This window comes from Diospyros lotus, chromosome 13 (genome assembly GCF_014633365.1).
Source record: "Diospyros lotus cultivar Yz01 chromosome 13, ASM1463336v1, whole genome shotgun sequence".
Lineage (NCBI taxonomy): Eukaryota > Viridiplantae > Streptophyta > Magnoliopsida > Ericales > Ebenaceae > Diospyros > Diospyros lotus.
In genome coordinates this window covers 5,694,796-5,766,884 of record NC_068350.1, presented here as the reverse complement: position 1 = coordinate 5,766,884, position 72,089 = coordinate 5,694,796, and the positions used below count along the sequence as shown (strand labels likewise).

At 33.8% G+C, this 72,089-nt stretch overlaps 3 protein-coding genes across 3 annotated transcripts; 1 reads left to right on the top strand and 2 right to left on the bottom strand.

The window, feature by feature from the left end:
• Positions 1–42,249: 42,249 nt before the first annotated feature.
• On the bottom strand, positions 42,250–43,695 carry LOC127788790 (uncharacterized). The gene is made up of 2 exons (XM_052317404.1): positions 42,517–43,695; positions 42,250–42,423 (listed from the first exon to the last, which is right to left on the bottom strand). Exons 1-2 carry the CDS (start codon positions 43,693–43,695, stop codon positions 42,250–42,252), a joined length of 1,353 nt encoding a protein of 450 aa, XP_052173364.1.
• A 3,209-nt stretch (positions 43,696–46,904) lies between these two features.
• On the bottom strand, positions 46,905–49,378 carry LOC127788785 (probable pectate lyase 12). The gene is made up of 2 exons (XM_052317396.1): positions 49,128–49,378; positions 46,905–47,190 (listed from the first exon to the last, which is right to left on the bottom strand). Exons 1-2 carry the CDS (start codon positions 49,259–49,261, stop codon positions 46,905–46,907), a joined length of 420 nt encoding a protein of 139 aa, XP_052173356.1. The 5' UTR covers positions 49,262–49,378.
• Positions 49,379–51,153: 1,775 nt separating this feature from the next.
• LOC127789277 (phytosulfokines 2-like) lies at positions 51,154–51,959 on the top strand. Its single transcript, XM_052318145.1, has 3 exons — positions 51,154–51,304; positions 51,479–51,561; positions 51,687–51,959. Exons 1-3 carry the CDS (start codon positions 51,211–51,213, stop codon positions 51,801–51,803), a joined length of 294 nt encoding a protein of 97 aa, XP_052174105.1. The 5' UTR covers positions 51,154–51,210; the 3' UTR covers positions 51,804–51,959.
• Positions 51,960–72,089: the final 20,130 nt, after the last annotated feature.

Here is a 72,089-nt window from a genome sequence, read left to right as displayed (position 1 = left end):
GAATCTTCAAACAGATTGCAATTCCGAGTTCTACATCAAAAGTTATGACCAGAAAAATGAAGCACGCGTAGTGTAGTCAAACCACGACCGAGTCGACTCGAGGGCAAATCCTAATTATATTTTTGGTGTAGTGCATTTCATGTGTGCCTTAATTGTTATAAGAAATTAAATAAAAATAAAATAATATTTTTGGTTAAGATTTTTGCTTGAAAATAAATTATTATATGTGTGATATTTAAGGTATAAAATGTGTCATGAAATGGGCTTGGACCAAGGGTTGTATCCCTAAAGAAAGTGATAGGATGGTCAATTTCATGGGCCTAACACGGATGTCTTTTGAGTGGGCTTGGGCCATTAATATAGGTGGGCCTCTGTATATATATATATGTGTGTGTGTGTGTGTGTGTGGTGTAAGGGGTAAATGTGGAAAAAAGGGAGTGTAGTTGGTGGGTTGGTGGCTGGCGAGAAGGCAAACCATGCCTTCTTGCTCCTTCTCCATTTTTCTCCTCTCTCTTTTCTTGGTGCTCTAAGCAACTCTCCCTTATTCTCTTTTTTTTTTCATCTTCTTTCATTCTTCTCTTCTCTTGGTAGAGAATAAAGCTTCAAGTAGAGGGTCTTCATCATCTTCTTGGTCTCTCCATCCAAAGGCAAGCATTCTTCTTCATTTCTCCTATCTTTTGATGCAAGATTATATCTTTATGTTTAGCCAAGTTCATATGTTCATATCTCCAAATGATGTTTTGAAAACTTGAGTTGATGGTTGTCTCCATCTCTTATTAAATGTGGGTTTCCTCCAAAAAGGTCATTGGATCTTGTTGTTTGGATCTCTATGAGGCTTGTTCTTCCCCATCTTTCATTCATGGAATGGAAACTTGGGGGTTAGGAGATTAGCCATGGTTGGTTTTGGGTGTTTTGTTTTCATTTTGTGCATTTTTGGTTGTGCCGAGTAGACTTGTTGGTAGGGTAAGTCGACTCTGCCGAAGCTGGATTCTTTGGGACTTTTTCCCCTGTTTTTGGCCAAGTCGACTCGTTTAGGAGGTCAAGTCGACTCGGGCCGAGTCGACTCGGTTTTGGGCAAGTCGACTCGGATTTGCCCTCGAGTCGACTCGATAGCGGTTTGACTACACCGTGCGTGCTTCGCTTTTTTGGCTATAACTTTTGATGTAGAACTCAGAATTGTAATCCGTTTGAAGAGTCATAAACTAGACTTCGAGGGATTTAATTTGATATATAATATGATATACTTTGGTTATGGTTTGAGTCAGTTAAGGCTTTCCTAAATCTATATTACCCATAACGATCATGTTTTGGGAAGTTGTTATGTAATGTTTTTGGTTGGCATGTCCACGGAAATCTCTTCTCTTGTGTGATGCATTGCTATCATTATTTTTGCACCTCTTATTATTATTTTGGCACAGCGGCTAAGTTTCGCAAGTGTAAGACGGGATATCCTATTGAGCTCCTGGCACGGGTGAGGTGGCCATAAACTCAACAGGTAATGCTCTTGCCACTATGGTGGTTGACAGATTTCGATATATATGTATGCATTCTAGTCATGTATGCGAAGGCTTAGAGGACCAATGTGGTGCATGTATTCCTATCATTATATAAAAATTACATGAGCATGAATTGGTAGCTTCTTGTGCTATGAGTCACATATGGAAAGAAATGGGTTTTATGCCAACATTTAAATTGTGCAAATATCACTCTATGAGTTGCATGTGTGCCTTGCTGCTAAGTGATAAAATACCAATTGTTCAGGTATTAATAATGTAGAAGGCATGATCTAAAACTTTGTGCTAAATGTCGGGTAAAAGTCTTTCATTGACTATTATCTTATGCATGACTTCAGGGATCCATATATCTGATTCCCTTTGCTATATTTATGCTTGTTGAGGTTTGTGGCTCACTTATTTGCTTGTTGTCATTTCAGGTAAGGGAAAATCTATAGCAAAAGCGGAGTCTAGTGGGGGCTTGAAGTTGATTGTAGACGTGTACAAAGATTTCGCCCGACCTAAAGATTTTGGGATTTGTGTGGAGGTCGGTGTCAAAGGTTATTTATTTTTGTATGTTAATGGCGCCTTTGTTTATTTTGTTTAGTGTATGGCTTTAAAAGCTTTAAGAAATGTTGTAAGAATGACCATCGCTCATATTAGAAATGAGTATGTTTATAATATGAAGTTTTTTTTTTGGATATGTATGTTTCTGTGTTCCAATTTGGAAAGACCTTCTTTCGGATGTCCTATGTAATATCCTAGTATTTTGAAAATAATAGTAATTAATTTTTGTATTTAAAATATTTTTTTTGACATCCATTAGAGATTATAATTGAGAAAACTAATAGGTTTAGAGTTAGTGGGTTAACTTCAAAAATGAAATGTTAAGTAAATGGGCTTAGAGTTAATAGGCTAAGTTAAAAAAAAAAAATGTTAAGTAAATGAGCTTAGAATTAGTGGGCTAAATTGAAAAAGAAAAGGCTAAGTAAATGGACTTATAATTAATGGGCTAAGTTGAGAAATGAAAGGCTAAATAAAATAGTCTATTCAAAATAAGATTTAATTGAAAATAATTAAAGTAAAAAATAATTAAAGATAGTGGGTGAAAAATGGAGAAATGTGAAAATAAAGTAGAGTGTGGACAAATAATTAAAGATAATGTGTGAATTAATGGAGAAATGTGGGAGACAAAATATGGCGTTGACAAATAATCAAAGATAATTGGTGAATTAATGAAGAAATGTGGGAGACAAAATATGGTGTGGATAAATAATCAAAGATAATGGATGAATTAATGGAGAAATGTGGGAGACAAAGTAGAGTGTGGCCAAATAATCAAAGATAATGGGTGAATTAATGGAGAAACATGGAAGATAAAGTAGAGTATGGACAAATAATTAAAAATTATGAGTGAGATTTAGTAAAAAAATAATTAAAAAAAATGATAAAATAATAAAAGATAGTGAATCACTACAATTATACTAAACTTAATTCAACCTCTATAAATAAAGAAAACTTGAAAGGTTGGAGGACTTGAATTAGAAAGAGAAAGGTTGTAAAAAAGAAGAATTTGAGAGTAAGAGAGAGATTTGAGAAAGAGAAAGAAAGAATATAGAGAAAAATACCAAAAATTTCTAAAAAAATCCTATAGGTTGGGTTTAGTAGTTCGTGTGAAAATTTGTAGCAAAATACATTGTGGGATACGCAAATTGAGACTTCATCGCAGTATAGAAGAATACCGAATCATTCCACGGGAAGATAAGTTATCTTCAATTTTTTTTTTTAAAATCCAAAAATATTAGAATGATATTCTAGAATTTTTTATGGTGAATTGGAAAGAGAAATGCATGATTAGTATTTATTATGGATTCACTACAAAAAAACTGGCATTTAGAGGTGATTTTTTTTTTTTGCATTTAGCGGCAGTTTTTAACCGCTGCTAAATCAGCCATCGCGAAGCATTTAGAGGTGGTTTTGACCAATCGTTGGAATAACAGCCGCAAATCATATTTTTTGCGGCGGTTTACAAAATTAGTGATTTAGCGACGGTTTTTAAAATATATAGCGGCGATTTTTCAATCGCTGCAAAAATTAAAAAAAATTAAAATTTTTAATTTTAGCGTGGTTTCTAAAACCGCCGCTAAAATGTTTTAAAAAATAAAAACTTTTAATTTTAGCAGTGGTTTTAGAAACCGCCGCTAAAATTAAAACAAAATTAAAAATTTTATTTTCTCCCACCTACCTGCGCCCAACCGCTTGGACCCGCCTGTGCCCGCCCAACCACGTGGTGAGGCCCTTTCCCCAATTTTGAACCCGCAACCTCCCCTGTGCACGTGCATGCACGTAACCGTCTGATCTGCCAAGCTCCCTTGTTATCATGCATGCGCGTAACCGTCTGATCTGCCAAGCTCACTTGTTATATAACTGCTTATATAAATTATATACCAAAACAACCACTACTTTTCAGAATTATATTTTATATTTTTTAATATTAATTAATTTATTATTTTTTAAAAGAGTAAAGGAATAAATTAAAAATAAATTAATTGAATTAAATTAACTAAATTAATTGATTAAAATAAAAAAAATTATATATTTTTAAAAATTTTGTTAAAATTATTTTTATTTTTATTTTTTTAAATTAAAATTTTAATTAACTAGTGGTGAACCCATGTGATATATGGGAGAGTTGAATTTAAAAATAAAAAAATAAATTTATTATTTTAAATAATTTTAACAAAATTGATAATTATAATTTTTTTAATCTTTAATGATGTTGAAAAAATTTAAGTTTACTTAATTATTCACTATTCAATATGCTAATGGAGAACACTTTTAATTCAATATACTGTCATTCAATGTATTAAAGAATAATTAACATATTAAATAGGTCACTTGATAAAATACTTATAAATTTTTTATTATTATATTATATTTATTTATAAATAAATATTATAAAATCTATAATATTTCCACTTAAAGACGTTCGTTATTTTCTATTTATCATATTATAATTATAAATATAAATTAAAACTCTTAAATATGAGTAAGAATAAATTTTTCAATAATAACAAAATTTTAAAAAAATGAATTTTGATTTCTTCCATAGTCTTAAAAATGTGATACCTTAAATAGTAATTAGCATTGAAAAACCCTAACATTTGATAACCTTAAATAATTTTTTATGAATTTGTTAAGACATCACATTTTCAAGACTATAATATAATTATTAAAGTAATTAATAATTAATTAATCACTACCTTTGATTTAATGCAAATTTTTGAAGGAAAAAATTCACCATTGATTGATGCTTGACAAAATATTTTATTTGACTATCATATTTTAATATTATATAAATATACATAGAATAAAGATATAAAAATAATATTTTAAATAAATGGATAATTTTCTATGACTTAATTAATAGTGTAAGTTGTTTATTATTATTTCTCATAAAACTCATGCAAATTTAATACAAAACAATTAACATTGAAAAACTCGTATATTTAAAATTTATTATTAATTTTACAATAATTGGTACATATTATTTCAAAATAATTGAAAGATTTAAATTATTAATGCAAATTACAAAATGTAAATTATTAATGCAATAAGTATTAAACGCAAATCATTAATGCAAGTTTTGGGGAAAAATTTTATTACTACTTATTATTTCCAAGTAATTGAAAGATTTAAATTATTAATACAAATTAAAAATACAAATTGTTAATGCAATAAGTATTAATTGTAAATCATTAATGCAAGTTTTAGAGAAAAATTTCTTTTTTCAAGACTATCCTACTTTTATATATATAAAGATGCAACTTACAAAATGTAAATTATTAATACAATAAGTACTAAATGCAAATCATTAATGCAAGTTTTGGAGAAAAATTTTATTACTATTTATTATTTCAAAACAATTGAAAATTTTAAATTATTAATGTAAATTACAAAATGTAAATTATTAATGTAATAAGTACTAAATGCAAATCATTAATGCAAGTTTTGGAAGAAAATTTTATTACTACTTATTATTTCAAAGCAATTGAAAATTTTAAATTATTAATGCAAATTACAAAATATAAATTATTAATACAATAAGTATTAATTGCAAATCATTAATGTAAGTTTTGGGGGAAAATTTCTTTTTTCAAGACTATCCTACTTTTATATATATAAATATTTTGTAATTAATTTAAATTAAATTTTAAATTTCTTTTTAAGATTTTATATTTCTTTTTATTAATTTAATTCAATTTAATTTTAATTTTGAATTATTTAATTATTTTTTAATTTAGCCACGATTTCTCAAAAACTGCTGTTAAATTCAATTTTATTTTTTAATTATTTAATTATTTTTAAATTTAGCGACAATTTTTTGATAACCGCCGCAAAATTGAATGTTTTAATGAATTTTGCGACGGTTTTTCAAAATCACCCCAAAATGTTAAAAAAACTACCGCTAAAAATCAATTTTTTTGTAGTGATTTTTGAGGCAACAGATACTTAAAAATCAAAGGAAAAATGAGAAATAAATAGAATATGGATTTTAAAAATTATGAAAAAATTTTAAGGGCTTAGGAATATTGTTTTAGGAATTATTATGAAGAGAAATTGAGAAAATTTTATGAGAAAATATTTATTTCATAATCTTGAAGAAATAATAGGAGGAAATTGGAGAAATTAGAAAAATTAGAGAAAAATTAGAAAAATGATTTTTTTAAGTAATTATGATGCCAGGTTACGTCAAGATTCATAATTGAGTACAATTGGAAGTTTGACGCGAATTTTGAAGCAAAATTACGCTAGGGGCAAAATTATATTTTTACAAGGTAAGTGGTACTATTCAACTAGATTTAGTTTATGAAAATGGCTTGTAAGTGATTTCACCAAAACCTGATTTTATGTAAATATTTTCATCATGTTGTCATGTCTTGATATGAACATATCATATGGATTGCATTTACATGTATTGATGACAAAGTATGCATATGAGCATGATGAGATTCACGGTTATACGTTGCATGGTTTGGAATTAGGTATTGGCGCCGTTGCTTTTGCCAATGGTGCACCCATACACCCTGCTCTGGCAGGGAGACTGTAAAAATGGCGGGTAATCTTAAGGTGCAATCGACCCAAACATGAGAGTTATGATGTTATGTGCATTGCATTCATACATATGCATTATGATGTACTCTTACGTAGATGATTCATTATCTAATGTGGGCCTTGCCCCTGGACCATTCAAACGATCCAGATGAGGTTTGTAGCGAAGACATAGAAGTGGATGAATTGTAAAGACGTAAGGCATTATGAAGTTAATTTCTACATTTAGTTCCTATATAAGGACCTGATCATGTATCAGTTGTGCTATGTTATGCTTTAAGTTATGATATGTTATGTTTTCAAGTTATGATGGAAAAAAAAAAAACTTATGTCATGTTTCATGTTATGTTGAGAACTTATGTATTGATGTTTCTGAACTTATCCCATGATGTAAGAATTGATTTATGATTAATGTTATGATGTTATGTTCGATTCTAGCTTCCGCATTTGATATTTATAATGATTCTCTTTGGAGATAAATAAATGAAAATTTTGAAATGGATAAGAGCAATGATATGATTTAGTCTTAGTTTTAGTAGTATTAAAAAAGAAAAAAATTATCCCAGAATTGTCTTGAGTTTTAACGCGCTCGAAAAATGGGGCGTTACATCCTATACTAGCGAGTATATTCGGAAGCTGGCCCTGATAACAAGCATGCAACAGTGAAATATATATATATAAATGGGTACATGTGTGGTAGCCAAGGCTAAGATCTCTATGAATTAGGAGAGGTTTTGGCCGATTGAGAAGCAACAAGAAATGGAAGGAGATAGAGAGCTTGGCAATGGAGGTGGAGTGGTCGAAGGTAGCCATGGCCGCGACAGCAAGCTCAAGCGAGCAGGGGCGGTCACGAGTGGTGGCGGGCAATAAGCAGCCACGACATTCCAGCAAGGCCGGAGGCGTCCGGCGAGGTGGGGTGTGGCCGACGAGGCTGTGGCGGCCGGCTCCGGCAATCGTGCGGCGGCTAGGCATGGCGCAGGCGCAAGTCGCAGGAAGAAGAAGAATAGGGGAAGAAGAAAGGAAGAAGAAGAAAAAGAAAAAAGGAAAAAGAGAAAAAAAAATTAGGAAAAATGTGAAAAAATGGAGAAAAATTTTGAAAAATGTTAAAATGATTCTAGGAATTATTTTGGGACTAGAGAAGTATTTTGAAGCCAAAAAATTGATCGGGCATGCGTTTTGAGGTTAGACACGCATATCGAGAAAGCCTGAAAGGCTAAGTTAAGGTGAATAAAATTTCTTAGAAAATTTTAGAAATTTAGGAATGTTATTTTCTGAATTGTTATAGTGAAATATTTGAGAAATATTTAATTTGGATTTATTGAAAAAAAAATAGGAAGGAATATAGAGAAAAATAAAGAAAATGCAAGAAATTATGAAAAATTAGGTTTTAATGCTTATTTAAATAAATATGATGATTAGGATGCTTTGAGGGTTAAGTTGAAGTGACTTGTGCGAATTTTTAGATTGACATGCAAATCGAGACAATGCACGTATTTAAAGGCAATACGTGAATATCAAGATAGCCCGATAAGTTTGAGAAAATAAGTGGTTCGACCCAAAAAGCCAATTTTATGTAAATGGTTATATCATGTTGTCATGTCTTGATGTGAATATGTCATATAGATTGCATTTACATGTATTGATGATAAAATATGCATATGTTCACGATGAGATTATTGATCATGTATCACATAAGGGTTTGGGATTATGGATAGGCATCGCTGCTCTACCAAGAGTGCACCCATATACCTCGGCATGGTAAGGAGACTGTAAAAATGGGGAGTAGCAGTTGGGTGCGGTCGACTAAAACTAAGATAAAGAATAAGACATTTTCCATAATTACATCATGCACAAGATATGTTTATTGTTCCCTTACTTAGATGATTCATCATCTAATTGACTTGGGCTCTACCTTTGGAATATTCAAACGTTCCAGATAGAGATTGTAGCATAAACGAGGATGAATGACGCATGAAATGACACTTAGCAAAGTGCATGATGAATTGAATGTATGTTATGTAACTTATATATTTAAGTTCTGCTACTTTTGAATTTTGAACGTTTTGAGAAATGATCATATATAACCTTATTTATGGTTAATGAGAATATAAGAATTGATTAATGTTAAGATGTTAGGTTCGATTCTAACTTCCGTATTTGATGTATATGATAATTCTCTTTTAAGATAGATGTATGAAAATTTTGAGATGGATAACAACAATTATATGATTTAGCTATAGTTTTTAAGAAAAAAAAATTATTCCAAAATTGTTCCAATTTATAACACGCTTGAGAAAGTAGGGTGTTACAGTTTCAATGTTAATTCTTCAAGCAAATAAATATTACTGAATGTACAACTATGAATTAAAACTAGGAAGGCGAAGACTTAATAAGTTGATTGTGCTAATTAATATTTTTTTCCAAACTATTACTCTGCCTACATTTAATTTATTGAATCAAGTAGATTCCAATGCACCAAAAAATGAATTATTTAATAACGATTTATTCAATTTATTTAATTTAGTTAACTTACACAATTTCCTGCCTAAATTGTGCTAATTTATATTTTTTCCCAAGTTATTACTTTACCTAAACTCAATTTATTGAATATAGCACCAAAAAGTGAATTATTCAATTTAGTGAATGCAACAGTTCCAATGTATTAAAAAATAAATTATTCAATTTATTGAATATAACAGATAAATATTTAGGAATCAAAAAATAAAAAATATATCTTAAACATATTAAATTGTGATCAAAAGCTTTTGAAAATTATTCAGCTTGGTAAGTATGGTTAATGATGGTTTCAACGTTAATTTTTCAAGTAGATAAATATTACCAAATGTATATCAATTAAAATTAGGAAGGCGGAGACTTAATAAGTTGATTGTGCTAATTTATTTTTTTCCCAAGCTATTACTCTACCTACATTTAATTTACTAAATACAACAGGTTCCAATGCACCAAAAAATAAATTATTCAATTTATTGAATACAATAGGTTCTAATGTATCAAAAAATGAATTATTCAATTTATTGAATATAGTAGTTCCAATGCATGAAAAAGTAAATTATTTAATTTATTGAAAACACCAGATAAATATTTAGGAATTAAAAAATAAAAAAAATATCGCTTAGACACATTAAACAATGATGAAAAGCTTTTAAAATTTATTCAGTTTGGTAAGTATGGTTAATGATGGTTTCAATGTTAATTCTTCAACCAAATAAATATTATCGAATGTACAACTATCAATTAAAACTAGGAGGACAAAGACTTAATAAGTTGACAACGATGTAAGACATGCATTTATTTGTGAAACTGTGCTTATTTATTTTCTTTTTCCTGAGCTATTACTCTGCCTACACTCAATTTATTGAATGTAGCAAGTTCCATTACACCAAAAAATGAATTATTCAACTTAGTAAATACAACAGTTCCAATACATCAAAAAATAAATTATTCTATTTATTGAATACACCAGGTAAATATTTAGGAATTAAAAAATAAAAAAATATATCTTACACACATTAAATAGTGATGAAAAGTTTTTCACATTTATTCAAGTTGCTAAGTATGGTTAATGATTGTTTCAACGTTAATTCTTCAAGCAGAAAAATATTACCGAATGTACAACTATCAATTAAAACTAGGAAGACGAAGACTTAATAAGTTGAAAACGATATAAGACATGCATTTATTTGTGAAACTGTGCTAATTTATTTTTTTTTCCCGAGCTATTACTCTGTCTACATTCAATTTATTGAATGCAGCAAGTTCCAATGCACCAAAAGATGAATTACTCAATTTAGTGAATACAACAATTCCAATGAATAAAAAAATACATTATTCAATTTATTGGATACACCTGATAAATATTTAGAAATTAAAAAATAAAAAAATATATCTTTGACACATTAAATAGTGATGAAAAGCTTTTAAAATTTATTCAGCTTGGTAAATATGATTAATGATGGTTTCAACCTTAACTATTCAAGCAGATAAATATTACCGATCGTACAACTATCAATTAAAAGTAGAAAGGCAGAGACTTAATAAGTTGATTGTGCAAATTTATTTTTTCCAAGCTATTACTTTGCTTACATTTAATTTATTGAATACAACATGTTCCAATGCGTCAAAAAATAAATTATTCAATTTATTGAATATAGTAGATAAATATTTAGGAATTAAAAAATAAAGAAATATATCTTAGACACATTATAAAGAGTGATGAAAAGTTTTTAAAATTTATTCAGCTTGGTATGTATGGTTAATGATAGTTTCAACAATAATTCTTTAAGCAGATAAATATTACCGAATGTACAACTATCAATTAAAACTAGGAAGACGAAAACTTAATAAGTTGAAAACGATTTAAGACATGCATTTATTTGTGAAACTGTGCTAATTTTTTTTTCCCCCAACCTATTAATCTACCTACATTCAATTTATTGAATACTTCATGTTCCAACGCACCAAAAAATATATTATTCAATTTACTGAATACACCAGATAAATATTCAGGAATTAAAAAATAAAAAAATATATCTTAGACACATTAAACAGTGATGATAAGCTTTTAAAATTTATTCGGTTTGGTAAGTATCATTAATGATGGTTTCAACATTAATTCTTCAAACAGATAAATATTACCGAACATACAACAATCAATTAAAACTAGGAAGACGAAGACTAATAAGTTGACAACGATGTAAGACATGCATTTATTTGTGAAATAATGCTAATTTATTTTTTTTCTCGAGCAATTACTCTGCCGACACTCAATTTATTGAATGCAACAAGTTCTGATGCACCAAAAAAAGAATTATTCAATTTAATGAATACTGCAGTTCCAATGCATCAAAAAATAAATTATTCAATTTATTGAATACACCAGATAAATATTTAAGAATTAAAAAAAAAATCTTAGACACATTAAACAATGATGAAAAGCTTTTGAAATTTATTTAGGTTGCTAAGTATGGTTAATGATGATTTCAACGTTAATCCTTCAAGCAGATAAATTTTACCAAATGTACAACTATCAATTAAAATTAGAAATGTGAAGACATAATAAGTTGACTGTGCTAATTTATTTTTTTCCAAACTATTACTCTGTCTACATTTAATTTATTGAATATAACAGGTTCCAATGCACCAAAAAATGAATTATTTAATAATAATTTATTTAATTTAGTTAACTTACATAATTTCCCTCCAAAATTGTGCTAATTTATTTTTTTCCCCAAATTATTGCTTTGCCTAAATTCAATTTATTGAATACATCACCAAAAAATAAATTATTCAATTTAATGAATACGACAGTTCCAATGTATCAAAAAATAAATTACTTAATTTATTGAATATAATAGATAAATATTTAGGAATTAAAAAATAAAAAATATATCTTAAACACATTAAACAATGAGGAAAAGCTTTTGAAAATTATTCAGCTTGGTAAGTATAGTTAATGATGGTTTTCATGTTAATTCTTCAAACAGATAAATATTACCAAATGTATAGCTACCAATTAAAATTAGGAAGGCAAAGACTTAATAAGTTGACTGTGGTAAATTTTTTTCCCATGCTTTTACTCTGCCTACATTTAATTTATTGAATACAGTAAGTTCCAATGCAACAAAAAATGAATTATTCTATAATGATTATTTAATTTATTGAATACAGCAGGTTCCAATGCACAAAAAGATAAATTATTCAATTTATTGAATATAATAGTTCTAATGCATCAAAAATTATATTATTCAATTTATTGAATAAAGCGAATAAATGTTTAGGAATTAAAAAATAAAAAAATATATCTTCGAAACATTAAATAGTGATGAAAAGATTTTGAAATTTATTCAGCTTGGTAAGTATGGTTAATGATGGTTTCAACGTTAATTCTTCAAGCAAATAAATATTACCGAATGTACAACTATCAATTAAAACTAGGAAAATGAAGACTTAATAAGTTGACAACAATGTAAGACATGCATTTATTTGTGAAACTGTGCTAATTTATTTTTTTTCGGGCTATTACTCTGCCTACACTCAATTTATTGAATGTAGCATGTTCCAATGCACCAAAAAATGAATTATTCAATTTAGTGAATACAACAGTTCCAATGCATAAAAAATAAATTATTCAATTTGTTTAATACACCAGATAAATATTTAAGAATTAAAAAATAAAAAATATATCTTAGACTCATTAAACAGTGATGAAAAGCTTTTGAAATTTATTCAGGTTGCTAAGTATGGTTAATGATAGTTTTAACGTTAATTTTTTAAGCAGATAAATATTACCGAATGTACAACTATCAATTAAACCCTAGGAAGGCGAAGGCTTAATAAGTTGACTGTGCTAATTTTTTTTTTCAAACTATTACTCTGCCTACATTTAATTTATTGAATACAACAGATTCCAATACACCAAAAAATTAATTATTCAATAATGATTTATTCAATTTATTTAATTTAGTTAACTTACAAAATTTTCCTCCAAAATTGTGATAATTTATTTTTTTTTCCCAAGTTATTACTCTGCGTAAATTCAATTTATTGAATACAACACAAAAAAATGAATTATTCAATTTAATGAATACAACAGTTTCAATGCATCAAAAAGTAAATTATTAAATTTATTGAATATAATGGATAAATATTTAGGAATTAAAAAATAAAAAAATATATCTTATACACATCAAACAGTGATGAAAAGCTTTTGAAAATTATTTCGCTTTGGTAAGTATGGTTAATGATGGTTTCAATGTTAATTATTCAAACAGATAAATATTACCAAATGTATAACTAGCAATTAAAATAAGGAAGGCGGAGACTTATTAAGTTGACTGTGCTAATTTTTTTTTCCAAGCTATTACTCTGCCTATATTTAATTTATTGAATATAGAAGGTTCCAATGCACCAAAAAATGAATTATTCTATAATGATTATTTAATTTATTGAATACAGCAGGTTCCAATGTACCAAAAACTGAATTATTCAATTTATTGAATACAGTAGGTAAATATTTAGGAATTAAAAAATAAAAAAATATATTTTAGACACAATAAACAGTGATGAAAATATTTTGAAATTTATTCAGTTTGGTAAGTATGGTTAATGATGGTTTCAACGTTAATTCTTCAAGCAAATAAATATTACCTAATGTACAACTATCAATTAAAACTACGAAGACGAAGACTTAATAAGATGACAATGATGTAAGACATGAATTTATTTGAGAAACTGTGCTAATTTATTGTTTTTTTCCCAAGCTATTACTCTGTCTACATTTAATTTATTGAACGCAGCAGGTTCCAATGCATCAAGAAATGAATTATTCAATTTAGTGAATACAACAGTTCCAATGTATCAAAAATAAATTATTCAATTTATTGAATACACTAAACAAATATTTAGGAGTTAAAAAATAAAAAAAATATCTTAGGCACATTAAATAGTGATGAAAAGTTTTTGAAATTTATCTAGGTTGCTAAGTATGGTTAATGATTGTTTTAACGTTAATTCTTCAAGCAGATAATATTACTGGATGTACAACTATCAATTAAAACTAGGAAGACGGAGATTTAATAAGTTGAAAACGATGTAAGACATGCATTTATTTGTGAAACTATGCTAATTTTTTTTTTCCCAAGCTACTACTCTGTCTACATTCAATTTATTGAATGCAACAGGTTTCAATGCATCAAAAATGAATTATTCAATTTAGTGAACATAACAGTTCCAATGCATCAAAAAATACATTATTCAATTTATTGGATACACCTGATAAATGTTTAGAAATAAAAAAATATATCTTAGACACATTAAACAGTGATGAAAAGCTTTTAAAATTTATTCAGCTTGGTAAGTATGGTTAATGATGGTTTCAACGTTAATTCTTCAAGCAGATAAATATTATCGAATGTACAACTATCAATTAAAACTAGGAAGGAGGAGACTTAATAAGTTAACTGTGCTAATTTTTTTTTTCCAAGCTATTACTTTGCTTACATTTAATTTATTGAATACAACAGATTCCAATGGATCAAAAAATAAATTATTCAATTTATTGAATACAACAGGTTCTAATGCATCAAAAAAATAAATTATTCAATTTATTGAATATAGTAGATAAATATTTAGGAATTAAAAAATAAAAAATATATCTTAGACACATTAAATAATGATGAAAAGGTTTTAAAATTTATTCAGCTTGGTATGTATGGTTAAATGATGGTTTCAACAATAATTCTTTAAGCGGATAAATATTATCGAATGTACAACTATCAATTAAAACTAGGAAGACGAAGACTTAATACGTTGACAACGATGTAAGACATGCATTTATTTGTGAAATTGTGCTAAGTTATTTTTTTTCTCTCGAGCTATTACTCTACCTACATTCAATTTATTGAATACTCCAGGTTCCAATGCACCAAAAAATGAATTATTCAATTTAGTGAATATAACATTTCCAATGCATCAAAAATAAATTATTCAATTTATTTAATACACTAGATAAATATTTAGGAATTAAAAAATAAAAAAAATATATCTTAGACACATTAAACAGTGATGAAAAGCTTTTAAAATTTATTTAGCTTAACAAGTATAGTTAATTATGGTTTTAACGTTAATTCTTCAAGCAGATAAATATTATCGAATGTATAACTATCAATTAAAACTCAGAAGGCGGAGACTTAATATGTTGACTGTGCTAATTCATTTGTTTCCAAGCTATTACTTTGTTTTGATTTAATTTATTGAATGCAACAGGTTCCAATGCATCAAAAAATTAATTTTTTAATTTATTGAATATAGCAATTCCAATGCATCAAAAAATAAATTATTCAATTTATTGATTACAACAGATAAATATTTAGGAATTAAAAAAAATATATATATATATATATCTTAGACGCATTAAACATTGATGAAAAGCTTTTAAAATTTATTCAGTTTGGTAAATATAGTTAATGATGGTTTCAACATTAATTCTTCAAGCAGATAAATATTATTGAATGTACAACTATCAATTAAAACTAGGAAGGCGGAGACTTAATAATTTTACAACGATGTAAGACATTCATTAATTTGTGAAACTGTGCTAATTTTTTTTTCCCTGAGCTATTACTCTGCTTACATTCAATTTATTGAATACAACACTGTTAGAAAGTTGGCATTTTAATTTCAGCATATTGCTTTATTATTTTTTATCAGTTTTTTCTGTTTCTGTTCTCTTCATTTTCTCTTTTGACTTTGTCAAAGTTTAGTTGATATTTTTTCTGAAGTTAGTGGTTGCATATGGCTCAGATAATGGCAACTTTTTCTCATCAGCTTTACCCACTATGTTTAGTGGCAAGTCTTTTGGGAAATTTGTTATTGTATATAAGGACTACTATCAATGAAATAAATGTACGCTGGTATTTTTCAATCACTTTGTGTCCTTGTTTTTTCAATTACTGCTACTCTATTTTTCAACAGTGGTATCAGAGCTATAGTTGATCTTACATGACCAAAACACCAATTTCAACCCAAAATAAAGATGGCATCCAACAGCTTAACTTTAAACCCTCATATCATCCTCACTGGCGAAAACCCTCATATGACCTCTGGGTAATTATGACTGAAGATAAACCAATTGCTCCTCTACTGGAAAATCCCACCATGGCTCAAATCAAACTGAATAGTGAAGAAAAGGCAAGGAAATCCAAGGCCAAATCACTCATTCAGAACTCAGTGGCAGATTGTGTTTTCTATAGGATTATAGTGTGTGATTCTACTAAAGAGTCTTGGGACAGGTTGAAAGAAGAATTCCAAGGTAGTGATAAAACATGCCAGATAAAGGTGTTGAATCTGAAAAAGGAATTTGCGACATTAAATATGCAAGAGGATGAAACAATTAGTAAGTATGTTGATTGAATCTCCTTCATTATTAATAACATCAGATTACTTGGTGAAGAATTTGCAAAAAAAAGGATTGTGGAGAAAGTGCTTGTAACTCTTCTTGAGAGGTTTGAATCAAATATCTCCTCCCTTGAAGAATCCAAGGACTTAAGCAAGATCTCATTAGGTGAACTAATGAGTGCTCTTCAATCACAAGAGCAAAGAAAGACTATTAGGTAGGAAAAATTCATTGAAGGTGCAAAAACAAGTTAGTAAGGGCAAGAAGCAATTCAATTAGAAGAACAAAGGAAAAAATGATGGTGGCAGCAGCAATGAAGGTTCAAAATAGAAAAATTTTCATCCCTGCATACACTGCAAGAAGACTACGCATGTTGAGAAATACTGCTGGTGGAAGCCTAATGCAACTTGTGGGAATTGCAAGCAATTAGGGCATATTACAAAGGTCTGTAAATTCAAAACTAAAGACTCAAAACCTCAACAAACTCATTTAGCAGATGCATCTAATGCATAGGAGAAGCAATTATTCATAGTTTCTTGCTTCTCATCAAATGATTCATCTGATACTTGGCTCATTAACAGTAGGTGCACACATCATTTGTGCAATGACCCTGAGATGTTTAGAAATCTTGATGAGACTTACAAGTCTAGAGTGAAAGTAAGCAATAGAGAATTTCTGGAAGTCAAAGGCAGAGGCCCAATCAATGTTCAAACAAGTTCAGGTATCAAAACTATTCCCGATGTTCTGCCTATACTTGAAATCACTCAGAATCTACTGAGTGTTGGTCAAATGCTTGAGAAAAATTACTCTTTTTCACTTCAAGGATTATAAATATACTCTTGGTCCCTTAGGGTATGGCCACTCAAGAGGGGGTGAATTGAGTGATTAAATTTTTTCTCAATTTTAATAAATATTCTTGATTAATGATTTTATTAAAAAATATATATTTGATAAATATAATAAATTATATTTAAGATTAATAATAAATGTAAGCCACAAGATATAATAAAAATAACTACAATGAGGCACAACACAATTTATAGTGCTTCGGTGTCTTCACACACACCTAGTCCACTCTCCCAAGGTCTAACCACCCTTGGGGTTCCACTAAAATAATTTCACCAAGGTTTTCATACTAACTCATCTTGAAAACTAGATACACACCTAGATTACAACAGGTTCTAAGCAACCACTACACCAAGGTTTTTTTCCTAGCTTACCTTGGAAACTAGATTCACCTAGATTTTAATAGTTCTAGGAAACCTATACAATCTGCAATAGTAATTTAAATGTTGTAAATAATTTTTCCACACTTAGACACAAATAAGCAATTAAGAACAAATTATACAAGGCAATAATATTTAAATAAATAAATAAATTTGTAACCTCAAATGGAGAAGTTCAGTTTTGTCGTAGAAGACTTGAAGAACTTTTTTCCTCTTGCCTTGTGCCTCTTCGGTAGATGTGCAATAATATTTCGAGAGCCTCAGATTGCTTGGATGCTTTGCTTGAGAGCGTTTGAGAGCTTTCGAGTGCTTTGGATATGCAATGGAAATACTTGGATACTGAACAAATGAGTTTGTGGGATATTTATAAGCATTTTAGCCACTAAAGAAAGGGTTAATATGAAGTTTGAAATTCAAAAAATGTTTAGGTTTTCTCAAACAATAAGAAAACATGTCTCATCTTTAATTCAAAATAAATTTACTTTTTGCATGAGCTTTTGAGACATAAATGATTAGAAAACATGTCTCATCAAGATTTGAAAATTCAAATATAAGCTTTTGAGACATAAATGATTAGAACAAGAAAACATGTCTAAAAGCAATCTCCTTTAATTCAAAATAAATTTACTTTTTGTATAATGAGCAAGAGAAAACATGTCTAAAAATAATTCTCCTTTAATTCAAAATTTGAAAATTCAAATATAAACTTTTGAGACATAAATGATTAAAACAAGAAACATGTCTAAAAATAATTCTCCTTTAATTCAAAATTTGAAAATTCAAATATAAACTTTTGAGACATAAATGATTAAAACAAGAAACATGTCTAAAAATAATTCTCTTTTAATTCAAAATAAATTTACCTTTTTGCATGAGTAAGATAAAATATTTATATCATAAATATATTTTGGTTAATCATCAAAACTTAATTAATATGGGCAAGTTGGCTCAACATGTACTATCTTTGATCCTTCTAGAGAACAATTATTTTGTGTGAAGATGAAGAACGGAAGTTTTGTTGTTGGTTGGGAAATGGTTTCTGAACACGCCTACTCCAGCACCACTCAGGTGGTTTCAAATCTTTGGCACAAAAGATTTGGGCACTTTAATCAAAAGAGTCTCTCAGATATGAAACATAAGGAAATGGTTGCAAACATGCCTGCAATCGTTGGTGAAATTCAAATGTGTGAAACTTGCCAACTTGGCAAGCAGTCAAGTCTACCATTTCCTAAAGGACAAGCGTGGGGAACCAGTCAAAAGCTTCAGCTCATCCATACTGATGTGTGTGGTCCTACGAAAATAGCCTCATTTTGTGGTAACAAATACTTTATTCTTTTCATTGATGACTATACTAGGATGTGTTGGGTTTATTTTATTAAACTCAAAAGTGAAGTATTTACTGTTTTTCAAAGATTTAAGGCTCTAGTAGAAAATCAAAGTAGTTTGCTGATTAAATGCCTAAGATCTGACAATGATACTGAGTATACTTCGAATAAGTTCGTTGAGTATTGTAATAGTACATGCATAGTTCATCAGTTTACCACACTATACACACCACAACAAAATGGTGTGTGAGAGAGGAAGAACAAAACAATAATGGAGATGGCTAGATGTCTCTTACTTGAGAAGAAGATACCAAATTGTTGCGGAAAAACAATTACCAAAACAGAGGGTTAGTACAGATTATAAGCAAAACCAAAGAAATATCGAAACAACCAAGAACACAAAAGAGTAAAAAATAGAACTCCCTGTAAAAAAAGGCTTTTCAAGGCTCAGATCTGAATCTGTCCAGTTTGTACCACCCAAGTAACTCCAAGGAATAGGGACACCAAGCCTCACGGAAGCACACAAAAGCCAAGCCACGAAAACCCCCAAATCAAACCCCGAACCCTTTCGGGCAGAACGCAAAATCTCTTACCCAAATCGCACAGGTTACGCCCATAGCAAGATCCACCAAGGAGTAAAAGCAATCACTAAGATATGAGACAAAGAGCAGTGACCGAAGAAACCTTACCTCCAAAGGAGACCATCGGGATGGATTAATAGAGGACACCCACAGATCATCCATGCAATCTACAAGGAAAGACATGGATATCAGCAAGGAAAGAAGGATTAGACCGAGAAAGAAAGGGGAACACATCGGATCGGGCATACAAGGAAGCTATCGGGTGAGCAAAGAGAAAGAGAAACTGTAATACCCCGAGAGCCCAGAGAGATTAGTATATATCGAGGACAGTGTAAGAAAGGAAACAACACCAGCTGAATACCTTTTGGGCTGAATGTTGGCAAAGAACTCCCAAGTTAAGTGTGCTTAACCTGGGGTAATCCAGGGATGGGTGATCCCCCTGGGAAGTTCGCGTAGGCCCATCAGGATAAGTTATTTCGATCCTTCCTATCGCTCGAATGGGATGTTACAGGTGGTATCAAAGCCGACCAGGGCCCTGTGTTAGGACTGTGTACTAGCTAAAGGCTGGGGGTACTAGACTGGGGACCGTGTACTAGCCCAAGGCTGGGGGTATTGGACCAGGGACACTGGACAGGGGAGAGCTGGGACCAGTTGTAAGGTCGCATGACGAGGACGTCATGTGCTTAAGGGGGGAGAATGTAATACCCTGAGAGCCCATAGAGATTAGTATATATCGAGGATAGTGTAAGAAAGGAAACAATACCAGCTGGATACCTTTTGGGCTGAATGTTGGCCAAGAACTCCCAAGTTAAGCATGCTTGACTTGGGGTAATCCAGGGATGGGTGACCCCCCTGAGAAGTTCGTGTAGGCCGATCAGGATAAGTTGTTCCGGTCCTTCCTATCGCTCGAACGGCATGTTACAGAAACTGTCGTCAATAAGGGCAACCAGAAAGGTAAGCGCCTTTTTATATGACAAAGCTAGGGTAAGGCAGGGGAGTTAAATGGGCTTGGGCTCGGGGTTCCTTAAGCCTTGAGCAAATGGGCTCGGCCCATTTCTCCTCCAAAGGCTTAATAAAGAGCTTATGGCCCGACTTCTTTAATGGGCTGCCAATGGGTGGTACTTTTTGGACTATACTTCAATCCCGGGACGAAGCCTATGAAGATAAATTTGAATCTTTGTCATAGCCTTGGGCCTCATTGGGAAACAAAAAACAACAAATCTCCACCTGATTCCCAATGAGGCCAGCACACACAAAAAAAAAAAAAAAAAAAAGACAACAAGCACATGCAACAGAATGCATAAGCAATTATCAAGTAACCTTACCAATGCTGAGAAGATCAAGGCAGCTTCTAAATTTAGCCACATGCAAAATTTGTGTCCCCATATCAGCAGGATTATATTTAGAAAGCACTTTTTCTAGTCTAATAATGTTTTAAGACACAATATCACAAATTAAATGCAATCTCACATCTATATGTTTAGTGCGTTCGTGAAAAATAGTATTTTTACACAAGTGAATTGCAGATTGACTATCAGAGAAAACAATCACATTTTCATTAAGAAGACACAGTTCATTTAGCAATCCCTTAAACCACAGGGCTTCCTTAATAGCCTCTGTAGCAGCAATGTATTTAGACTTGGTGGTAGAGAGGGCAACAATGTGTTGAAGCTGAGACTTCCAACTAATGCAAGATTCACACAAAGTAAATACATAGGATGATGTGGACTTCCTATTATCTCTATTACTAGCATAGTCTGAATCAGTAAATCCTTTTAATCTCACACTATTGGACTTATGCTTATATATTAATCTTACATTGTAGGTGCCCTCAAATACTTCAATAACCATTTCACTGGTTCCCAATTATAGGGACCTGGGTTTGTCATAAATCTACTAAGAGTACTAATAGCATAAGTTAGGTTTGGCCTAGTACACACCATAAGATACATGACCGAACCTATTGCATTTGAGTAAGTTATTCTATTCATATATTCCTTTTCTTCCTCATTAGCGGGAGATTTATCTTTAGATAATATGAAATGGTTTCCTAAAGGTAATGATATTGATTTACTATCATGCATGCCAAATCGTTTTAGGATTTTTAACACATATGTTGTTTGATGCAAAAATAACATAGAATTTGATATATCTCTTACAATTTCCATACCTAGGATCCTCTTTGCCATACCTAGATCTTTCATGTCAAATTCTCTACTTAAAGCAGATTTTATGCTATTGATCTTTTTAACATCAAGGCCAATGAGAAGCATATAATCAACATAAAGTAAAAGAAACACACATTCATTTTTATTTTTATGCTGAAAATACAAGCAATGATCAAATTCACTTATTTTAAAATCAATTGATTTAACAAATGAGTCAAAACGTTTATATGATTGTCTTAGGGACTGTTTTAAACCATATAAGGATTTTTTTAAGAAACACACAAAATCTGATTTTCTTTTATCTTCAAAACCTTTGGGTTGATACATAAAGATTTTTTCTTCTAAATCACCATGCAAGAAAGAAGTTTTTACATCTAGTTGTTCAAGTTCTCAGTCAAAATATGCAACTAATGCAAGCATGACACGAATGGTGGGGTACTTAACAACTGGTGAAAAAATCTCATTATTTTCTATCCCTTCCTTTTGTGTGAATCCCTTGACTACTAACCTAGCCTTAAACCTTATTGGTTCACTATCAGTTGTACCCTTTTTAACCTTATAAATCCACTTGCAACCCATAATGGACTTATCCTTAGGTCTAGGGACTAATTCCCAAGTTTGGTTCTTGTTGAGGGAACTCATCTCCTATTTCATTGCTTCTAACCATTCTTTTGAATATTTGCTTCTTATGACTTCCTCATATGTGCTAGGCTTGTTTTCAGCTAGCTCTTGATAGCTAGCATAGGCTAATTTGAAATCTAATGCTAACCTTTGAGGTAACCTATGAGACCTTCTTTCCCTATCCCTGACTAGTTGATAATCAGAAACTGATGGCTGGTCATTAGGATATTCTTCTATTGTTTCTCTTTCCTCATCTATTTCAAGCTAATTTTAAGTCTCCACCTCACTAGAGGTTAGGGGAGTGTTCTCCACCTCATCTGAGTTTATAGGAGCTTGGGTACTTGAGTTTTTCAACTCTTCTTGAGGACTCTTGTCCTCACTAACTTTGTCACCACTAGGCTTTATACAAGGCATTTTAAATTCATTAAATGTGACATCTTTACTAACAATAATCCTTATTCCTTTTTGGTTTCTATCCCACAGTCTATACCCTTTTACTCCCTCAGGATAGCCTAAGAAAACATATTTCCTAGCTCTATGCTCTAATTTTCCCTCACTTTGATGAGTAAAGGCAACACAACCAAAAGTTCTAAGAATTGAATAATTGGCACATTTTCCATGCCATTTTTCATAAGAAGTATCACCATTTAAAGCACCTAAAGGAGTTAGATTAATTAGGTAACATACAGTCATAACAACTTCTCCACATAATGACTTAGGTATATTTGAACTAATCATCATACACCTAACCTTGTCTAAAAGAGTCATATTCATCCTCTCAGCTACTCCATTCTGTTGAGGAGTGTAGGGAACTGTTTTATGCCTAGTAACTCCATATTCCTTGCACAAATTGTCAAAATCAAAATTACAAAATTCTAAACCATTGTTAGTCCTAAGGTATTTTATCTTCTTGTTCGTTTGATTCACTATTTGAGTTTTCCAGTTTTTAAAACTTTTAAAAGTTTCAGACTTATCTTTTAAGAGAATAACCCAAACTCTCCTAGAGTAATCATCAATTATAGACAGAAAATATCTATTACCACCTGATGTGGGATTTGATGCTGACCCCCAAAGATCTGAATGAATGTATTCTAAGGCTCTATGGACATTAGAGGAGAAAGACAACCTATGGTGTTTTTCAAGGACACAATGATCACAGAAAGGGATATCAGACACAAAGTCTTTACCAAATTGATTAGTGATTAATTTTATAAAAATTTTGTTATAATTATACCCTTCTTTTGATCTTAAAAATAGTTTAAATTAGATATTAATATATATTTTATGGTTATATGCAAGTTTAAATTGAAAAATGAATGAAATGAAATTTTAAAGTAAAATTTAATAATAATAATAATAATATATAAAATTATATATAATACATATACATCATTATATGCATGCATGTAATATATATATATATATATAATATAATATAATATATATATATATGTGCCATGTGTAATACATATATATAATATATAATTTATTAATAACATTAAAGTATTATTATTTTTTTTTTAGGCATGAAGAAATCAAGCCCATGAAGACTTAAAGTCCATGAAGAATTCAAGTCCATGAAGAATTAAGACCCAATTTGAGTAACCCATGGAAGATATTATTTGGAGAAGGCCCAAGGATTATTTTTAATCCTAATAAAGATTAAAAATCAATTTATAGAAATCTATTTTTATGTTTTATGTGAGAGCTTTATTAGGTGTGTGTTTTTAGCTAAAATCCATTTAACTATTAGGTGGATATTATAGCTAAAATCCATTTAACTTTATGAGTGCTTTATTAGGTATGTATTTTAGCTAAAATCCATTTAATATTAGGTGTGTATTATAACTAAAATCCATTTAACTTTAAGTGTGTGAGTGCCCATTAGATATAATTATGTCTAGTTGAATAATTGAAATTGTGTGGTTTGTATTGCATCTTGTGGCCTATAAATAGATCACTTGATTGCATTTGTAAGTGTGATTATTATTCTTGAATAAAAGTTTAGTTGTTTCCTTATAATTCTCTCTTTGAGAATTGTTCTTGTTCTTTCTCATTTTCTTTAGTACTTTCTCTTATAATCTTACTTTTTTTCTTTCTTCTTTTAAATTCTTATGTCATTCATTATTACTTAATTATTCACCGCCTAAATGGACGGTTAGTTTATGCCTTTAAATTTCTGCAATTTTAATTCTTGTTATTTAATTATTCACCGCCTAAATGGCCGGTTAGTTTATGCCTTTAAATTTCTTGTCATTTAAATTCTGTTATTTAAATTACGTCATTTAAATTTCTGTCAATGAACTTTCAAATAAAAATAAGTAGTTAAATCTAATCTTGGGTTAAGGCAAGGACAGTGTCCAACGCCAATGATTCCCAAAGAAAGCTGCGCTTTAAATAAGTAACATTAATTTAAATTTCAGTATGAGTGTATCTTAATTATTAAAAAATCACTAAGTTTGGATTGGAGCGTAAGCCTAACTTAGAGCTTTCATGCCATGTATGAGAGTTACTAGAACTGGAAACGCTATCATACCTAAACCCAGATGATTAATTTAGTTGTTTTGTGTATTAATTGCAATTGGATTTATGGTGGTTGCTTAAATTAGAATCTCGCATATCATGTATGGGGATTGCTTAACCTAGAACTATCATCATCTCTAATTGCATTTAATAACAAACTCTCATATCTGAAATTAAATTAATATTGCTAATTTTTTATGTTAAAATTTGGGAATCAACGGGTTGGTACTGAAATTGTCTTAACTCAAGCACTATCCAAATTCATATTTTTACGTTTAATGTTTATTTCAATTTCTGCCTTACTTTATTTTCTAGTATCTGTTGTCTAAAAAAAACTCATAAAAAAACCTTGTTGCCAATTTGTCCAAATGCGTGTGCGTGTGTGTGACATTCTTTTTCTTTTGCCATAAATAAATCTCTCAGTGGACGACCTGGATTCATCCAGAAAATATAAATTTAAATTTGGACTACAACTGCACTCGTACACTGGCGAGTATAAACCTCTCACTAAAATAAAAAAAATATAAAAGTTTTATTATGATTTGTTCTTATTATGTTTTAATTGCAGGGTGAGAGTGCAGTCACAAATGCACTCTTATCACTTAGCAACTTAAGCCCTTTGACACTCACATGTGCTAACCTATTGTTCCACTTGATAGTGGCATCAGGATTGATTGATGCAATATGGGATCCTAGATTATTAATTACCTCAACATTTAATACATAAATCTCATTTCTTCTTACCCCCTTACAAACTACCATTGATCCTTTAAACATTTTTAACACTTTATTTTCAATTTTTCCAGTAAGACCACTTTTTTCTAGCTCTCCCACTAAAATTAAATTCCTAGCAATTTCGGGTATATACTTAACATCTTTTAATTTTAAGATATAACTAGTGTCTAACTTAATAGAGATGTCTCCTACCCCAACGATCTTATATGCTAGGTTGCTACACACTATGGCATGCCCACCTTCAGATTCATGCAGATTTTCAAACTAATATTTTTGTGATGTAACATGAAATGATGCACCTGAATCTAAGATCCATTCATGTATGTTTAACCTAGATGCAACATTTATTTCAGTGAAGTCAGAATCTAAGAGCATGTATACTTCACTAGGATCATATGAGGTTACTACATTAGCCTCTTCTTGATCCCTACTCTTATCTTTATTTTTATTTTTCTCTACATAGCAATCTTTAATAAAGTGCCCAGTTTTACCACACCCATAGCACTTCTTACCATTCCCTCGGTTTTTGGATTTGGATTTACTTCTACCTTTTTTCTTACCACCTCTCTCTTGATTCTTAGATTGAGACCTACCTTTCATCATATGGACCTCGTCATGTCTTTTCTCATGTTTTAGTTCCATTTCTTTACTTCTTAAGAAATCTATGACAATTTCTAGTGTTAGGGTATCCCTACCATACTTAATGGCATTTTTAATCTCTAATAATTAATTTTTTTGTATTTAAAATATTTTTGGCATACATTAGAGATTATAGTTGAGAAAACTAATGGATTTAGAGTTAGTGGGCTAAGTTGAAAAATGAAAGTCTAAGTAAATGAGCTTAGAGTTAGTGGGCTAGGTTGAAAAAAAAAGAAAAGAAAGGTTAAGTAAATAGACTTAGAATTAGTAGACTAAAAAAGTGGGCTTAAAATTAATTAACTGAATAAAAGAATAATCTATTCAAAAGAAGATTTAGTGGAAAATAATTAAAGTAACAAAATAATTAAAGATAGTAGATGATATAATTGAGAAATGTGGGAGACAAATTAAAATAGGGTGTGGACAAATAATTAAAGATTGTGGGTAAGATTTAGTGAAAAATAATTAAGAAATGTGACAAAATAATTAAAAATAATGGGTGAAATAATTGAGAAATGTGGGAGACAAAGTAGGGTGTGGATAAATAATCAAAGATAATGGGTGAAATAATTGAGAAAAATGGGAGATAAAGTAGAGTGTGGACAAATAATTAAATATTATGGGAGAGATTTAGTGAAAAATAATTAAAGATAAGAGGTGAAATAATTGAAAAATGTGGGAGACAAAGTAGGGTGTGGACAAATAATAAAAAATAATAGGTAAAATAATGGAGAAATATGGGAGACAAAGTAAGATGTGGACAAATAATTAAAGATTATGGGAGAGATTTAGTGAAAAATAATTAAGAAATGTGATAAAATAATTAAAAATAGTGGATTACTACAATTATGCTAAACTTAATTCAACCTTCTATAAATAGAGGAAACTCGAAAAGTTTGAGGACTTAAAATAGAGAGAGAAAGGTTGTAAGAAAAAAGATTTGAGAGTGAGAGAAAGATTTGAAAAAAAGAAAGAAACAAAATAGGAAAAACAAAATATAGAGAAAAATATCAAAAATTCCTAGAAAAATTCTATAGGCTGGGTTTAATTGTTCATGTAAAAATTTGTGGCAGAATGCGTCATTGGATATGCAAACCAAGACTTCGTCGCAGTATAGAAGAATATCAAATCACTCCGTAGGAAGGTGAGTTATCTTCAAATTTTTTTTCAAAAATTCCAGAAATATGATAATAATATTTTAGATTTGTTGATGATGAAATTAGAATAGAAATGTATAATTGGTATTTATTATAGATTTTTGAGGTAACAGATACTTGAAAATCAAAGAGAAAATGAGAAATAAATAGAACATGGATTCTGAAAATTATGAGAACATTTCTGGGGCTTAGGAATATTGTTTTAGGAATTATTGTGAATAGAAATTGAGAAAATTCTATGAGGAAATATTTATTTCATAATCTTGAGGAAATAATAAGAGAAAATGGGAGAAATTAGAAAAATTAAAGAAAATTAGAAATCTAATTTTTTTAAGTAATTATGATGCTCAGGGTATGTCAAGGTTCATAATTGAGTACGATTGGAAGTCCGACGTGAATTTGAGGCAAAATTATGCTAAAAGCAAAATTATCTTTTTGCAAGGTAAGTGGTACTTCCCAACTAGATTTAGTTTTATGAAAATGCTTGATTTGTAAGTGGTTCGACCCAAAATCCGATTTTATGTAAATGATTTTATCATATCATCATGCCTTGATGTGAGTATGTCATGTAGATTGCATTTACATGTACTGATAATGAAATATGCATATGAGCATGATGAGATTCACGATCATACGTTGCATGGATTTGAGATTAGGTACTAGCGCCAGCTTTGCCAAGGGTGCACCCATACACCTCGGTCTGGCAAGGAGACTGTAAAAATAGTAGGTAATCTTAAGATGCGGTCAACCCAAATAGAAAGTTACGATGTTATGTGCATTGCATACATACATGAGCATTAAATATTTTGTTCCTTTACTTAGATGATTCATCATCTAACTTCGGCTTTGCCCCTGGAATATTCAAACGTTCCAGATAGAGATTGTAGTAGAAACAAGGATGAATGAGGCGTGAAATAACACTTAACAAAATGCATGATGAGTTGTATGATGAGTTGAATGTATGTTATGCAGCCCATGTATTTAAGTTCTACTACTTTGAATTCTGAATTTTTTGAGAAATGATGATGTATAACCTTAATTATGGTTAATGAGGATGTAATAATTGATTTATGATTAATGTTAAAATGTTAGGTTCAATTTTATCTTCCACATTTGATGTTTATGATAATTCTCTTTCGAGATAGATGTATGAAAATTTTGGGATGGATATGAGAAATGATATGGTTTAGCAATAGTTGTTAAGAAAAAATTTATTATCCCATAATTGTCCTAAGTAGTAGCGCGTCCGAAAAATGGGGCATTACATTAATAGTGTCGCTTTAGTGTTGTACAACAAATATGTAAGTTCGGAAAACACTATTTTTTATTCTTACCATGCACTTTTGTTGTTTTTGCCAATATATAATCTATGCAATGTGTCATTTATCATGTTGTGTAAGGGACGCGAATGCATGCAATAATCAAGAAAAACTTGATGCGTTACTTTGCGGATAAAATTGAAGAGCACAAATTGTACATAATGAAAAATTTCGTAGTTGATCATAATACTATGATGATCAAGACTACCACACATAAGTACGTGTTGAGTTTCATGAGGACCACTCAAATGCTTGAGGTTGAAGATCAATCATTTTTTATTGAGATATATAGGTTAAGCCTTTCATCAAACTTCTGTCCAATCCACAGTCTAAGGAAAATTAAATATTTAGTGTGTTTCTGTCTCTTTTTTTAGTTAATCTTTTTCTACCTCTTTTTTCATTCAATTCATTACTGCATTGTTCTGCCTCTTTTCTTAGTTAATTTTAATTAATTTTTTTAGTTAATTTTTTAAAAACTATTCTTCATTGTTTGCTTGCATCTCTTTTTTCTAAGATGCACTATTCCACAATTCTAATACATTTTCATTTTTCATTTTGTCCATGTTTATCTTAGAGTTAAAGAAGTGATCGGCGAAGTCGTCGAGAAGAACAAAGCTAGAACTCAATCATCTTTTTGGATCCACTACAAAAAAATAAATATTGTTCTCAAAGATTTGGAGTATGATCTTTTAATTTTTTTTTTTTATCTTTTTTTGTTGCAAAATGTATCTTTATATAACTTGTGTTGGGTATTTTATTTATATTATGTTTTGTTGGATATGTAGTCATTTTTTTTTATTTCTGTTTTGAAGAAAAAATCTAGTAAAATTTACAAATTCGACTACAAATGTTATATACAAAGAAGTCTTCCAAAATTTACTTTAATTACAATGAAATAAAATTGTTATTTTTTTACTAATTCGTGTAATATATTAAATTTGTTGTAATGTGCATTCCATATTTTAAACTATTATTTTATACATATGTTTTTATTAGATATTGTATCCGGTCGAGAACTAGTTATATATATTAACATAATAGTAAAAATATGAAAATCACCCTCAACTTGTAATGTTTTTATTATGTGTGGAGTATGAACTCTTAGATAGGTTGCACTTTTTCTTTATTGAATTCTTAAGTTAGTCTCTATTAATGTCTTTTACTTTGGGATTATCGTTTTTGTGTAATTTCTTATTATTTGTGTTTTTAATTTTGATAGATGAGATAAATTATAGATGGAGATTTTGCCTCATTGCGCAGGATAAAGAATCAAATCCACGATCTACTAGTATAAATTCTATCTTATCATGATCTAATCATTTAAAATATGACTTGAAATTGTATCAATATCTCTTACCTACTTCAAAGATGAGATTAAAGCCTTATATGAAAATCATAATTTGTCACTCCCTGTGACATTATAATTATGATGTGACCCTCCCTCTAGTTTGCATTGTACATCTTAAATTTTAAATTTTAAAATATCACACGATCAATATATTTTATGACAATTGAAATAATCGATAAGATTACAGAAGCCAATCATTCACGTAGATCGATGCATAAAAAATAATTAAAATTAAAGAATATGAAAAATGATCAATTTGACAAATAATTTTTACAAATTTTATAATAAATTTAAATAAAATTATCTTAAATTAAAAAAAGTATTTTTCAAACGTATTTATAAGTGCAATATTTTCTTAAAAATAAATCATTACAATAATCGATCAGAGTAAATAATTAATATTATAAAATTAAGTTGTATAACATATGAATACGGTACTCTAAAAATAATAATAATAATAATATGTTGACTGAAGTTTTGGAAATGGCATTTGACCCTTAGCTCTGGGAATGCCAAAGCAGTGGTTACGGAAAGATACAAGCCTAGTAAACAAATGAACTTGAATCCAACGAGAGAGAGAGAAATAGCATAATATTTTTGGGCATCCATATCTTGTATTATATTTATAAAAAGATTTTGTATAATATATATAATATAATTGACCTGTAAGTATAAAATATCATACTTTTTTATATTAATTCTACAAAATACAAATACTCATAAATTACATAAAAACAAACGACAGCTTTCACATATAGGCATCTGTAAACCACAATAAATAATTAATGACGACTCGTTTCCTTAAATTATGAGGTATCTTGTAGTTGTCTTGTCTTGTCTTTGCATATATATAATGTGCTGGATGCTGGTTGTTGCTGACTTGCTGGGGGAGGGGGTGGTTATTTGGTGGGTGGCTCTCTCTTCCTTGCAAGCTTTGCACCAAACTGAACAACCCCACGAAAACATATGGGTTGGCAAGTTTATATTTAATGGTGTGTAACATTATACTTTGAGAATTCTAAATTGTCACTTTCTAATTGAGTATATACATATATATATATAATTGGTGAAAAAAAAATTCCGAATATCTTAATTACCCTGATGTCATTGCGAATTAGCCAATGGACAAAAGACACGTGTTCGTCAAGGGACAATTGAGAATTATCACTTGATTTAAGTTGGGAAGGGCATGTGTCTGGGTCATTCTAGAAAATACTCGGAAGCCCAAATCCAAATCCAAAGAGTGTATCCTAGTATTTTCGACTTTCGTGGTTCTCCCGAAACCTCTAAAGGTGATTGTTATCTCGAGATTCTCGAAAATGATGGGCACATTCGTTCCTCTCAAGATCGTGGTTTCTAAATTGAGTGAATCATTATCCCAAAATGCTCAAAGGATAACTTCACCCGTACTCGTGGAAATAAGCTCAACAACAAATCTCTCTACAATATCGAAGAGATTTCCTCTAATGGAAAAAGGGAAAACTCCTATCTCCATGGGGTCACCTCCGCTCCTCATAAATATAGGTGAATCCACATAGGTAAGGGGATCATTTTTCTTCTGTTTCTACTAAATACTCTAATTTTCATAACCCTATGAACTGAGTTAAACATCGGAGTGATCACGAAAGAATGAGTCTCCAATTTTATTTGTAAGTACTTGGTCCTTGATAGAAGAGGGTGATCAATTGTGCATCATCAATAATATATGAAGCAATGATCTATGCTCCTATATCACAGGTATACATATTTGTCAATTATAGCTCATATATCACAGGTATACATATTTGTCAATTATATACATAACATATTGCAAGAGTGAGAGTTGAATTCAGAGATTTAATATTTGCGACGGAGAAAGACAGAAGTGGAGTTGTTTGAAATATACAAGGAGAAGAAGACCAATTCACATTTGGTGCCTTGCAATGAATACAGCCAAGCGAATTTTGTTGCATTTTAGTTGAATTTTCGCCTTCATTTAAGTATTAAAACATGGCCACCCGCTTCAGAGTCCAGGTCAAAATCTCCTCTTAAATTAAGCATATAACAGTTAACTACTCCCTTGACATCCTTCCTGCTCCTCAACATATTATATTCTTCTTTGATCATCGTCGGTTTGAATCGTCATTATTTCCCAATATCAGTGTTGGCATTAATGGGTTTTAAATACATGAATTAAAAAAAAAAAATTCAAATTAGACCCAACTATTTATACTAGGTGTGGGTGAACTGACACGTTCTTCAAGAGGTGTATGGTAGGAGATGTGAATCTTTGTGAGAAAGTGCGATCTAAATCACTAGGTTGTGTCTAAATCTAAAAAAATACGATCTAAAAATCTAAATTAATTTAGATCAAACAATGACATCTCATGATTGAACATTTAAAAACTATAAATAGGACTCTCTAAATTTTATTTTTTCTATATATAGAATCAGTTCAAGTTAATTGATTTTATTTATTTTTTCTCTAATATATTTTTTTACTGCAATAATTCTCCATTACTTTTAAATGCGCGAGATTCTAACACCTTCTCTCCTGCTAGGAAGAGTACGTTTAAATTTAGTTTCGCCCGATAAAATTAATATTGTGTTGTATTAATTTTTTAAAGGAGTATTATATCTTAGGAATTAGATGTCCATCGAACATGTTAGCATCATTACAGGGGCGAAATTTGTCTTTTTAGGAGATTTTATTGACCAATAGAGATGATATCATGGATGAAATCAAAATTTCTTTTAATTAATTAAAAGAGAAAGACTTACGTGAGACTTTATATGTTTTGCTGACATTGACTTATTTTGTATGCATATATACAAACTAGTGGCAGACCACCTTTATTGAATGAATTTTTTAAAAGTGGTCTCCAACTTTTTCTTGCCGTGTCAAGGTTAAACCATTAAGTTATAATTTAGGAAACTGCTACTTTGCCTCAATAACGTTAATTGAAGATATTAAATAATAAAAATATCCTCACTTAATTTATAGATTTATCATACTTGCCATAGCCACCTTCAGCATGTTCCATCTCGCCTTATTGCCATCTCATTTCGCCTCGTTGATTGTCGATGCATTCTTTCATCATTCCGCTGCAGCATTTCGCGCAACCCTTACTGTAATACCTCACACGATCGTCGTTGCATCATGTTGTCACCTCGCTGCAGCCCCTCACACCGACCGTCGTTGCACCATCTCATCACCTCGTCATTATCGCTTTCGATTGGGCTTCATCCCGGATGAAAGATGAGCTTCCCTTGTTCATGACGCCAATAAAGCCCGATCAGGCTTCATTCATGTTTGAAACTGATGAGACTTCTCCCATCCACGACGGCTTGATGATCGGACTTTAGCATCGATGAAATCTAATTCAATCATCAGGTCCGTCATTCGATCCGTACAAATATCACGATCCTATAATTTACTAACTTAGTATTGAAGTATCTTTTTCAAGTCAAACAGTAAAGTTTCTTTTTGGGAGTAGTAATGGCATTAATTGAAATTTGTAAACTTAAATCCCGAAAGATGAGACCATATACTTTACGGTTATTTTCAATTCACTAATTGAGACGTGTAATTTTTTTTATTTAAATTTCAATTCTATAACCGTGGCTTGGATGCCTAACTGTCTAATTGATAAAATTAAAAAGTTCATCTTTAGCCGGAGAGCCGCCACGCGTCACTAGAAATTAGCCGTTAATCTCGGCCGGAATTAAAAAGTTCATCTCTGCGGCGATCCCCCGTCCCAAGACTGTCCCAGTATATTTGCCGGAACTCTCTTCTATATCCAGCCAGCCACGCTTTTAACTCTTTATAATAAGTTTCCACAATTGCATTTCGGCTAATTTCGACTGGTACGGACCGAAATGTCCTAAAAACTAGTCGTTGTGGAATAAAAACACGGTGATTCGGGGTTTGATAAAAGATCGAGACCTTCCAACTGTTCTGGTCGGAACGGAACGGTACGGTATTGACGAGTGGGACGGAGAGGGAAAAGAGCGTGTGTGTAAAAGTTGAGGACAAAATAGTCAATGCACGAGATTTGTTAACAACAGGGAAGTCTTTGTAATTTCAAGAAGCAAAGGCGTCTCACGTGTAATTTCACCTAATTCAGGGGGGAATAAGTGTAATGATCCAAGAACGTATGTCTGAGCTCAATAATTTAGGGGCAAAAGTTCTATACGGAAACAGTAGCTGATATCAGCATTCTTTGGTTTGGGGCCCTGCCTGCGTTCATACATGAGAGGTAGGTCGAATCCAAGAAGCTCTCAAGAAGCCTCCCCATTCTCACAGCGATGATCCGTCCACTAATTGCTATAAATATTGCAGCCGATCGAGAGACCTCCCACACCACAATGTATTTTTTATATAAAAATAATAATAATAAATTGTAGCGTGATCTCTATTTTTATGTCCTCTTACAGTTTTTAAAAAAAGTACTATAATACTTTAAACTTTCAAAATGTTTTGTTAAATATTTGTATTTTAAGAAAATAAAATTATTAAGTATCTCAATGAACAATAATTAGAAAAAATGATGAAAATAAAATGCACGTACAAGGGTTTTAAGTTTTTTTTTATTATTTTTCTCTATAAATTGTCTAGCCAACTATTCTTGCTCGTCATTCCCTCCATTGTCCTTGCCATCATTCTCACATTCGTCAAGCTTGTCGTCGTTCTTGTACTAGAATATTGGAATTTGTCAGTCTGTCATCGAACTAGTTTTGCTAGTCATTGAGCCCGTCATTGTTTGGTTATCGTCATTGTTTCAAACAACCATTCGTTGTTGCAATGAATCAATCATCATTGCTCTGATCAATTCTATAAATCTACTATTGCTCCAATCAATTAAGCTCACTGTTGCTCTGATCAATTAATTATATATATATATACACCTATATATATAAATCCACTACAATAATGGCCATACTTCACACTCCTACTAGTACATGTTCTCACTTGCTTTGTTAAGGTATTTAATAGTTTTATTTTTTTGAAATACTTGTGTCTAATAGGACTTTTAAAAATTTAAGATATCATGATACTCTTTTTATTTAAGTACGGAGGTGTATATATGTATTCGCCCTTTTATGCTTGTTAATCAGCCATGTTAGGACTAATTAACAACTATCCGATCAATATGTTCATAATGAAGGGCAACTCGGTTTCTTAACCCCATCTATTGTTGAGTTTGTAAACTTAATTTTTTTGATAAATCCAGTTTTATTATTTCGGGTATATCTGTTTAAAAGCCCGGTTAGCTAGATCTGTAATATTTCTGGCTTTCCTTTCCTAGAAAGAGTAAAAGTCGATTTAGATTTAATTATATAACTTGTTTTTCTTCAGAACTTCCAACTTTGAATTGAATCAGCACACAGAGGCCAAGCTTGCTAGACCTCTTTACATATATATATATATATATATATAGAACCTAAGACTTCCCAGAAAACTTCAAACAAGTTACACACAGGTGACAGTCCATAGATTAATACGTACATACATATATATACATATATATATGCATGATTGTATCTATAACTCTGCCATGCATGCAAAGTCCATTTACGAGCTCGGAAATTAATTAATCTGCAATACTACTATGGTAGTACGTAGCTAGCCGATCAACTGTGGCCGCTGGAAATTGGTGCCGGTTGATGTTGGCGATCCCAATCGGGCAACGGAATGGCATGGTGACCGTTGTCGTCCCTATCAGGCTGCCCACCGGCGGCTGTGTTGCCGGGCGCCGCCACCCCCGAGTTGGGTTTGAGATCATCAACCAACGGAGGCATCTTCCCACTGCAAACCAAGTCTGTTGTCACAAGCAGTAGCAGCCAAGACAAGATCAGGAAATTAATCTTCCTGATCATTACACAGCTTCTCTACTTTAAGCAGTATTACTTATTTATGTATATGGAAGAGAAATAATTTTGAGTTCGATCGATGCTTTTAAAGGAAGCCCGTGCCGAGTGCTTGCATTTATGTTAGTGTTTGGCTGGTGGGAAAGATGATGGAAAACGGGAAAATCTCTGATTGTGGACCAAATAGAGTCGATGGGATCATAAATTGAGTAAGTGGCTAATGAAGTTACAAGTTAGTGCTTTCATATACAGTACTGCTCTTGTCTCTGTATCGATCATAGATATAATCAGTCAAGAAAGTTCTATTCATGTTGAGCGAATGATGTTAGCGATAGAATTATGGGACGAAATAGAATTGAGGTGAGTAGTTGCTACGTACTGTAGTTAAAAGGGAAGTTTATAGGATAGTTCTAGAATTTTCCTTCGAATAGGGAAGTTTATTAGATAGTTCTAGAACTTTCCTTCGAATATGTCTTAGAATGTTAGAAAGTTAGCTGTTTACATTGTGAAACGTGAGTGTAAACAACTGATGAAGAAAGTTAAATTAAGTTGGTTTTGGATATGTGGAACAAAAAAATCGAAATTTGTACGAAAAGTAATTAAGAAAAAAAATTATAATAATGTATTCTACCACAAATTAAATTTTGTGACTAATTAATGTGGTTATAATTAAACTTATGTTCCGAACTGTTGAAGTGCCACTAGGCCCAATAAAAATGCCACTTGGATTTACCATCAATCAACCTCTTGAAAGTTACTCTGTACGTGGCTGTTTATATATAATGGCGTGAAACTAATCCGATTGTCTATAATAGTTCTAAATATCCAAATAACGTTATTTTATTGGGATACACACCATCAAACCAATAATCACGCACATCGATCATTTATATATAATATCAACCCTTATTCTATAGCATTATATATTCCTTTATATACTTTAATGGAGAATGACACCCGCCTAACTCTAAGTTAATCTCCTGCAAATTCACTATTTAGGTTGCATTTGTTAAAATAAGTAAAATAAAATTATATTAAGAAATATTAAAATATCTTTTGAAATAAGATATAGAATAATCAAGATAAGATTGAGAAGTTTTTTAAAATTTTTAATAAATTATTTGTTAACTATTTTAAAATAGATTCAAGGACACATAAATCATTTTTTCTTATTTGTAAAGATCAAGATAAATTTATATAGAGAGAGAAAAAATAAATTTACCTGAAAAAATTCAAATAAAAAATCACATGACTTCTTTTATAAGGTTCACTAGATAAATTTAACAAATGTAATATAAAGTACTTTTGTCTATAATATTTTTTAAATCTCACTTTTTTTGATTCATATCTTAGTTAACAAACATTACCTTAGTGATCAATTTCTTAATATTTATTAAGGGCATATGCGTTCTCAAAATTTATATTTTATAATAAATTAATTTTTTATTTTAATTTATCTTTATAATAATTTTAAAGATAAATTATTAAAATTATTAGTAACTATTACTACAATCTAACAGGGAAAGAACCTATTATTAAATTCTTTTTTTTTTTCAGAATTGTTAAATTTTCTTCCAAATTATTATTTTTTTAAATTTCTCATAAAATTCTTACAAAAATGAAAGAAATTCTTCTTTTCACCTACAAAAACTTTATTACAAATTTTATATATATGTCCACATACAAATTAGTTTTATTTTTATTTTTTATTTTATGTATTTAAAACGTTGTAATTTGTGTATGGAGTTCAACGAAATTTTTGAAAAGAAACTAAATTATAACCAGATAAAGAAATTTAATAATTATTATAAGATAAATTAAAATATAAAAACTATTTTATTATAAAATATAAATAATTAATTAAGAAACCAACCGTCTTATTTATCTTATTGATCATCCACGTTTGGACTAAATATGTTCTTCGGATCAACATGTTCATAATGGATGGCACGTTTGAATTCTATTCCCTTACACTTGGGTGTGTTTGATCCTAATTATTTTTCAAGAAAACTTTGTCATCTTTGTATGTTTAATTGCTTAATATTTTTTATAAAAAAATTTCATGATACAATATATTAAAGTATGTTTTGACCAATTTCTATAAAAAAATTACAATTAGATAGAAGTGGGAATTGTTTTTTACAAAATTAAAAAATATTTTTTTCTATCTTTTTCCAATCAAATATACCTTAATTTTTATTAGTTGTTGTCATGTCCTTTAATATAAGTTTTCCTTATGGTTTATTATTAATGTCAAAGTATTGTGACAAAATTTGCATATGGGAAATTCTATTGGGAACCCGCCAAATTACTCAATATAACCCGTTGGACTGAATTTTTATTTTTACTCTTTGCAACCACGAGAATTACTATTTACAACCCATAAATTCTCAAATATACCCTAACACAGCCACACCAGCCACACAATTTCTCAAACAAACCCTAGCAATCTTCGGCCGCGAGGAAGAAGAAATCGGACTGATAAATCAGGTACGCCTTCTGTTCAATGTTTAATTTCTTCAATAATCGCACATGGCGGCATCACCATCGACCGCGATGGCAGCCACCATGGCCGCCATCATCACCACGAACCTCCGCACCGCGAGGTGCGGGGGTTTTAGAAACCCCCTTCCTGGCGGCGACGATGGCAGCCGCCATGGCCGCCATCGTCAGTCGCGGACCTCCGCACCGTGAGGTGCGGGGGTTTCAGAACCCCCCTCCCCCACCGGCGACGATGGCAGCCGCCATGGCCGCCTTCATCAGCCGCGATGGTGGCACCATCGCGGCTGATGAAGGCGGCCATGGCGGCTGCCATCGTCGCCGCTAAGGTGGGGGATGAGGGTTCTGAAACCCCCGCACCGCGAGGTGCGGGGGTCTCTGAGACCTCCGCACCTCGCGGTGCGGAGGCATCTCAATCCCCCGCACCTCGCGGTGCGGGGGTCCGAACCCATTCCGGTTCTCGAACCCGCAATTCCGGGTTGGAGAAACCGGAACCAAATTTATTAATAAATGTATAATTATATATTTATTTTTTTAGTTTTGTGCCATTTGAATTTTTTTTAAAATATGATTGATTTCATATTAATCTCACATGTTATTTTTTATATTAATTATAATTTTACAGTTCACCTTTCTAATAAATCTAATTATTATTAATTTTATTATAAACAATTTTATTTGTCATAATGCATTTAGACATTTCATATAACATTCTTATATGAATTAAATTAATTTTGTAGTAGATTACTATTATTTTAAAAATGACTAATATGGTACATTCATTTATAGGTATGGCACGTACTCGAGGAGGAGGAGTAGAGGGAGCTCGTCAGCGTCCGACAGCTTCCACAAGGAGGAGGAGGAGGGTAGAGGGCCATGATGGTCATTCTGTGGCTGATACATCTATTTCAGAGGCGCACATTTCTGAGCAGCCAGGTACTTTGGACTCATCACCTCCTAGTCCTCCAGAGCAGCCATCTACTAGTGCTCCGGAGCAGCCATCTACTAGTGCTCCGGACGATACTACCGAACTATTTTTGGGAGGCCCTGAAGATCCATCCATTTTAAAGAGTTTTAAAAATCATGTTGCTGTTAGCATATGGGCTGGAGAGGTAAGTGATTATAAAAATAATTTTACATTTAAAATAATTATTATAATGTTAGTAATTATTTTATTATTTTTATGTAATAGGAAAGAGGTGTATTAAAGTGTAATAGCCATGGACAAAGAATTCCTGATTGGCCATTGGCAAATCAGCAACGTATTTATGATATTGTTGTAAGATCTCAGTTGGCACCTTTGATAGAATCCACGTATCGATTTGTGAATCCTACAGTTGTGTCAGCCTTTTCAGAGAGATGGCAACCTGAGACTAACACATTTCATCTACCATTTGGTGAGATGACACTTACGTTAGATGACGTTGCCACTATTCTGAAGATACCAGTTGCTGGCAGCCCTGTATCAGTCCCTCATTTGACAGGTAATGAAGCTCAGAATTTACTTTGTCGTTTACTTGGGGTCTCAGTAGTAGAAGCAGCAGGCCAAATAGCTGAGACTCGGGGACCGTATGTGAAATTAGATTGGCTGAGAAGAACATTTATGAACGTACCAAATTCAGCTCCAGATGAAGAGATGTACAATGCTAGTAGGGCATATTTGTTATTTTTATTAGGTTGTACATTATTTGTGGATAAGAGTGGTAGCATGATTTCGATTTCCTATCTTGCATTGTTGGAAGACCTGAGTATATCTGGTACGTATGCATGGGGGGGTGCTTGTTTGGCATATTTATATAGGCAGCTAGGTATCGCGAGTAGAAGAGATGTCAAGGGAATCTGTGGATATTTAACATTACTTGAGGTAATAATTTAAATTTTATTATTTTGTGCATATTTTTACTATGTCTTTCCATATATCTTAACAATTATTTACATTAAATGTATACAGGCTTGGATATACGAACATTTTCCATTGACTAGAAGTAAACATAATTTATCATATACTGACGAGCTGCCTAGGGCTCATCGCTGGCTTCCTGTTCGTGAGTACGATTCTTTGCAATCTTTGCGAGAGCGACTTGATGACTTAATTGAAGATCAGGTATTCTGTTCACACATTATATTTTGCAACTTAATATTGCTCATCATTGAAATTCTAAAACATGTGCAGGTCATATGGACACCATATAGGAGGCATCGTGCACAACACCCATTCCATGAGATTGCGTTCTTCTCCGGATGTCTTAAGTGTGGAGGCGTGATTGAGCCATATCATCCGGAGAGGGTTCTGCGACAATTTGGGCATAGGCAGAATATACCTCCACCTCCATTATCTCCTATTGAAGCCAAGCGGGGTAGAGCTACGACAACATATAAGGTAATTTATGATTTTATCAATGATAGTTGGTCTTGCTGGGATTTTCACTTATTGCCAGCACACCGTCGGGGTGGACTTGCCCTAGTGCCATGGGAGTGCAGTGAAGACTACTTGGCATGGTATCATCGCATTACACATCGAGTCATACAAAATCCTACAAATAGATCCAGGTTTGACAGAGGTGATCATGATAGAGTGACTCTTGCTGATGTGGTAAGATTAATTTTGTAATTGTAATTTTTTTAAATATATTATGTTTAGTTTTTTATATTTAAAATAATTGTCTTGTAGCGCATCATGGCATCACTATCTCCTCTTAGGCAAGTCATATCAGGTGGATCCACTCAAGATGTAGATGCGTGGAGACGGGCATGTCTTCAGGTATATGATATTTTGACTATTCGTACTGGGTCTTCTTCTACTGGGTCTCATGCATATACAGTATTTCGCGAAGCACCTTCTAGTATGGTACGAACACCGACGGTGGTTACATCACCTCCGGCAGTAAATATAAATCCACCACCTACGAGTTCAGATCCACATCATCCAGCCCCAAGCCCCCCTCAAGAGACAAGAAAAAGGACTGATAGAGATTAATTTTTTTTTGTAATATGAGACTATTTGTATTTGCTATAGTGAGTAGAGTCTTATCTATTTGACTACTTATGATGAGGTTCGGATATGTCGCTAAGATATAAATGGTGCCAACCCTTTTCTGTTTGGATTTAATTTTCTTAGTTTATTTAAAAATTATTTCTATAACTCGAAAAGTAATTTTATTGTTACTAACAAAACTTATTTTAAATACTTATATGTGATATAAGTGATCTATAAAATAAGATATTATAAACTTATTTACATCAGACTCCTTTATATCATAAACTTTAATTATGGGTCAATTAAATCAAATATATCTTTGTGAAATAGGTTTGTGAATAGGAAATATATAAAACAAGATATTAGTGCAATATAATTCACAAAATAAAATGCGAAAATATATATAAAGTATAGAAAGGCTCAGATATGAATAACAAATCACCACTTAAGTAACTCCAAAAATAAGACCACTAAGCCCAACGAAACCCAGCCCTGAATCGCCCAACTGTCCTCCTCTCTCGGCCGAAATGATGGCTATCATACGTAATGGGCTAGGCTTCTCCATCTCTTGAGCAAATGGACTTATGCCCATTTCTCCTCTAAAGAGATAGTAAATAGGCTTATGGACTTCAAATTGGGCTGCCAATAAGTGGTGATATGAGTTAATGTTTCAATCACGGGCTGAAGCCTATGAAAATTAAACTTGCCCGAAAAATCATCATCGCCTTAAGCCGTATTTGGAAACACAATCTAAGAGTAAGAATCATGTGTCAGATAAGTCAAAAACTTCCTGTGTTGCCACATCTTGACCTACTAGAGATAAAAATGCTTGAATTCTGGATATGTATGGCGTTTCCCAATCACGTGCATTATCACATCGAAATCTGTACCAATTCAGTGCGACGGGAGGAATTGGTGACCTTGGCTTAAGGAATACCTGATAAATGACATATGCAACAAAAATTATTATTAAAACAAACGTATGAAATCCACAATATAAATAAATAAATACCAAAATAAGTAAGAATACCTGCACAAAATGACAATCATTCACAAATCCTATAGTAATCATCCTGTGTTGTACTGCTGGAGGAGGGATCGATCTAAGTGGAAGATATGTAAGACACTGGATCCGTGACAAATGCACCAATACGACATTGTATTTTGAAGCAACTAAATGGCCCATGTCAGGTAAAGTCATCCAATGCTCGCACGGTGCAATGTTATCAAAGCAATATAATATATGTAGTAACTCATCCACACGCATTTCTGATCCATATATTTGCGTATACATCGCACGAAAAGATTGCAACTCTCCTATCAGACTAAAACGAATATCTCTCCAATTGTGCTCACTCATACCAAGTAACCCTGCTATCGCGCGAAATCCACAATGTCCATCTGATTCTACATTAACAATATTATGCAAGAACGGTTGTATTTGTGGTGGGAAACAATCATCATACCCCTTGAGTCGGTTGGTGTTTCTCTTGGATATCCATGTTGCTAGGGATCTACTGTCTTGACTAGATTGAACTATTTTAAATAAGGACGGATCACGTTTGGTGGATGTATCAATCTGAATTTTCTTCTTCGATGTTGGCCTACCCTTCGTCCTAACTTTCATGGTTGGTGGTTGTAGTGAAGTTGTATCTGGATTAACTATTTCTCTCAACTTTTGCTTTAATACTTGTTTCCCTGGCTCCGGTTCTGAATAAAACATTTTATATATACTCTCTATTTCTAGCTCAATCGTTACCTGCGATGACACACCATCATAAGCTGACTGCACTAACTGCAACCTTGTCCAATGAGGATGCACAGTTGACAAAGGAATTGGCCGTCCTTGTACCATGAACTCTGCAATTTCATGTGCACAAGGTAAACCATATGTGCTTCTAATCACACATCCACATGAAACTTTGTCTATCCCAATTTTATAAGCAAGTTGCGACTGCATTAGTACCATATTCAATGCACTTCTCGATATAACACCTCGCAATTCTCTAAAAATTGCTGGCTTGAAGTTATGTTGCACCAACATTAAACTTTTTTCAAACGACCCCTTAATCTCTACATGTTGTAACTCAATAAGACTGTTGATAATTGTCCATGATGACTCTAAGTCACCTTGAGAAGATCCAAGATGTCTCTTCAACTTTGCATGTGCACTCTCAGCCCTGTTCGTAGTAACGTTGCCAAAATGCATTATTCTATTTGTCCATGCTGCAACAAATTTTTCTTTATAATCATTCAACCATGTATTTCTCAGATAATTAAGTGCGCCCTCATATGCATAGTACTCAAGTGTTAACTCATACAGACGACGTTCATATTCATCCTCAGTCGACGCAAAAACAACCAGGTTCCAACTTAACATAAATTTCTCCCATGTCTCCTTTCTATCAAATAATTTCTTACATTTGGCGAGCACATTTTTTGATATATGCCACCTACACAACAAGGTGCTCGTGGTTGGAAACACTTTTTGTATTGCATTCATTAATCCCAATTCTCTATCAGTTACAATTACTCCTGGACATGTATTGTGAGTTATTAGACTCTTTAATTTCTCCATTGCCCATGTGTAATTATCCTCATATTCATGATCCATAAATGCGAAAGCAATAGAAAAAGTTAGCTCAGTTGACGTCACACCAACGATCTCTAGCAGTGGATACTTATATCTATTAGTTTTGTATGTACAGTCCATTATTAACACATGGGGAAATGTTTTAAATAACTCTATAGCCATCGGATGAGCCCAAAATAAGTCTGTGATACAATCTGATAATGTATCACTTCTATGCCACTCCACATAATTACAATCTTTCAATTTTTTCATCAACTGTTGTATTTGTGATCGACCACCTTTATCCATGACTCTATATCTTTGCCGTGCATTATATATAGTTTTGATGGTACTCACATTTTTTTTATCTTCTGCCTTTAACGTCATTAAAATATTTCTTGGCTTCACAAGATTGTTAGACATTGTTATCATAATTTGTTTCTCTTTCTCTGTAAGTCGGCCAGCATATGAATGACTCTCAAGTTGAGCTGCTGGTAAATGATTGTGCAATCCACATACAACTTTCAATATCCAGTATTCATTTGACAATTTAACACCAAGTAACTCAAATGGACAACCACACTTTTTAGAACCTGTCATCCTACGATTTGTTTCTCCTATTGTCTCATCTCCTTTTTTTGATGATTTATACTTTCCACTCCGTTCACAAGCAAGACGAACTCTAGGTTTTCTTCCTATACCACCAGATTCAGAACCCTTTATAACAATAACCATTCTATTTTCTTTTCCAACTGTCTTAACCCATTCGATCAGTGTTTCCCTATTACTGAAAATCTGATTCGTAACAAAAGTTTGACTAGCATCAAACGATACGCCATTCTCATTCTCAAAATTCTCTAAATTTTGATGATCAAATCCCTATTATCAAAACAAAAATAGGATACATAAATTAAAAATGGGTTGTGCTTTAACCAAAATATGAATAAAAATATATGAATTAAAAATAACAAAATGGATAATGAAATCGGTTTCGGGCCATTCGAAAAAAAACAAAGATCACCCTCGGGTTCGGGAACCCTCGGGTTACCGACTCGTTACAGTCGGGAATCCAAGCGTTCCCCGACTCGCATCTGTCGGGGAACGCTTAGGTTCCCGATTGTAACGAGTCGGGAACCCAAGCGTTCCCCGACAGCTGCGAGTCGGGGAACCCGAGGTTTCTCGACTGTAACGAGTCGGGAACCCTCGGGTTCCCCGACTCGCAGCTGTCGGGGAACATTCTGGTTCCCTACTCTCTCGAGTCGGGGAACCCAAGGGTTCCCGACGGCTAAGAGTCGGGGAAGCCGAGCTTCCCCGACTGTAACTCTTCGGGGAACCCGAGCTTTCCCGACGTATTCCAGTCGGGCATACCCAACTTCCCTGACTGGTCGGGGAAGCTATGTATGCTCGACTGGAATGCGTCGGGGAAGCTCGGGTTCCCCGAAAAGTTACAGTCAGGGAACCTGGGTATCCCCGACTGTAATGTGTCGGAAGCTTAGCCGCCATTCATGTAGTAATTCTCAGCATCAGTTAGCCATTCATGTAGTGATTCTCAGCATCATGCATCAATCTAAAATACATTACCAGAATATTGACGTGCTGCTGGTGTGATTCATTGTAGACGTGCTGCTGGTGTGATTCATTGTAGTCCACCTGCTCATTATGCACGATCTGGTGCTCATCATCTTCTCCATAAAACTCTTTCCATCTCATCAATTTTTGGATATAATCATCCATAGAGAAAAGTTAAAATTAACAGAAACAAGAAGAAGGTAATCGCTATAAGTGATTAGAATCAGAAACCTTCGCAAATGTTTAGTGAAAGTGATCGGTGATGGGGCTGCGAAACTTAAAATCAGAAACGTTCGTAAAAATTTAATGAAAGTGATGAGAGATTGGGTTGCGAAGAGTTAAGAAAGTAGTTGAAAAAAAGTAGTTAGGTAAGGGTAATAAAGGCTTTTTAATGAAGGGTAGTTGAGGAATTAAAACAACGGGTTATATTGAGTAATTTCGCGGGTTGCCAATAGAATTTCTCTTTGCATATTTCTTTGGGTGGCAGACAGTTCACCCTCCCAGCGGATGAGTCTTAAATGACACACAATAATAATATAAAATATTTTTATCAAGATATAATAATAAATTTATTTGATTAGAAACGACATTGTCAAACTGATCGACTCTACAAGAAAAAAAAAATAGTTCGAGGACACTGAAAAATTTTTATGCAAACACTTAGATATTTAAATTAGACATTAAAAATGTTGAAGGTCCGAGAGCAATATTCATTCTAGTATCAAAGATGTATATTTTCTAAAATAAGGACCTATTTATTTGTAATAGTGCAAGAGTAATTCTAAGTCTATCTTCGTACTTTAATTTATAGATAATGTTTATTTATTATAGATAATGTTTATCTTATTAGATAATATTTCTTAATTAATATATAAATTGAAGAAAGTTAGATATGAAAAATATTTTGAACAAAAGTATTTTCTACTATATTTATTAAATTTATCTGAAAAAAAGTGATGTTGTAACATCTCATCCTTCCAAAAGGCGTCACTATGTTGGGGCCTATCATATAAATACATATTCTCTTTTCTTTATACATTTCTTAAACCTCAAAAATCATATTTCAAAGAGAAAGCCCCAGTATATCAATATAAATGTGAAAGCAATAATCGAAACTTGATATGATACATTCACTTTATAACATAAGAATTTATATCATTAGATCATATCTTTAAAAGTTTTAATACATAAATACATAAAGACTCGTTTTTCGAGATAATATCTAAACACCTTATATGCAATCAAATGATATCTCAAATACATAGTTATTTTCCAACTCATTTAAAACATATTTGGATGACGGCGCAGCGGAGGGTGCGAGGGCGGAGGTTCACGGCGTCGTGGTCGGAGGAGTCGGAGACGACGTAGTAGCGGCCGCCCTTGCCTCCCAGGGCGTACTGGCCGAAGCCGATGCCGCAGTCGGCCAGGCGCTGCCGGTTCAGCTGCCAGCTGGTGTCGCACCGCCAGCAGTCGTCGATGGGGTTCCCCGTCGGGCAGAGGGTTGACTGGTTGGCATCAGTGTACGATAGCATTTGTCTTCTTGACAGCGACACGTTCACTCGTCTGCATAACTACGTATGTATTTATTATTGCGTTTGTAAATGTCATATTCATTACTAACATTTGTTTGTTTCTAACACTTCTCACGGATATGCCCTGAATTCTGGTGGGTACATTGTGTGTTACACTCTAAGAATTAGAGTTCTATTTGCAAGTCACTGGTTTTCTAAAAGTAAAAGATATTATTTGTAACCTTCGCTATAAGTCGAGGAGTCAGATTCTGTGTCAATTTAAGGGAGTTGCGAGTTTGATTCTTATTCTATACAAAAATCAAAGACTTAACCTATAATTTATCTCTCCTGACATAATTAAGAACGTGAGCACCGAAAATTATGTAAAATGATCATTCCAAGGTATTATTTGTAGTTATAATTTTATCTAATATATAACCAAACGGAATATATAATAAATGTCTAAATTTCATGTAAATATATAGCATTTCTCTATCTAAAGTTATGAGTCTTAAGAAGACTTTTAATTTTATTCATGTAAAAATTGTGTCTGTACGTAATACAGATGGATTTTGATAAAATTTTTATTTTGGGTATTTGGGGGAAATCCTTATCCTATTTTGTTAAAGAGTTTTTAATATGAAGAAAATATAATTAACTATATGAAAAGTTTTATTAAAAATTAAAAATTATTAATTTTTGTTACTCAATAAGAATTATAAAAATATAGTATGGTTTTAGTAATATTAACTTGCATTGGCCATTGGGTGGGGTGGGTTAGTCAATTGTGTAAATGAAAAGGGAGGAAGAAAAGAAAAAGGAGAAAAGCAGAAAAGACATGCCATTGGATGCTCAACTCGAGACCTTCAATTAAAGTGCATTGGCCAATGCCAATGGCCGTCACCGAAGAATTTATTATTTATTATTTATAAAATAAAACAAAATCAAAACATCCCGATGGGATCAAAATGCAGATGCCCCCTTGTTTATTTTTTCACCAAACAAAACAACAGCAGCAGATTTTCAAACTCTACAAAATCTGAACATTAATGGGCGTTTAGTATGAGAGAAATTTTTAAATTTCTAGGATTTATGATTTTTAGGAATGTTCTTAAAAATCTTTTATTTCCAAGATTTATGTAATTCTATATTTGGATAGATTTAAACATTCTCTGAAATGTTGAGTATTCTTTTATGAGAATTTTATATTCCTATGTTTGGTTTAAATATAACATTTTTAGGAATTCATATTCTTTTTTCAAAATTACCCTTATTTAATTTTTTATTTAAAAATGATAAATTTCTTCTACTATATAAAATATTAGAACCCACAATATCTTTAGAAAATAAAAAAAATGTTATTTTTTTACACATTATGTATATATATGTGTATGTATATATATACATAATAATATATATGTTTGTATGAATATTTACTTTAATATATATAATATTTTATAATAAATAATATAAATATATTATAATATATTTTTATATTTAATATATAATATATAAATATATTATATATATAATATATAAATATATTATATATATAATATATATAATATGTTTGTATGGGGTTATAAAAGGGTAAGTGGTGTTTTAGTTTTTTTATTTGTTAAAAATATTCCCAAGTCCATGGAAAACTTGGATTCTCAACCCCCTTTTAAAAATTTTTTTGTGGGAAAATTGTTTAAGAATCATTTTCAACAATTCTATTTTTTCAGGATTCTTTTTATAAAAAAGTTATACTAAACATGAGAATATAGATTTCCAACCTAATATTCCCAAAAATGTTAAAATTTCTCCTGTATCAAACGCACCCTTAGGAATCCGAAACAAAAACGACTAACCGCATTCCGAAATCAACCATAAAGAAAGCAAGAAAGAAACCCACATTCTGAAAGAAAGCAAAAAACAGATCTAGAAGAAGAAGAAGAGAGCCAGGTGTTGGGCTTTTTCTGTGCTTTTTCTGTGTTTCTGGCACACCTGTGGACATCTTGGACGACGGCTTCAGGGTGGGGATGCTGGCCAGGGAGAGTGAGGTTGAGCATTGCCATGGAAGGGGGAGAGGAAGAGATGACAAGGAAGATGAAGAAAATGCAGCTCCTTTGCTGCTGCATTGTGGGAGAGAAAGAGAGAGAGAGAGCTTGTTTTTTCGTATGATAATGTACTTGGTGGTGCAGAATGAGGATGACTAATTGAGAATGTGAAAATAAGTTGCAGTAGGACTAGTAGGAGTAGTAGGAGTAGTAAGTAAGTAACTAAGTAAGTGGAGAGGACGGAGGAATGAGAACTGTTTCTCACTCAGTCCCTCGCCAAAGTCCAACTAACTAAACAAGAGTCTGTTTAGCGTCGTTTCTGCCATAATATACAATCATAGTTCCATGATCCTGGCCTCATTTCACTCTCCCCTTGAGGTAAAAGTGAAAACGACAAGAGAAAAGTAAACTCAAAGTAGGGGCTCATACTGTTTTTGCCCCCTTTTTCCATCAAATGTTTTCTCACTTTCTATATATATACTGCTTCCACATTATTATTAATTAAGATAAAATTTTATTATTCTCAAAATATAAATCAATTAGTCAGATAAATAATATATCAATGTTAATTTAATGGGTTATGAGTTCGATCCTCACCATGTATAAAGACCAAAGACCTAATCTGTAATTTATTTTCTCTTATATAATTAATAACACGAGCACCATGAGTCGCATAAGCACCGTCATCTCACAGAGAATTTTGTCTTTGATTATTTTATATTATTTACTTTATTACCCCAATTTATATTTGTAAATTGGCTTAAATCCACCGCTGATTACTGACCTTAAGCTATTGGTTCTAGTAGAATTTACTGTACTTTTTTTTAAGGCCCTTTTTAATATCTTAATACCTTAAACTTAACAAAGCAGACTATTTTATGACACGAACCACGATCCTTCAGAATTGCATGCTCCAAGACCAGCGACCAGGCTAGCCTACTGAAAATGGGGAGCCGTTACCTTTGTTTAATATTTAGATAAAATATTATTATAAGGTTGTAACTATAATATATTACTAATAATTTTTTATTTTTAAGTTAATATATACAAAGAAAACAACATAAAACTTCTAGGTTTAATACGAATCCTTGAAAAATATTATTGTTATTTCACAACCGATCACTTTATTGATTTAAGAATGTTCTTTAGCAGTCTTTACAGGTATAAGTCAACGATAAAGTATGTGAAATTTTACAGAGAATATTAAGGATTAAATCTTAATGGTGGCATTTGCCTCATGTAGGTATGTGAATTGAATGTCTTGATTTGTGTGTGTATAAATTATGATCGTATCTGAATTTATTCGACAAGTGAATCAAGAAAAAGGCCACCCATTCTCAAGATTAGTTGGACGAAGCTCGGAACTTGAATTATAAAAAAGTATGTATATTCTTTAGCATATAATAGATAAGACAGGAGTTTTCACAAACATGGAAATGCAAGTAAAAATCAAAATGTTAGCTGACATACAAAACACTTTGCTTTCTCATAAGGACGAATAATTACATGAACAAAAATACAGTTATCTTGATTGACATATCAAATACTATTAAATTGAAGTATAACATTATCTGAATACTAACTTTTTTATATACAAATTTAGCAAAGGTATATAGTGTTAAAATAAAGCATTACATTACGGAGAACATAGACTTCGGATAAACAAAAATAATTGAGCACATGTTTGAAGTGGGACTCACCAATGGCTCTTTCCCTAACTTTACATTATTTAAAGCTATATTAATGGCTACAAATGGGGACCAGACTCACCAGTGTAGTGAAGAGTTTGTCATTGGTATCCGTAAATTGATTGCAGCGCCCATCAAGGTATGCAAAATCCACTGCCCATCCAACGTGGGATTGTGGAGAAAATCCAAAATCCAAAATCCAACAGTTGGTACGTAGGACCCACCCGGAGTGTTCTGAAGCTTTGACGACTCTTATTTATAGAATCAGGCCCCTAAGCCTCCTAGCTTCCTGAGATCTTCCATCCACAATCTCTCTCTCTCTCTCTCTCTCTCTCTCAGGCCATGAAGCAAATATCTCATCAAGCGATTCTTACTGTTTTACTCCTCTTTTCCCTCCACTCAGTAGCATCTGCTCGCCTCTTGCCACCCCATCAAGGTATGCCAAATTCCTTCCTTTCTACTTCTCCGTCTATTAATTAGTACAATAAGGTCGTATTTGTATATAATTTTCTTTATTCTTATTACCGAGGCTTGTCCTCCTCCTTCTGAGTGTTCATTGTGAAGATCTTAACTGAGATGATGAGAGTAAGCTCTCATATGCTATTTTCAGTGGGGAAGCAGGTGAAGATTAATGGGATTGGGATCACTCATGCAGATTCATCCATCAATACACAAGAAGATGACTCGTTTACTGTAAGAGAATCCTCCACCTTTAAATATTTTCCTCTTTAATTAATTAATTACTTATCCTCAATAAGTAATTAATTAAAGGGCTCTGGTGGTTTCTCTTTCATTTTGGGTAATTGATCTTGAAACAGCAAATGGGACGGGAGGAATGCAATGAAAAAGATGAAGATTGCATGAGGAGAATGGTTGCAGAGGCTCACTTGGATTACGTATACACCCAACCAGGGCCAGATTACGGTCAGCCCTAAGATTTTAGGGATTTTAAGTAAATTTTTTTATGATGGCTTTCATGATTGTATTTAAAAATAAAATTAATATAAATAAAAAATTATTATTATATAAAATTCATAATATATTTTTTTGTGATGTTCCGATGGTATTTTGTAATTATAAATTATGGGATTATGCTCTCACACGTGCGTGTGTGTGTCTATATATATATATATATATCTATATATTGTTGTTTTGGTTCCCTGAGCAGAGAGTGAGAGGGGCGGCGGAGGCCCCCCCCCCCCCCTGTAAGATAGTCAAACCTTGGGAATTGTATTTTGAGCAATGTTTTAAAAATTGGATCGAAGAGTGAATCAACCTATTAATTGAATTATGGATTAGTTAGTCCGACCGATTAGATTGAAATGGTTCGACTGGATGATGTCATATACATATTTTATAATTAAATAATATATATATTAAATATATATTTGAAATATTAATATTTTATATATTATTATGAGAAATACTATTATTAACTAATATTTTATATATAATTGTTATATATGTTATTAAAAAATTAATTAAGAATTAAAAATTTAAAAATAAGTGTGAGGGTGAAAAAAATCAGGGTCAACCCGATTCCCAATTCACTGGTCCGATCGGATTTTGACTGGGTTAAAGGAGATTTGACTTTTTATGTTAAATCGGACCGAATAGATCACCGATTCTCGATTAAACTGGTCCAACTGGCCGGTCCGATCCTGTTTTTAAAATAATGATTTTGAGAGCAAACTTGACTTTGGTGACTCCTTCCTTTGGAAAATGGAAAATTCTGGAGGGCCAGAAAGGCAATTCCGAGTGCAAAGTTGACTTTGGTGACTCCTTCCTTCGTGATCTTTTCGAACGAACATACTTCTGTGGTGTGTCTGTGTACGATGTAGACCCTCAACGGCCATTGAAAACAAAATTTATGAAATCAAAATTAAAAATTGTATTGTATTATGAAATCAAAATTTATGTTTCATTGAGCCCCTCTTCTTCTGCTTGTCTCGCTGTCCCAACTTAAAAAACGAAATAAAAGATACATTTTCTTCGGATTTTAGTACTCCTTGACTCTGCAACTTGATTTAGTAATCTTCATTACTATCATTGCAATTTAATCCTAATTTTTACAATTATCAAATCTTGGCGTCATACAAACAAATCAGTTAGTTATTGACACAAAAAAAATAAAATAAAATAAAAACAACATGGAATGGAAGAGGATTCCAATTTGATTTGATACCCAATGGTTCAACAAATCAGTTAGATTAGAAGTGAGCCCAAATTAACCATGACTCTCCGGGCACAGTATAGATGGGCCTTTACGGATTGGGTTACAGGTAAGGATAAATTAACTAATTTGGCCCCGTCTAAAGTCTCCCCCTCTCCCTCCAAAATCTGCAGAAAGCAACATATCTCCCACAATCTTCTGGAGTGCTTGTCTTGTGTAATATGTTTGTTTTTGTTGCTAAGTGGACTCAGAATTGTGAATGCAACATATTAGAATGATTATATTTTTAAAATTATTCTCTCTTTTGTTAGCAAATGAATTTTTTTCTTTTCATAACAATTTGAATACAAATGTGATTTAAATCGGTAGTTCTGAAATTGGCCAAGTGACTTTCCTGCCGAATTTGACATTGGTCCAATTTGGTGAATTTTTATTATTTTTCTAAGTTCTAATGAGTGTATATTTATTATTATTACTGATCACTAATCCTCTCCCAATGTCAAAAATTGATATGTGTTTTAATTTGCACTTAAATGGGACGCATCAAGTGACTTTCCTGCCGAGCTCACTAATTTGATGTGTATTAATCTAACAATATATAAACGAATGTCTTAAACCCACAGGACCGGGTTCAGATGGGATATAGTGGTTGCCAGAATCTACAGATCTGCCATAACAGAATTAATAATTAATTAGCATCAGTGGAGTGGACCAATTATAATCCAATTGACACAGTATTTCCCGGGCAATTTGGGGCCACAGGAAGCCTTTTTATTATCATTATTGTTGTTGTTGTTGGTTTTCTCTCTTTTATAATTGTAGTTGTCAAAGTGGGAAAAGGGCGAAGTAGGTAGCGGATGACCTTTCTGACATTGGCAAGGCTTAACCAGCACACAGATTCAGTAAGCAAGCAATCACTGTTCAAAAGACCTTCTCCTTCTTCTTCTTCTTCTTCTTCTTCTTGTATTTGACAAGGTTAGAACTTAGAACCAGCCAAATAGAGAAGCAGAAAGACAAACTAAAAAGAGAAACAAGCTACTCCCAGCCCACCTGCCATTTTGCTCCATGGAATATTGATTATCTTTAATTTAAACTTTTGTGTTAGAAATTTGATTTCTACACTAAATGGGCTATCATTACTTGTCTTAAATGAGATAATTTGTAATTGTCTGCATGATAAATTAAGGTAGGAGATATTACGAAAATTTATATATTGTCTTTTATTAAAAATTGAGATGAAATTAACTCATATTATAAAATGAGATATTTCTCGAAATTGGGTTCACCCCAGGCCTTCCCCTAAAAAATTAAATTCTTTTGATAACACAAGTAGTTGCCTCAAACTAATTGGATTACATCATAGAGAAGGATAAAGATGTCATAAATAAATTTCGAATTGAAGCCCACTTTATGACCCGATAACTCACCATAAAGATTGATTAGTGTAGCCTCGTGGGTGATATATATATATATATATATACATACTCCCACCATGAAAGAGCTAGCCAAAAGGTGGGATGTGAAAGCACAGTGGGCTGAAGGGTTGGTGCGGTTCTAGACAATAATTAGTTTAGTGACATTTTAAAAAATAATAAAAATTATTGAAAATTTATTTTTTTAACTTTTTGAGATATAAAATCATTAATTAAATTTTTATATTCTAGTTTAAAAATTAAAATCTTTTTTAATGGATAACATAGCATAATTACTTAATTTTTCTTGTGATATAATTAAATATAAATAAGATTTTATTAATTTTAATTTTAAATTTTTTTTCTACTGAAGTTATAGTAACACTAAATAATATTATATAAGCTATTCATGGATTTAGAAAAGAATTTTACTTTTTTTTATAAAATTTAGTATCGCAAGTGGTGTTTTAATTTATTTATTTGTTTATATTTATTTAGTAAATTTTTAAAATATAATTTATAATATATCTTTTAAATATAAATTTTATTTAAATTTTAAATGAGTAAATAAGACTTATTTTAATAAATATTCAAATAAATTTATCTCTATAACTCAAAACATAAATTTCTTATAACAATTTTAATTTTAAATCAGTAAATAAGATCCATTTGTTAACCTGTTACCATCGTGATTTGTGTGCATTAGAATGATTACAGAATTAATATGGACTACAGGCATTTCTTCCGTACTTATATTTGTATTTTTATAATATTTAAATATATTTAGTCTTTTATTTTCATCTAGAAACAAATATTCATTGGGCCATACTCATTCAACTTTGAATGAAAAACATATTTTTCTAGAAAAAAAATTATCTCAAGTTTTCAACTAAAATTCGAGGCTATTAAGGATAATATTGTTGTCTAATAGTGATTTTTAATTTAGTTAAGTTACATCCTAGCTACCACCAACACAACAAGAATGAGTCAGTGTGGGCCTAATGAGAATTAGATAATTAGTTTTAGATTAGGTTAGTTGCATGGGTGTACCATGAGGCTAATGCACTCACATTATAATAAATAATAAATATGTATGAAGTAAGAGTTTTGCTACTTTGTCTGGAAGCCTTAAAAAAGACAAAAATATCTATCACCCAAATACAAATTTATCTCCTTATTTGCGGCAACATCCATTCTCCTTTATTCCCTTCCCATGGCAGCCACCTCCAAACAAGTTCCAACTCCTGTAGTCGCCTCACCTCACTCTGATCGTCGCTGCACGGATGGGGATGATGCAGAGATAGTCAGTGCGAGGCAAGGTGAGGAGGCGCAAGAAATGCAGTGAGACAATGACAAGCATTAGAGTTTGCTGGAGGTCGTGGCCATGGAAATGGGAAAGAGGAGGTTTCGGTAGAGAATGGGGTAAATTTGCATCTAAGTGAGAGGTATTTTTATTTTTTTAGCCCCTCTCGTTAAGTCATTCTGTGAGACTCTTGGACAAAATAACAATATACATGAAATAATATGTGTGTTATGTCTAGACTAAGTGTCTTGTACTACTGGTACTTGAATATATTCATATTTGCGTCAATTGAACAAATTTTAATTATATACTTACCCCAAATATATTGTGTTGGTCAATTAATGTCAAAATGGATAAAAAATGTGATCCCAACTCTGTGACAGAGCAAAGCCAACGCCACGAATTTGGGGGTTTTAGGTGAAAAAAATTATCGAGATTTTCTCAAAAGCATTAATTTTTTTATAAAAAATAAATAATATACCTTTTTACACAAATATTTTCTTTATTTCTCAAATTAATTTTCACAATCAAAGCATAAGCATACATTAATATACTAGAATCAGTAAATCAAATAATCAAAATGAAAGACAACAAATCACAAGTTCACAACAAATCAAAACAAAAAAAACACCCACACAAGAACATCTAAAAAGCCTCAAAAACAACAAACCAAGAAGTTAAAGTTGAAGAAGAAACTTGTTGAAGCAGCAACAACACTAGCGACAAATGTGACCTTTAAAGCAGTGGCGCCGCTATCTGATGCCTCAGTCGAGACCTGGGAATGCGTCTACGATTGCGGGCTCACTAACAGGAGAGGCTACTTCACTACTAGGGGCAAGGAGAGCTAGTCCATCAGTCACAATATAATAACACATATCACAGATGCTGAAGTGAAGCCTTAAGGCTGAAGCAAGCACTAAGTGTGCTATATGCAGCGATTGTTGAAGCACGTGTATGAGAAAGAGAGAGGGGAGAGAAAAATTAGGAAGTGAAAGTAGGTTTTATGAGATTATGAGAATTGGGATTTGGGAACCGCGATAAAAAAATAAAAAATGGAGAAGGGAAGATATAAGAGTTTATTATATTTTGTATTTAATTTTTTTAATAAAATATTTATTATAAAAATATATATATTATAAATTTTTTAAATTAAGACCTTCTAATCTTGGGAATCTTATGCCCAGCATGTATGATTTTGGCACCGGCACTGGAGCAGAGGTATCTGCCAGAAAATGCCATACATTTACTCCAAAACCGTCCCTTAGCAAGAGCCATTTGGTTTTGTACTTTCCTCTGTTTCGCTTTTGAATCTTTTAACATATTACCGAATTTTGTAAAACCCATCTTGTGAATGTATAGTATATATATAGAATTTATGTTGCACATAAATGAAAATGAGAAACGTTTTTAATAAGAAGCGAAAACGTGGAAATGAATATTTTTTTAAAAAATAAACATAAATAAAGTTTGAAATAAGAATATAAAACGTTTTGAAAACGAGGAAACGATTCCTTTAAAATGTTTCTGCACCACATAATATAGAACAACTTAAATTGTACGATCATAGAACTTGCGGAATACTTCAGACAAGTTACATAGAAGACAGAGTCCAAAGCTACAGCTATAAACCTTTTGCCATGCAAGCCGGCCCATTTGCAATTAAGAGAAGTTAATTTCTATTCATACTGACCTCTATACACTTGAATAGTGACCGTGAATTCCTATTGTTAACTTGGCCCATTATCTTTGGCCGTCAGAGGTTGGTCAGGGCTGGTTTTGATCATCCCATGACTGCCGCGGAATGGTGTGGTGGTTGTAGGTGTCAGGCTGCTCCGTTGCGGCTGCGCCGCTGGCCGCCTCCTCCCCCTTTTCCATGCTTTCTTGAGCCGCCCCCATTTTGGGTTTGTTTTGATGAACTACCAGCATCTTCCTACTGCTAGCCCAGTCTGCTGTCACAAGTAGTAGCATCAATGAGAAGATGATCAGAACATTAATCTTCATGGCCATAATTTGACAGCTTCTCTAAGCAATTCAACATTTATATATTGGTGTTTGGCTGATGGGAAAGAGGATGGAAAGCAGGTAGGAAAGGTAGAAAAATCCGAGCAGATTTTTCCAGGAAAGTCGGTGGGATCGTAACTAAGCTAGTGCTCCATATTTTTGCGCATCTTCGCAGATATTTTCCCATCCAGAGAGTTCTATTCCCAAGTGAGGAAGTGCCACATTAACCACGACAAGAATGCCACTTGGATACACCACAAGATTCTTGAAAGCAAAAAGTTCCCCCTCTATGCCGTTGTTTATAGATGTGATGAGTTACATTTGTGATGTTGAGCCAGATTTTTACTTATATAAATGTTAAATTTGTCTCTTTTAACAGTTTTAGAGGAGAGATGGGAGTGGAGATGTTTGTAGGCTGTGGCTGGTGAAGGATCTTTTCGTGGTTGGTACTTGTCAATTGAGCAACCCGAGAAGTTTTGTCGGATATTTCATTTGAGTTTCGTATCTAACCAAATCAAGTGATTTGGCTTAAAGCCTGATCAAACATCTACCGAAACACGTAGAGTAGATTAGGATATTAATTATTGAGCGGTTCATATAAAAGGATAAAAAAGACGATTTTATCCCGCTCGCTTTATAAATTTGTAAAGCGGGCAACGATTGTCAACGAGAGCGAGACAAGATGGCCATGAAAGAGAGGCGACGACAACATGACATGGCGACGAGGTGAGGCGGCAGCCATGGCAAGGGAGACACACCAACGGGGCGGGGGGGGGGGGGAAGGGGAGGGAGAAAATAGGGCATGGGGTAAAATCAATTTTTTGCCCTTTTTTGATAAACTAGTCGGTAAGTCTATCAAACTTTCTACCATTTTTCTTAATTATTAAAAAGTGCCTGATTTGATTGAAGGGTCTCTCTATGTGGTTGCAAATCCAAGAATGTTTTCTAAACTTGCAAGTGCTCCCCTAATCATGACAACTGCATTACCCGTCTTAATTGTATTTTTTATATAAAAATAATAATAATAAATTGTAGCGTGATCTCTATTTTTTATTTCCTCTTACAGTTTATTAAAAAAGTACTATAATACTTTAAACTTTCAAAATGTTTTGTTAAATATTTGTATTTTAAGAAAATAAAATTATTAAGTATCTCAATAAACAATAATTAGGAAAATGGTGAAAAGAAAATGCATGTGTGAGGGTTTTAAGTTTTTTTTTTTTTTTTTTTCTATTATTTTTCTCTACAAATTGTCTAGCCAGCCATATCTGCTCATCGTTCCCTCCGTTGTCCTCATCATCATTCTCACATTCATCGAGCTTGTCATCGTTCCTATATCAGAACATTAGAATTTGTCGAGTCTGTCGTCGAACTGCTCGAGCTAGTCATTAAGCCCGTCGTTGTTTGGTTATCGTCATTGTTTCAGACAATCATTCGTTGTTGTAATGAATCAATTATCAGTATATATAGGCAAATATATAGATTCATCGTTGCTCTTATCAATCCTATAAATCTACTATTGCTTCAATCGATTAAGCTCACTTTTGTTTTGATCAATTAATTATATATATATATATAAATTCACTACAATAATAGCCATGCTTTGTGCTTGCACTAGTGCATATTCTCACTTGCTTTGTGAAGGTATTTAATGGTTCTATTTTTTTGAAATATTTGTGTTTAATAGAATATTTTAAAAGTTTAAGATATCACGATACTCTTTTTAGTAAAGTACATAGGTGTATTTATGTATTCGCCTTTTATGCTTGTTAATCAGCCATCTAAGGACTAATTAACAACTATGGGATCAAGATGTTCATAATGAAGGGCAACTCGGTTTCTTAACCCCATCTATTATTGAGTTTGTAACATAATTTTTTTGATAAATCCAGTTTTATTATTTCGGGTATATCAGTTTAAAAGCCCGGTTAGCTAGATCTGTAATATTTCTGGCTTTCCTTTCCTAGAAAGAGTAAAGTTCGATTTAGATTTAATTATATAACTTGTTTTTCTTCAGAACTTCCAACTGTGAATTGAATCAGCACACAGAGGCCAAGCTTGCTAGACGTCTTTACATATATATATATATAGAACCTAAGACTTCCCAAAAAACTTCAAACAAGTTACACACAGGTGACAGTCCATAGATTAATACGTACATACATATATATAAATATATATATGCATGATTGTATCTATAACTCTGCCATGCATGCAAAGTCCATTTACGAGCTCGGAAATTAATTAATCTGCAATACTACTATGGTAGTACGTAGCTAGCCGATCAACTGTGGCCGCTGGAAATTGGTGCCGGTTGATGTTGGCGATCCCAATCGGGCAACGGAATGGCATGGTGGCCGTTGTCGTCCCTATCAGGCTGCCCACCGGCGGCTGTGTTGCCGGGCGCCGCCACCCCCGAGTTGGGTTTGAGATCATCAACCACCGGAGGCATCTTCCCACTGCAAACCAAGTCTGTTGTCACAAGCAGTAGCAGCCAAGACAAGATCAGGAAATTAATCTTTCTGCTCATTACACAGCTTCTCTACTTTAAGCAGTATTACTTATTTATGTATATGGAAGAGAAATAATTTTGAGTTCGATCGATGCTTTTAAAGGAAGACCGTGCCGAGTGCTTGCATTTATATATGTTAGTGTTTGGCTGGTGGGAAAGATGATGGAAAACGGGAAAATCTCTGATTGTGGACCAAATAGAGTCGATGGGATCATAAATTGAGTGAGTGGCTAATGAAGTTACAAGTTAGTGCTTTCATATACAGTACTACTCTTGTCTCTGTATCATAGATATAATCAATCAAGAAAGTTCTATTCATGGTGAACGAAGGATGATAGCGATAGAATTATAATCATGTTAGATGTACATTATTTTTGTATATTTTAAACTATACAAAAGGGTATTATAACTAAAATATCTCTCATTTTCATATATCTCACGCGTCTCTGTACGTTTCATAAGAAATATTTTTGTCATCGGTACACCTTTGTGTAGTTTAAGGTGTAAACAAATGTATATCAATAACATTATTCATAGAATTATGGAACGAAATAGAATTGAAGTGAGTACTTGTTATGTAATGTAGTTAAAAGAGAAGTTTATAGGATAGTTCTAGAATTTTCCTTCCAATAGGGAAGTTTATTAGATAGTTCTAGAACTTTCCTTCGAATATGTCTTAGAATGTTAGAAAGTTAGCTGTTTACATTGTGAAACGTGAGTGTAAACAGCTGAGGAAGAAAGTTAAATTAAGTTGATTTTGGATATGTGGAACAAAAAAATCGAAATTTGTGCGAAATGTAATTAAGAAAAAATTTTATAATAACGTATTCTACCACAAATTAAATTTTGTGACTAATTAATGTGGTTATAATTAAACTTATGTTCTGAACTGGTGAAGTGCCGCATGCACTAGGCCCAATAAAAATGCCACTTGGTTTTACCATCAATCAACCTCTTGAAAGTTACTCTCTGTGGCTGTTTATATATAATGGTGTGAAACTAATCCAATTGTCTATAATAGTTCTAAATATCCAAATAACGTTATTTTATTGGAACACACACCATCAAATCTTATTTTGCACGAAAATAAAAATAAAAAATATTTTTGATATAAAATAAAAATATAAAAATAAAAATTCTTATAAAAAAATAAATATAAATAGAATTCAAAACAAGAATAGAAAATATTTCAAAAACATTTCAAAAAGAAGAAAATCCGTTTCCGTCTAATATAAATCAAATCAATAATCACGCACATTGATCATTTATATATAATACCAACTCTTATTCTATAGCATTATATATTCCTTTATACCCTTTAATGGAGAATGACTCTTGCCTAACAGTTAATCTCCCGCAAATTCACTATTTAAGTTACATTTATTGAAATGAATTATATTAAAATAAAATTGAAATATTTTTTAAATCAAGATATGAAATAGTGAAGATAAAATTAAAAAGTATTTCAAGATTTTTATTAAATTATTTGTTAATTTTTTTAAAATGGATTAGAGAACACATGAATCATTTTTTTTTTATCTGTAGAGATTAAGATAAATTAATCTATACGGAGAAAAGATAAATTTATTTAAAAAAATTCAAATAAGAAGTCATGTGACTTTTTTTATAAGGGTCGTTAGATAAATTTAACAAATATAATAATATAAAACACTTTTATCTATAATATTTTTTATATCTCACTTTTTTTTTTGTCTACATCTTGGTTAACAAATACTACCTTAGTGATCAATTTTTTAATATTTATTAAGGGCAAATAATCAGCTCTCAAATTTTATATTTTATAATAAATTAATTTTTTATTTTAATTTATCTTTATAATAATTTTAAAAAACAGTGATTGTTAGTAACTATTACAACAATCTAACAGTGGAAGAACCTATTATTAAATTCTTTTTTTTTTGTCAAAATTGCTAAATTTTCTTCCAAATTATTATTTTTTTAAATTTCTCATAAAATTCTTACAAAAATGAAAGAAATTCTTCTTTTCACCTACAAAAACTTTATTACAAATTTTATATATATGTGCACATACAAATTAGTTTTATTTTTATTTTTTATTTTATGTATTTAAAACGTTGTAATTTGTGTGTGGAGTTCAACGAATTTTTTGAAAAGAAACTAAATTATAACCAGATAAAGAAATTTAATAATTATTATAAGATAAATTAAAATATAAAAACTATTTTATTATAAAATATAAATAATTAATTAAGAAACCAACCGTCTTATTTATCTTATTGATCATCCACGTTTGGACTAAATATGTTCTTCGGATCAACATGTTCATAATGGATGGCACGTTTGAATTCCATTCCCTTACACTTGGATGTGTTTGATCCAAATTATTTTTCAAGAAAAAAATATCATGCTTGCATGTTTGATTGCTTAATATTTTTTATAAAAACATTTCATGATACAATACATTAAAACATATTTTGACCAATTTCTATAGAAAATTACAACTAGGGAGAAGTGAGAATTGTTTTTCATGAAATTAAAAATTATTTTTCTTTTCTATCTTTTTCCAATCAAATAAACCCTAATTTTTATTAGTTGTTGTCATGTCCTTTAATATAAGTTTCCTTAAGGTTTATTATTAATGTCAAAGTATTGTGACAAAATTTACATATTTCTTTGTGTGGCAGACCGGCAGTTCACCCTCCTAGCGGATGAGTCTTAAATGACACACAATAACAATATAAAATATCGAATGAGTCTTAAATGACACACAATAACAATATAAAATATTTTTATCAAGATATAAAAATAAATTTATTTGATTAAAAATGTCATTGTTAAGTCAATTGACTCTACAAGAAAAAAAAAAAAAGTCAGAGGACACAAGAAAGTTCTCATGAAAACACTCTGATATTTAAGTCAGACACTGAAAATGTTGAAGACCTAAAACCAATATTCATACTAGTATATATCAGAGACGTATATTTTCTAAAATAAGGACATATTTATTTGTAATAATGCAAGAGTAATCCTAAGTTTATCAATATTAGAATTTTTATAGATAATGTTCATCTCTTACACATGATGTTTATCTTTGTAGGTAGTATTTGTTAACCATGATATAGACCAAAATAAAGTGAGATATGAAAAATATCTTAGACAAAAGTATTTTTCATCGTGTTTATTAAATTTATCTAGAAAGAAGTCATGCGACTTTTTATCTTGAACTTTTCAAATAAATTTATCCCTTCCCTCCATTCGAATAAATTATCTTGGATCTTACGGATAAGTTATTTTGATGCAAGCTTATCTTACTCATTTTAACTGATATGCCCAACAAATATTGGTAAGTAAATGTGGATTAAATGCTAGAGGAAAAGGAAAAATTAAAAGAAAAATTTTGAGAAGCAAGTGAAGGCGAGACCCACCTGATTTTGGTGGTGAAAACTGAGTGAGTCTCGGTTCCTTTGAACCGAGTGAGTCCAACTCGGTTCTTAGCCCTGTACTATCTCAAAATCTCGAGCAGAATATGCCCAAAATATGCTATCCGATAAGCTCTAGATGGTTGCCACGTGTCCCCGGCCGGGAAGCCCGGGATGATTGCCACGTGTCAGTCACTTTCTCTTTTATAAATAAGAGGCTTTCCTCTTCATTAGAAAGGAAGGATTCATTTTTGAAGGGACAATGAGTCTATTTTGCTCTCAAGCATTTTAAGGGCAGTCGGTTTTTTGGAGGCACTCGGTTCTCGGGGCATTCGATTCTTAAGGCCAATCAGTTATTGCTACAATGTCAGTTTTTGCTACAGTGTCGGTTCTCAATGTAATACCCCATGTTTGTATGAGCTTGCCATGTAATTTTGATAAGTTTAGAATACCGAAAAATTGGTTTGATATCAGTTATAAGTACTGAATCAACTACAGTGAGTGTCTCGAAGTGAAATTATCCAAGGAAAATGATACAGTCTCGATGAGTGTTCCAAGATAAGATTTATGGTATCAAAAGAAATTGGGTCGAGAACAGTTTTCGGTACAGCTAAAATGCAACTGCCATTTAAGCTGCAAAAATCGAATTATTGTAGGGGACTTTCGGGATGTCAACGGAAGCTTGTGAGGGCTCCAGTTTTTCGTAGTGAGCAACCCTTCAGTAGTTTCATGATGAAACAATAGCCCGATGAGGACACTGAGGCGAAATCGTCATTATCGAGTAACTTTGAAGTTATTAATTTTGCGTTTCCAATATTGTAATGTAAATTAATTTAAGGTTTAAGGGTATAGTTGTAATAAAAAAAATTTCAAGTGATATTATAATAAAATTAGGGATTAATGTGTAATTTTCTTTAAATATATTAGTGTAATATATAATTATATATATATACATATGCGTGCTGTGTGTGCGTGTGCAATGGCCGCCCATGCCTCTGCAGCTTCAGCCATGCCTTGCAACATTCACCTCGTGCCCTACAAATCAGCGACGCCTCTACAAGTTTGGAAATCTTCGCACGCAATTAGGGATGGGTCGAGGGATGGCCAAGGCAATTGGGTGTGTGGTGTATCGCCTATAAATAGAGAGGAAAGAAGCAAATGGGGAAGAAGCAGAGGGAGCTCGCGGTAGAAAGTTGTGGTCGAGAGCTTGACGGAGAGAAGGTTCGGGCTTGGGTGGGGAAATTCGAGAGAAGCAAGGGAGAGAGAGAGAGAGAGAGCTGGAATAGAGATGGGTCGCGGCCATGGCAGCACCGTGGTGAGCAGGGGGGGCCGATGCAGCAGCAACGGGTGCGTGAGGTAGCTTGACCGGCGGTGCGTACATTTGTGGAAGAGGTTGCAAAGCCCAATAGAGGCCTGAGAAGTGGCCGGAAGCAGCAAAGCTGCAGCCATGGCCGCGAGCTTTAGCAAGCAGCAAGCGGGCGGAGGGCGGGCAGCAGCTTCGGCAACGACCCAATAGGGCGACGACGGTCTGACGAGGCCAAGGCGGTTGGCGGAGGGTCGGGTGGAGGTCGGCAGAGGGCGAAGCGACAGCGGTCGCAAGGCACTAGCGCGCTGGTCCGTTGTAGGCGGAAGAAGAAGAAGGAGAAGAAGAAAAGAAAAAAAGAAAAAGAAAGGAAAAGAAAAGGAAAATAAAATGGAGAAAATGTCGAAAAGTCCTAGAAAATTTATGAAAAATGGGATTTGGAGATTTTGTAACATTCCAGAGATTTTGGCAAGAAAAATTGTCCGGGCACGCATTTCGAAGATATAACACGCATATTGAGGAAGCTTGAGAGGCTAAGTCAAGGTAAGTAAAATTTTCTAAAAAATTTCAGAAATTCAGAAATATTATTTTATGAATTTTCACAGTGAAATATTTAAGAAAATATTTGAGAAATATTTAGTTTCGATTTATTGAGGAAAAATAGGAAGAAATAGAGAAAAAAATAAAGAAAATGCAAGAAATTATGGAAAAATAGGTTTTAATGCTTATTCAAATAATTATGGTGATTAGGATGCTTTGAGGCTTAAGTTGAGGTGACTTGTGCGAATTTTGAGGTTGGCACGCAAATCGAGGAGATGCGTGAATTTCGAGACAGTCATGAATATCGAGGTAGCCTAATAAGTTTGAAAAGGTAAGTTGTATTTCCCAACTGGATTTAGTTTTATGAAAAATGCTTGGTTTGTAAGTGATTTATGTTTAAAAACCCGATTCTTGGGAATGCTTTCATCATATTGACATGCTCTGATATGTATCCATCACGTAGACTGCATACATGACATGCTATGAAATGCATATGTACATGTTGATATCATTGATCAAGCGTATTGTGGCCATAAGGAGTATGAACTGGCATCGCTGCTTTACCAAGGGTGCACCCATATCCCCCAGCTTCAAAAGAGGTGGCCAAAAAAATGGTAGGTAGCATGAAGGGTGCAGTTGACCCTTACGATGAGTAAGACATTTCATTCATGCACAAAATATATTTTCTGTACCCTTACTTAGATAATTCATCATCTAAATTGGGCTTTACCCCTGGAATATTCAAACGTTCCAGATGGAGATTGTAGCAGATACGAGGATGAATGATGTATGAAATGACACTTAGCAGAGTGCATGATGAATGTAATGTACATTATGTAGCCCATGTATTTAAGTTCTGCTACTTTGAAATCTGAATGTTTTGAGCAATGATGATGTAAGAACTAATTTATGATTAATGTTAAGATATCAGGTTCGATCCCTACTTCCGCAATAGATGTGTATGATGATTTTCTTTTGAGAAAAATGTATGGGAATTCTGGGACGAATTCGAGGTACGATGCAATTTAGGATTAGTTTGAAAGGAAAGAATATTATTATCCTAGAATTGTCCCAAGTTATAACGCGCCCGAGAAAGTGGGGCGTTACACTTGTTATATGTATTTCCCGCATCACCCCGCATGGGCCAGACTCGGTCCGATAGACCGGCCCAATCACCCAAGGCCAAGAAGGCCCGGACGACCTCGTCAAGGAAGGTCCAGCCTCCACCAAAGATCCGGAACTCGTAAAGCGAGCATATGGCGAGCTCCCGGTAATCCCCCAACGAGCTCGGAGCAATCGACTAACGAGCTCCTGAAATATCCTCCAGATCGCTGGACCATCCAGGTCGCTCGCCTAAAACCTCCAGCTCGCATGAGTGGCAAAGCTGCTGAGAAGTCAGAGGTAGGGTCCGATCACTTTATCTGTAACAGCCCATGCCCCTCGTAATGAGGATCCCACTCCCGGTCTTGCGAAGGCGGTAAGAACTATTTGTCCCCCATTATACAAACACTGTATTTTTATATATTATCTAGATTGTAAAAGCCCCTCAAGATAAATGGAAATCAAAGAGACCATGAGGGGCAAGGGAGGAGGACAAGAAAAATATAATCAGATACTCCTTTACCGCCGCCCGCCGGAGACGCTCCCGGCATACCACCACGGGTCCCTGTCCAGCCTACTGTCCAAATCACTGGGACAGGGACGATCCGGGACTGGCAGCAGCGCCAGGAAGCATTGGAGAATACGGTAATGCAACTCGCTGACGCGGTCAGAATTCTGGCCCAAGCTCAAGCACGGGCTGTCCACGACCCACCGGCGTCGCCTCGCAGGGTCCGCCAACCGCGGGAGGAGAGACACCCACCCGCGGAAGAAGATATCGGGGATAACTATCCGTCCCCAATTCACCGCTCCCCAGTCCGAGAAAGAAGCAGGCGATCGCAAGCCCAGCAATCAGTAGGACCGGACTCAACTGTGGAAGAGCTGTATCAAAAGGTGCGACAGTTGGAAGAACGACAAGGAGTCCGCAGCCAGAATAATGGCCGTGGGGATAGGACGCCGTTCGCCAGAGAAATTGAGCTCGAACCCCTGCCCCGGAGGTTTAAGGTCCCGAGCATGCCACAATATAATGGGGACAGCGACCCCTATGATTACCTGGATGCGTACAACGTGCAAATGGATCTACAGACAACCAGCTCACTGGCTAAATGTCGCGCCTTCCCAGCAATCTTAGGAGACATCCCCCGAGCTTGGTTCAGGAGCCTTCCGCCTCGTAGCATCAACAGCTGGGAAGAGTGCCAACAGAGGTTCCTTAACCAATACAGGGCTCTAAGGAGGCAGCTCGCGCCACCTTGCCACCTCGCCACCGTATTCCAGAAAGCAAACGAGCCATTAAGGGATTACATCGCCAGGTTCAGGCGCGAGGTGAGCAACGTCGAGGATCCCTCGGATGAAAGTATCCTAACGGCGATCTCCGCCGGCCTCCGAAAAGACGGAAAGCTCTACGAGAGCATCTACCGAACCCCGGTCAAAGACCTGGGGGAATTCTATGAACGAGCTTCCAAGGAAATCCGATGGGAAGACGCCTTCGGGACGAAGAAGCCCGTCGGGTCGAGAGAAGAAGCTGGGGGCTCCAGCCAGAATAAGAGAAGGCACAACGGAGACGCCGGAAGAGAAGCTCGGGGGGAGCGCTCGAGCAATGAAGTGTTCAAGCGAGCTCGGAAGGCAGAGGGAGATGAGCGACCTCATAGATCAAAGCGCTTTGACAGCTACTGTGCCCTGTCAGACCCCCAGGAAAGGATCTTCGCCATCGAAAGGAACAAAGAGGAATTTGGGAAGCCCAACCCGTTAAGAACCCCAAACAAATTCCGAAACAAAGAAAAATTTTGCGCGTACCACAACGAGGCGGGTCACAACACCTAGGAATGCTGGGCCCTAAGAGACGCCATCGAAGATCTGATAAGAAGAGGTCGTTTGAAAGATTACGTGGTGCGGCCGACTAATCAACCAAACCAGCCACATGTACAACAGCAGCCTCCCACCGATGATGACCATTCACCGGCTGTACAAACCATCTACACGATCCATGGCGGGCCCCACCTCGCTGGATCCTCCCACAAATCCCGCGACAAATACATACAAGAGGCCAACCATGTCTTGCTAGCGAGATCGGGCGAACAGCCGGTTCCCGCGAAGCGGCCTAGGGGTAACCCGATCCCAGAGAAGATGTTTTTCTCGGAAGAAGACGCCAGAGACGTCCATTGGCCGCACAACGACGCACTCGTTATACGAGCCCAGGTCGGCAACTCCGAAGTGCGAAGGATAATGGTGGACACGGGCAGTTCGGTAAATGTAATGTACAGAGCATGCTTCGATCAGATGGGTTTGGGACCGGAACAGTTGAGTTCGTCCCCAGAGCCACTCTATGGGTTCACGGGAGACGCAGTGATCCCCGTCGATCGGATCAGCCTTCCCCTCACCATCGGGGATGCGAACCGCCAGGCCACTACTTTGGTAGAATTCCTAATAATTGACTGCCCCTCAGCATACAACGTCGTACTCGGAAGGCCGGCGATGAACGACCTGGATCTAGTCACCTCAACCAGGTCGCTTACGGTGAAATTCCCGACCCCCGACGGTGTAGGGTGTGTACGAGGCGAGTAGCACCTCGCAAGGCGTTGCTATGAGGACGCCCTGAAAATGGGAGCGAAGGGAAAGAAAGTAAATATCATCGTAAAAGTCGGCCCGCGATCAACCGACCGATGGGAGGACCTGGATCCACGCGAGGTCGACTACGAAAAGCCCACCGGTCCCATGGAAGAGCTCGAAGATATCTCAGTCGGCGAGGCAGACGAGGAGAGGCACCTCAAGCTAGGCAAGAGTCTAACCCCCGAGGTAAAATCCCAACTTACAGATTTCCTTAAAGCTAACCTTGATGTATTCGCATGGAACCACAAAGATATGGTGGGAATCGCCCCAGAAGTCATGTCACACAGGCTCAACGTAGATCCAGGCTACAGGCCAGTGTGCCAGAAGAGGAGGCCAATGACTCCGGAGCGTTATACCGCTCTTAAAGAAGAAGTGGACAAACTCTTGGCGAATAATTTCATCAAGGAAGCCCACTATCCGGTCTGGGTGGCCAACCCGGTCCTAGTAAAAAAGAAAAATGGGAAGTGGAGGACCTGCATCGACTTCACCGACCTGAACAAGGTCTGTCCTAAAGACAGCTTTCCCCTCCCCAGAATCGATCAGCTCGTGGATGCAACGGCTGGTCACCGCCTCCTCAGTTTCATGGATGCCTATTCAGGCTACAACCAAATCCCCATGAACCCCACGGACCAAGAGCACACCTCGTTCATAACCGACCGGGGGCTCTATTGTTACAAGGTCATGCCCTTTGGATTGAAGAATGCTGGCGCGACCTACCAGAGGCTGGTCAATACGATGTTCGAAACACTGATCGGAAAAACCATGGAAGTATACGTTGACGACATGCTGGTAAAATTCGAGCAAGTGACAGACCACGTTTCCGATCTAAGAGAAACGTTTGGAGTCCTCAGGAAATATCAGATGAAGCTTAACCCGCTCAAGTGCGCCTTCGGTGTAGCCTCTGGAAAATTTCTTGGGTTTATGGTAAACAACAGAGGCATTGAAGCCAACCCAGACAAAATTAAGGCTCTGCTCGACATGAGGTCGCCCATAAGAAAGAAGGAGGTGCAAAGCCTCAATGGTCAGGTCGCGGCTCTGAGCCGTTTCATTTCAAAGGCAACTGACAAGTGTGCCCCGTTCTTCGAGCTTCTAAAAAAGGAGAAAGACTTCAGATGGACAGAAGAATGCGAGTTCGCATTCCAACAACTAAAGGAGTACATGGGACGGGCCCCACTGCTCGCCAAACCTAAGGAGGGAGAGAGGTTGGCCTTGTACTTAGGAGTATCCCAACAGGCTCTCAGCGCGGCCCTCGTTTGGGGGGAAGAAGGGGTGCAACACCCCATTTATTACGTCTCCAAAAGCCTAATCGATGCAGAAACAAGGTATGCACCAATCGAAAAATTGGCTTACTGTCTAATAGTGGCATCAAGGAAGCTGCGACCCTATTTTCAAGCTCATGAGATCGAAGTCCTGACCAAATACCCATTGAAACAAATCCTCCAAAAACTGGATACCTCAGGCCGTTTACTAAAATGGTCTATTGAGCTCGCTCAGTTCGACATAAAGTACAAACCAAGGACGGCGATAAAGGGTCAAGCGTTGGCAGACTTCATTGCCGAGTTTACTGGGCCAATTGACGAGGAGCCGGAAAACCTGGAAGGACCGTCCTGGGAACTATACGTCGATGGATCATCGAACGAACAAGGAGCGGGAGCCGGGGTTATGCTAATAAGCCTCGAAGGTCACAAAATCCTCTGCGCCCTGAGGTTCGATTTTTTAGCCACCAATAATGAATCCGAGTATGAAGCCTTATTAGCAGGACTCCGCCTGGCAAAGGAAATACGAGCTGAATTCTTGGAGATCTTCAGCGACTCTCAACTAGTTGTCAACCAGGTGCGGGGAGAATACCAGGCCAGAGACACGAAGATGGCAGCATACTTATAGAAGGCACGCGAACTTTTAGCCACTTTCGAAAAATATGAAATGCATCAAATCCCCCGTTCCCAGAACTCTCATGCGGACGCTCTGGCTCGCCTAGCAACTGCCCGAGACGCAGAATTCTTGGGGGACATACCTGTCGATTTTTTGGCCACCCCGAGCACAGAACAACGAGATGAAACGCTACTGATCACGGTGCCCCAAAACTCATGGATGACCCCCATCTTGGAGTATCTGCAAGATGGGAAACTACCGGAAGACAAGCTGGAAGCACGTCGCCTGCGAGCTCAAGCCGCCCGATATTGCATCTACGATGAAAGACTGTACAAGAGGGGATTCTCAGCCCCACTCCTGAGGTGCATTGACGGCACCGATTGCCAGTCTGTGCTAGAAGAAATTCATGCAGGCCACTGCGGTAATCATGCAGGGGCACTCTCTCTGGCACAAAAGGCCCTCCGACAAGGGTTTTATTGGCCTACCGTGAAGCAAGATGCCATAGAGACGGTCAAGAAATGCGAGAAGTGCCAAAGGTTCGCCAAGGTTCCGCGAGCTCCGCCGGCTTACCTGCAGCAGATGAGCAGCCCTTGGCCCTTTGCCATTTGGGGCATGGATCTAATCGGGCCGCTGCCCACGGCTCGCGGAGGATGCAAACATGCCATAGTGGCAGTTGACTACTTCACCAAATGGGCAGAGGCCAAAGAGCTCGCACAGATCACCAGCGCGAAGACACAAGCTTTTACATGGGATAACATAATCTGCAGATTCGGAGTGCCACTGCAAATAGTAACGGACAACGGAACCCAATTCACCAGCGAGCAATTCATCCAATTCTGCGAGTCAATGGGGATTCAAAAGAGTTTCACCGCCGTTGATCACCCCCAGGCCAATGGGCAGGTCGAAGCAGTCAACAAAATAATCAAGCAGACCCTGAAGACAAAGCTTGAGGCTAGAAAGGGAGCCTGGGTGGACGAACTGCAAACAGTGCTATGGACC

Excerpts from the sequence above, each read along its gene's own strand:
- LOC127788785 (XM_052317396.1), bottom strand. The coding sequence starts at position 49,261 with ATGCAGCAGCAAAGGAGCTGCATTTTCTTCATCTTCCTTGTCATCTCT. Across the intron at positions 47,191-49,127 it reads GTCGTCCAAGATGTCCACAG|ACGAGTGAACGTGTCGCTGT; the intron begins GTGTGCCAGAAA and ends GTAGTTATGCAG.
- LOC127789277 (XM_052318145.1), top strand. The coding sequence starts at position 51,211 with ATGAAGCAAATATCTCATCAAGCGATTCTTACTGTTTTACTCCTCTTT. Across the intron at positions 51,305-51,478 it reads CCTCTTGCCACCCCATCAAG|TGGGGAAGCAGGTGAAGATT; the intron begins GTATGCCAAATT and ends TGCTATTTTCAG. Across the intron at positions 51,562-51,686 it reads AAGAAGATGACTCGTTTACT|CAAATGGGACGGGAGGAATG; the intron begins GTAAGAGAATCC and ends ATCTTGAAACAG.
- LOC127788790 (XM_052317404.1), bottom strand. The coding sequence starts at position 43,695 with ATGCATTTTGGCAACGTTACTACGAACAGGGCTGAGAGTGCACATGCA. Across the intron at positions 42,424-42,516 it reads ATGATTGTCATTTTGTGCAG|GTATTCCTTAAGCCAAGGTC; the intron begins GTATTCTTACTT and ends GTCATTTATCAG.